The following is a 71,173-nucleotide window of genomic DNA, read 5'->3' as shown; positions in this document are numbered from 1 at the left end:
CCCGGTATACTCCCGGGTAAAATGCTACAGTGGTATTCCATGCGCTTGCGGATTTATTCATGGTTCATGAAATACTGCCACCCCAAATTGGCGTCTGCAGGCATCATCGCTGGTGACGTTGGTAGGCGCCAACAAAGTGGTAATCAGATTCCGCTGGGAAAACACCTTCTCGGATCAGTGTATCGTCTACTCCATTAGGTGTCAGTCAAACTCAGAGCCGATCAGCCAATCGGCAATCTTGGAGGGCCTTGGTGGTTTATCCAGTTGTGGTTGAACACATACGTGCATAGGACCATGGGCCTAATTAAACCTGAGACAGATGTCCTTCCCGTCAGAAAATTTTGCTGAAGGACAGGCAATTCAGACCTGCCGATGCACTTCCTTTGGTGAAGCAGCATCAATGATAGCCAACGAAACCTTCGGCGTTACTGACTTCTTTAGATGTTTCTATAATGGCTTTGCTGAAGATTCTATTGTCTGTTTCGCCTACCATGATGACAACCATGATTTTGAAAACCCAGTAAAGTTTCAGCTCGACAATTGGAGAGATGATGAATATGCAACCAACAGCATGCGGGAAACCCTTGCTCCAAGAATCCTGCCCGCCAACTTCACATTGGGGCGAGGCCAGCCATGTTTTGAATTCTACCACCCATCGGTAGTGGCACGGCAACTGGGATTTGGCCAAGTGCCGATCCATCTCTTCTTTGCCGATAAAGTCCAAGCAAGAGATGATGTCAAGAGCGTCCTGGCCTATAATCGCCTGAAAAATTTGGAACTTGATGCGAGCACTATCGATCTGGCGATTGGCAAATTGCCCCATTCATATCAATCCCATTTAAACACTGGTGGCCAGAATGGCAGGAGCACCTGTTTTGCGTATCGGCAGGCAGTTGTTGCAAGAACTTTGATGCCGATTATCATGACCCCAAAAATGAGGTACATATTTCCTCAACCCTTCAACAGTCAATCTTTTACTTTTTCTTTTGACTAACTTTGCAAATCATTTGATAGGCTCCCAGTGTACTTCCTCCAACAATGAGTAAAAGCAACCGACTAATTGCATATGCCCCCCCATAGGAGAATGCTCTCATCGGTCATAGTGCTCCATCCTTGGAGATATTCTGGTCGGGAAGAAACTCAAGCCCTCCAGCACTAAGATAGTAACGCGCAAGTCTCCGGTCCAAGGCTCCTCAAGTCAACAAACTCTTCTATCGGCATCACCATCATCGGCACAGGTTGCCGATACATTGATTGTAGACGTCTCCGACTCCTCACCAAGTAACTAACTCATCCTTTAGCTCTTGTACTAGAATAGTTTAGCATCTCCATTCCTGAATTCAATTATACCACCAGCTGGAGAACCAGCTGAAGACATACTTACTGGAGACCGGACGATAGTGAAAGGAAGAAAAGATCCCCAAGACAAATCACCATTGTCTTCTCCTTCCGCTCAGGTAACTTTATCCCGATACTACTTCCCTTTCTTCATGTTGTCTTTATACCACTAACACTTGTCAACCATTTTCAGATCAAGATATGATCCCCAGCATTGAAAAAGGCAAGAACAACTACTTCGTCTCTTCAGGTAAAAATCCTGAACCCCTATCTCGCAAGCCTTTATTCAATTCTGACGGTCATTTTCAGGATGTTACATCCAAGCAAGTGCAAGCTGGGATTTTCAGTTAGCCGATCCCTCCACATGGCGCTTCTGATGTTGCAATTACCACTTCTCTGCTGACGACCACACTACTCCCTCCTCCTGGCTCTAATTTCAACGAGTTAAACTTGAAGCAAGTAAGAATCCCTTTTAGCCAATTTCATAATATAAAAGGTTTCATCGGCTAATCTCATTTTTTCCTTAGGCGCAAGACTCCCCAGACAACAGCATGTTTCCCTTTCAGATTGGGGTTGCCTTGCAAGAAGAAGAACCATCATTGGCTGAATCAGCAGCAATGCCAGAAAGCATCAGGATCAAGCTTCAAGAAATCCTCTCCTTTTTGAACCAAGACATCAGCCAGTTGGTTCAAGATGCCGAGCCGATTCATACCATTCTGAAGACTTTGGAAGGTCAACTCCCTGAACCAATTGAAGAAGCACTAACTCCTACAACCTTTATCAAGACTCGCCGAGTGCAAGTTCTCAGGGCCCAAAAGCGTCTTGCCGATCGCCTTCAGCAGGAGCAAACCATCAAGCAAAGGGATGACCTCAAAGTCCTTGTGGATTCAACTCACAATGAGATTGACTCACTGAACCGCTCTCAGGCCGATCTACAGAAAACCAAAAGCGAGCTGGAAGCCAAACGTTACTTGCTCCTTCAAGAGCTCAACCGAGTCAATCAAGAGATCGACACCATAGACAATGATCTATCCCAGATTCAACCGGCCATCGAGAAGCTTGAAGGAGAGAAACAAGAGCTAGCCCGCCAAGCCTATCAGCTCCACAAGAGTATTCAGCCGATGACGACAACAGTGCAATTCAGGAGGCCGATGAAATTCGCCTGCGCGTGATAAACGTGATCCAAGGTTCTTTGGGGTCACTGTAATAGACTTACGCACTTAACTTGTGATCCGAATATTTCAACTCCATTATGATGCATGCTGTGATGTAAATATTAAAGTCTTGATGTGATGCATATTGTGGCACAAACAACATTTTGTTGTATATATGCAAACATTAGCTTATCCAAACAAATGTCCCCCCTTTGTTTGTATTTTTATTGCGCTAAGGGCGACGCATATCGTATCGGCCATATACCAACCGATGTACTCAAGTTATGATCAGTCTCTTGATACATTTTTTGCACTAAAGGCGATACCTTTCGTATCGGCTATAGCTCACAATCCAACCGATGTAATTATTTATCGGCTATGCATCTACCCATATGCTAGAGTAGTATTTCTTCAAATATTTCCCATTAAGGGCTCTAGAAAATTCTTCTCCTTCTAGCATTTCCAGAATGTAAGCATTACCGGGAACACATCAATTTATTTTGTACGGCCCTTCCCAAGTTGGTGACCATTTGCTGAATTTTGAATCTTTAGATCCTATCGGCAAGATCAACTTCCACACCAAATCTCCTTGGGCAAAATTCTTAACCTTCACCTTTTTATCATACCATCTGGCCACTTTAGCTTTATTCGCTTCAACTTTTACAAGAGCATTTAACCGATGATTAGCTAAATCTTCCAAACCATCTTTCATCAAAGCTGAGTACTCATCGGTTGTTAGCTGATCTTGAAATTTTACACGCCTAGAGCCCATTTTCAATTCCCAAGGAAGAACAGCTTCATGTCCATACACCAACTGATATGGAGACACTTTTGTAGCACCATGACAAGCCATCCGATATGCCCACAAAGATTCATTAAGCGTAGTGTGCCATCGCCTTGGTTGTTCATCAATCTTTCTTTTGATAAACTTGATTATCCCTTTGCTAGATGCTTCTGCTTGACTGTTAGCCTGAGCATAATATGGAGAAGAATTTAATAATTTAATTCCCATACTAGCGGCAAATTCCTCAAATTTCCCAGAAGTGAACATAGTTCCCTGATCGGTCGTAATGGTTTGGGGAATACCAAACCGATAGACAATATGCTCTTTAACAAATTCTATCATATTTTTAGATGTCACATTCTTCAAAGGAATTGCTTCAGCCCACTTTGTAAATAATCTGTTGCAACTAATACAAATTTATGATTCTTACTAGATGGTGGATATATCTGACTGATCAAATCAATTCCCCATCCCCTGAACGGCCATGGCTTGATTATAGGATTCATAACCGATACCGGAGACCTTTGCACATCACCAAATTTCTGACGCTCCTGACAACCTTTATAATATGCAAAACAATCTTCCAGCATCGTCGGCCAAAAATATCCATTTCTCCTAATCATCCATTTCATTTTGAAAGTTGACTGATGAGACCCAAAAACACCCTCATGTATCTCACCCATCAAAACCTTAGAGTCTTCTTTATTAAGCATTTTAGTAGTACTCCATCAATCATCCGATAATATAATTCTCTCTCAAGCAACACATATTTAGTTGCTTGAAATCTAATTTTCCGATCTACCTTCTTGCTTGGGTCTCTCAAATAATCGGTAATTTTTTTTCCTCCAGTCATCGGACGCTAATTCCAAAGTTGTCACATCATCTATCGGTCGATACCCAGAAGCATGCTGCGCTAACCGATTTGCATCACCATTATAGAATTTGGGGACATGTTCAATAGTTACCTTTTTGAATTCCTTTAACAATTGGAGACACTCCTCATGATAAATCCATAAAATATCATCCTTGCATTCATATTCTCCAATTAATTGATTAATTACTAGCATAGAATTCCCAAATATTTCCACGGCATCGGCTTTAATATCCCTGAGTAATTGAATTCCCTTAAGAATTGCTCGATACTCAGCCTGATTATTAGTAGCAGAGGCCTCGATTGGAAACGAATATTCAAAATTTGCCCCCCGAGGTGAAACCAGTATTATGCTAATGCCAGATCCAACTCCACACAAAGAACCATCAAAGAACAAGGTCCATAGAGCGAAATCCACAACAGTCAACTCTGGCCCACAATGTTGAACGACAAAATCAGCCATGACTTGTCCTTTGACCGCTTTAATCGATTCATATTTTAAGTCGAACTCAGACAAAGCCAGAATCCACTTGCCGATCCTTCCATTTAATATCGGCAACGATAGCATATATCTGATCACATCATCTTTGCTCACCACAAGGCATTCAGCCGATAATAGATAATGTCTAAGCTTGGTGCAAGAAAAATACAAGCAGAGACATAATCTTTCGATAGGAGAATATCTGGTTTCAGAATCTAAAAGCCTACTGCTCACATAATATATAACACATTCTTTTCCTTCAAATTCTTGAATAAGGGCCGATCCGATAGCATGTTCATCAATCGATAAATACAATTTAAACAGCTTGTGCTTCTAGGGTGGAACTAACACAGGAGGCGATACCAAATAATGCTTAATGTGGTAGAACCGCCAGAATTAATCCGGTTTAAGTGCGCTAACCATCACTACTACTGCTAAAATGGTTAACATGCACTTCAAACGGAGAAATTTGACAGTCTGTCGGGTAAAATCCCGATAACACCACTGTATTTCGGATCGAAACAACATACCTCACTCGAAGGTGAGCCCAGATATTACAATAACCATAAGTTTTACAACACAAACTTCAATAGTAAAGTTATGATAAACTGAGTTTGAGGATTCAAACGGGGTACCTCAGAAATTTGAAAGTAGATAAGTTCTTCAGAGTTTATAAACAGCGAAAAGAAAACGATAACTAGCCGATGATGTATGACATCATGATGAAGCATGTACATGACGTCAATCTCACCAAGTATTCCCAAGATTTTCTGAAAACAAAGTTAAAACAAAGACTGAGTATACTAATACTCAGCAAGGCTTACCTGACTAAGGGTATATAACATCCCTTTAACTAGACATGTAAGGCTTGTGAAGGCTCTGGAGTTTTCTTTTGTTGAAAAGCAATAAAGTGTAGGTCCTTAATTTCAAGTTTTAGCTTTCAGATTCTAGTTTCATTAGATATTCTAGATTTGCACCTATCTATACAAACATGTGGAGAAATTATTTGCATCCAACAATATTAAGTATCATTTTATTTCACTTCTTACTCTATGTGGCAAAGGTATCAAGCAGTCTCAATATCCGCGAGAAACGGACGATTCTGAATCGAATTTCCAATCCTTGCAAGGGTAAACCTAACACACACGCTTGGAGCATTATTGAGTCACTCCCAAGCAACCGTTTGCTAGTCATTCCAGTTCATGAACAGCGCCACTCTCCCCGACTGCAGCGAGCCCGACCCTCTCTGCAGCCGTGGTGTTGCGCAACATAATATAAACTTCGATATAAAATAACTTCCTATCTCTAAGAGAGAGTGGGGGGTATGTCCATTTACCGGGCCAATCAGTTATTAGGCTTGCCGCTTACCCATAATTAACGGCATGTGGCTAGTACTCTCAAACGCTTAATCAACACTACCACACACTGCGGCCTTATCAAATTTTATCAACATAGACGGATTACCACCATGAAACTTGTATCCCAATCCGTCCATGGTCCTTATAGTGATTGCAGAAAGTAAACAATCAACTCCTATGAAGCTCGCGAGTGACAGGCAATCACTCGACTTTTACCGGTCCTATTAGCATAGCATCTATTCGAATTCTGTTTCTAGTGTTCAAACAATAGGTACCTAAGATAATGCATCTAAGTTTTTCATTCAACTCCAATAACTTAAATGCACAAGTAATAAGTGGCATAATTTAAAATAATAGGATTATGCACGGGGGCTTGCCTTCAATGATGTCTATAGAGTCAGTAAGCGTTAGCTCTTCCGAATTGAAGTTCGGAATTTCAGTTAATTCTGCGATGTTGTTTGGATTCCATGCAGTTCACTTCTCGGACTTCGGGTTCACATTCAGGTCTTCGTTATCTTCTGTAATGTTGACTTGGACTTCAAAAGTATCCTCGTCTGGTTCCTGGATGAAGTTGTACGTTCCGTCGACTAGCGATATTATTTCTATATGCAATGCAGTACTCGAAATTAGTGAAGTGCTTAAACTTAAAAGTGTTACTTTACTGGGCAATCATTTATAGAGTAAAAGTAAACACAACGAACTCCATAAAATAACAAAATTAACTACACTAAGAAAACATGGTTTGAAAGCAAAACAGAGTAAGGGTAATTTCATTCAAGAACATGAGGTAGGTTGAATTCAAATTTAGATTTTGAATTCAAAAGAAATTTAACAACTAGGGTTCAAGCATCAAACATTAACTCAAAGTTAAAAAGGAAAGGCCCTATATAGGAATCAAGCCTAAACATGGAATTTATTCTAACAAAAACAAAGATAGCACTAGCATATATGAATTAACCGTAGAACTTAAGAATAAATCAAAAACTCAAGTTAAACAATGCAAAAATTATCCCAAAAATTACCATAACCTATTTATGATCAGTAGATCTCATGATAAAAAGATGACTCAAAGAAATTAATAAAAACATGCTTTAATAAATTAAACAAGTGCATAAGCTAGAAATGAACAAAGCACATGAAATAACAAGCAAAATCAAGCATTTGGGCCACAAATTTCACACAAGACTATACATGTCAAAAGGATTCTAGGTTCCAAAAATCAAGCATAACAAGGCTATGGTTAAAAAGATATAAATAAATTACTCATTTGCTAACAAATAAACTAGAGCACACAATATAAAGTTTCCTGCAAACTTTAGTAGCCAAAGTTATAGAGCTAGTCAAGAGGAACACAAAAACATTAATTTGGCATTTTTGATTTTTTTGCATTTTTCTAGGAATTTTTAAAGTTCACAAGAAAAAACATGAAAGGGTTTTTGGACTTTTTGCAAAAGGAACCCTGAAACTAATTAAATCAAAGCAATCAGGCCCTCAGGCCATGGCCGGCGGTGGGGAAGGGGAGGTCCGGCCGATCCCGGCAGCGTGGGTCGCCGGCGGAGAGAGGGGAGAGGTCAGGAAGGATCAGCAGACCCTGGAGCACCTGATGGAGGGCTTGAGAGTCTGAGAAGGCAAGCGGAGGGGGTTCGTCGGCGGCGAAGCAGAGGGCAGCGGCGATGGCGCTTGTCTGCAGCGGGTTCTGGTGAGGGCTCAGCGGCGAGAAGTGGCCAGCGAGCTTTACTGGGTTAGGGCGGTGCGGACTGGTGGGTCTAGGGAAGCACGGGAGTGCTAGTGGCGGCAGTCCTCGGTGAGCAGGGGTCGCCGGAGAAGAAGGAAGGGGAGGTGGCGCGGTTTACCGGAATTGGAGATCCGGCCAGAGCTATTTATAGTCCAAAACGGGAGGGGATGAGCACTGGAAGAAGCGCGAGGGAGTAAGCTTGCAAAAGGGCGAAACCGGCAGCGAGGGAAGCTTTTCCTGGGGCGGGCCGGCGAGGTGGTAGGTTGAGGCGGCGTGGCGCGCGCGCAAGTGGCCAGGCAGAGGCGGTTCGAGGGTGGGGAAATCTTGTTTCGACACGTAGAGGCGGCGCGGAATGTCAGGCAGGCGGGGAGACCGGCGGCGAGGCCCAAACAGCGGCGAGAACCGGCGGCGCCTCTGTTTCCAGTGGAGGAAGAAAGAAGAAGGCTTCCAAGGGTTGTTTTGCAAAAAGGAAAAATGCAAGGGGGTTTTCTGTAAACATAAAATTTCCCACTATTTTAGGGCTCAAATGAAAAAGTGTTCAACATGAAAGTTGTGTAACTTTTCAAGATCTACAACTTTCATGTTGGGCAAAAATTCACTAGATCAAAGGATTTGAAAATATTGTTGAAATCCGTCAAATATTTTAAAATGCAAAAGAACTCAACTTTATTTTTAAATTGCAAGGGTAGTTTTAAGTATAAATACATCTTTTTATGAGGGTAAAAGTGAAAAACAAAATATGCATTTTAACCCCTCATAAATTTTGAAATTTTGCCTTTTGCAAAATTATTTTGTAAAAAGGACTTTGCATTTTTTCAAAATAACAAAAATACCCTTGCTCTGAAAATTTTGGTTTAAAATTGTTAAATCAACACAAAAAATTTATTTTTGACCCCTAAAACCTGGATTGTCACACTTAATCCCTTCCAACACCTTCTGATGTTCTTCTCCCCACATGAATTCTTGATTGGCCTTCAACTTCAATAGTGAACTGAACGGTTGAATTCTACCAAAGAGATTAGAAATAAATCTCCGGATAAAATTAATTTTACCGATCAATGATTGAAGTTCTGTTGTCGGTCAAAACCCACCGGCGAGTAGTGACAGGCAACACGATGAGCCGGGAGGCTGCCGGGGCGCTGGCTGGCACCGGTCCCTCGGTCAACGGCCCAGATCCTGGCACCCGCCGTCGCTTCCGGAGATGCAGGGCGTGCCACCTGATCTATACCCGATCAGGAGGGTGCGAACGTGCCTTTGACGATTTGCCTACAAGCACAGACACGTGTAAACATTAGTCCGAGCCATAGGTCGGCTCCCCGGGACGACTCTTGCATCGGTTTTAAAGAGTCGATCGAGTCCCGGTGTCAGATTGGATCTGCATATCCAGATGGTAATGGATAAAGCAAATAACTGCAAAAACTGCTTCAATTAAATCTAGCTAATCTAATCCACGACGGTAAAAGCTTCACTGCTAGATCGGAACATCCGACACGTAGTTAGGCCTAACGAGCGTAAAAGATAACCGAACCTTGACAAGAAAAGAGGTCTAAGAACAAGCGAAAGCTGATTCCTGGATCAATCCCTATTAAGATCAAGGCAAAGCGTCTAATACGTCGCCGGATCGTCCAACCCGTTTGCAAGGCCTAAACTAACAGATATTACGCCAATTCTTATGTATAAGAACTAACCATAATAGATTAGATCTACTAGATAAAAAAGGAGCAGAGTGTCATCTCTACGCGACTAATTCCATGCAACGAGAATTAGTATAAGATTAAAACATGATCGCGCAGAGATGACATGATGTTCGTAGATGGTAAGCAACAAAAGCACAATGAATCTACTAAAAATCATGCTACGAAAATCAGGATAACTAGCACTACTCGCCATAAAAAATGCTACAGTACGAGTAATATCAAGGTAAAAGCAAGAACAATGCTGCCCTGATCGCAAGAAGCGATCAGGGCAGCATGGCGCTTACTTGGACGAAACCCTAGAATTAGGGGTGGTGGTGCGCCGAGAGTTGTTGTTTGCAAAACGTGATGATGTTCTTCCTTGACAAATGTTATAGAGTACATATTTATAGTCCGGAGACTTGGACAATAATCTATACTAACGTGTCCATATCGGACTCTATCTCTAACTCAAACTGAACTAAATCTAAAGATACATGGCCCACATGGCCCAAACGCTCACGCAGGAGCCGATTCGTAAGCCTCCTTTAATTTCTTCATTAAGCCCAACTCACTCGCGGCCCATTAATTAACCTATTAATTTATGGCGATAACAAGTTCAACTTTAGTTTTTTGGGCCTCAACTTTGTCAATTGCTGCAATAGTTTTCTGACTAATTTTAATTCCATGCTCATGAACCATGAATCCCAGAAACTGACCAGCCGATACACCAAAAGCACACTTGTTCGGGTTCATCTTTAACCCGTGTTTCCTTGTGCACTCCAAGGTCCTACGCAAATCGGCTAGATGCTCTTGATGCCCCTTTGATTTTACCACAACATCATCAATGTAGATCTCCACAATTTTGACGATGAGCTAATGGAAAATATAATTCATTGCCCTTTGATATGTAGCACAAGCATTTTGCAATCCGAAAGTCATCACAATCCATTCAAATAAACCGACATGCCCAGGACATCTGAACGTAGTTTTATGAATATCTTCTTCTGTAGTTTTATGAATATCTTCTTCTGCCATAAATATCTAATTATACCCAGCATTACCATACATAAAACTAATCACCTTGTGTCCTACAGCAGCATCTACAAACATATCGGCTACTGGCATCGGATAACCATCCATCGGTGTGGCTTTATTGAGATTTCTGAAATCAATGCAGACTCGCAATAACCACATTAGATATCCATTCAGCATATCTAAATTGACTAATAAATTTAGCCTCAATTAACCGTGTGATCTCGGCCTTTAGATCCGGCAAAACTTTAGGATTGCAGCATCTCGCACCCTGCTGATATGGCCGATATCCCGGTTTTATAGGTAAACGACGCTCAACAATAGACCGATCCAAACCAGGCATTTCATAATATTCTCAAGCAAAACAATCTTTATATTCTCTTAACAACTCAGGATCTAACTTAGCACTAATAAATGTCGGCCTTTGTCTATCACCATCTCCGATATCAATTTCTTCTAATATGTCGGCCGACGTGAACCCGTGCCCCAGCTTCCCATCATCTTCAAAGAACTCATCCATCAGGACTCATCTGAAGAACCGACTGCTTGGATCGGTGTCAACTCATAATCGGCCACCTTCAAGAAATTTTTTTCCCATGCTTGGCCAGAAAAATAGCTTACCTTTTCATAGCTCCACGTGTGGGCTTCAGCCGATGCTATACTAAATGACAAATCGGCATAAACCACCTCAACAGTATCATCGATCCATTGTATGAGGCATTGATGCATAGTAGATGGGATGCAACAATTGGCATGAATCCAATCCTGTCCCAACAGCAAATTGTATGAACCCTTACCATTAATAATAAAGAAAGTGGTAGAAAGGGACTTACTGCCGATTGTCAAGTCGATGCATAATGCTCCTAATGCTAGAGACACAACTCCTTCGAAATCTTTGAGCATCATGTCCGTTTTTTGTCAGATCTTCACTGCTTTTCCCAAGCTTACGCAGCATAACATATGGCATTATATTCACCGCTGCACCTCCATCTATCAGCATCTTTGTAATCGGCTTGCCATCAACAAATCCTTTCAAGAACAAAGCCTTAAGATGCTGACGCTTATCGTCCTCTGGCTTCTCAAACATAGCTAGTACAAGCTCTAGGGCTAATTGAGCCATTGCTTCTTCCAGTTCTGGCCCTTCATCACTATCGATCGGCGCCATAAACTCTCTTGGCATTATGAAGACCATGTTGACAGGTGCAACCGATGAACCAGGATCTTGCTTATCATCGGATCTTGGCTTGACACGCCAAACTTGTGACCTGACCCCTCTTTTGTTAAGATCCTGTTTCTGCTCTTCCTCCAATATCTCTGACTGACACAACCTCTGAACGCGCCTCTTTTGTGATTTAGTCAAACCTGCAGGGCACCATTTAGGTTGACTGGCGCACAAACTGCTCTCTTTCAGGATCTCTGCGCATCGGCTAATCGTCAGGTACCAAATCACTAGCCATCTGCTCCAACCGATTGTGTGCAGGAATCTGACCTCCAGACGGGTCACGCAACATAACCCTGCCGCCCAGCCGATCATGCACAGACTTTTCCTCCTAGCCGATCGTGCACTGGAGTGCGTTCACGTCTCTTTGTTACAACTGGTCTGCATGGTCCATCGTTGAAGCATGGTCTCTTATATGACTGGCCACCACGATATAGATTGTTGCATTCAGGGCAGTCATCGGCTGATGGCAGAGTCAAGCCTTCCTCCCGGCAATGTATGAAGAAAGGACATTTCCAATGTTCTTCATTACGGCGTGTTGCCTCCTCTCTGTGTTGCTGCCTTTCACGATCACGCTGAAACTTGTTCAGCAACATCTGAGATGTAACCCTTTTCTGTGGCATTGTAGAGCATTCAGCTTCCTCTTGTGGTTATTTAGTCCCGGTTTTGGTGGCTCCAACGCAGACTAAAAGGGTCTCAATTGGTGGCTCCAATCGTGATTAAAAAGTTCTTCATGGATTGATTTATAAGTAAGGCATTTCATTTAAAGTCATATGTGTTGTGTAGGTCAGATGGTAAAGAAGCTATATATGTGCGAGGCACTGAGGTCTTGGGTTTGAGTCCTAGGTGCGGAGTAATTTTTTACCTTGCCACGGACCTTTAATATATAGTACCATATTACTAATTCTGTACTAGTGACATACACGTCAATAGAACACCACGTATATGCACTACTGGAATCCACCTATTTCCCTAGAATGATTCTACCACGGGTCGGCCTCACCTAATCCTCGACCTGCATTCCTTCAGGATGAAAGGAGCCGGATCAACTGCGAAGTTCATCATGCCTGGCATCGCTCTCACCCTCACTAGCGTGCTTGAACTGGGATTGATCAAGATGAGTGGCGCGGAGCGTTCTGGAGAGAAACAACTGTTGCACTTGTAGTGGCTTTTTTCCTTGGGGGGGGGGGGGGCGATTTGGGGCGTGGTACTGTTTACCCGAGTCTCTTCGACTTCCCGTGTGGGCCATTCCTCGGGAACTTCCTCATTTCTCTCCATAGATGAAACTCTCCATGATTTAATCTGCTTGTTGGGCCGCCAAAAAATCCTTCCTCTTCTTCCCAAAGTATCTTTTCCCTTTCCCAGTGAGGGACACCATTGTTCCAGATATGGAAATAAACATCAAAAGATCGACCAATGAATCTTCGGACCTTGTAAACAACAAAACCAACTCTTTTGGAAAAGACTGTGAACCCGAAATGATTGTGACTCAGGTACTTGACCTGGAAATCGTCAGCAAAACCTCCCAGATAAGATTGAAGGGCAAGAGCCACAGATTCCTCATTAAGATGAAAAAGATATCTCCTGAACGTGGCAAGCATAATGAACTGATTTTCCTTTCTGACAGAAGCATAATGAATTCCATGGCCAAAAGAATCCTGAATGGAGGCTTCCAAAACGTGAGGGAAAGCCAAGAGAGAATCCATGAACAAAGCCAGAAACAACGAACCACAACCACAGGGAAGAAAGCCGGAGTCTGAGAGAACCAGAAGAAATCGAGTGTGTGGGAGGGAAAGGATGGAAGAGAAATCAAACCGGAGAAGGGGGGAGGAAAACAAAAGCAACTAGTACTTCATCTCGAGGAGCAGGAGACATGGTCGTAGGCACGCCGCGGATCGTGAAGAGGGTTCGCCGCCAGTGGGGAGATGGCTGGAAGGGGGGGTGGAGCGGGAGGTGCAGAAGGAGCGCCAGGGCCTAGGGGTATCCTTCTTGCCAGTGGATTTCGTGGAGATACTTTTTTTTATATTGCACGTGCATGAATTTGATGTTGCAGTAGCTTTATTCCAATGTCGTATGAATTTGAATGAATGTTGCATCAAATAAAGCTGTGATTTTGTAGCGGAAATTTTGCTCTTTGCATCCAGATATTTTAATGCATTTCAAGACATATTTTTGATGTTGCAAACATTAAATTTTTTATATTGCAAAAGTACATTTTCAATGTTTCAACTGCACGCATCCAATGAATAAATTTATCGGTTGTTGAGCTCCTAGCAACACTATTTTATCTTCGTGAAGATATAGGATTTCCGAAAATGATTTCTCTGTAGTAGTGCGAGGTCGCTAACATATGACCCCGGCCCCACACATCCATGAGCCAATGTCACTAAGTACTGCAGAGGAGCCTCGCGGTGATTTCCGGGGGGAGCAGTACACAGTCACCGCTGGGCCACGATCGAGGGACCAATCACAGGGCCCACGCCATTTGTCAGAGCCCCGGCAAATTGCACGTGTTCCCTGTGTGGCCGGAAAAAAAATCTGTAAACCTGCGCCTATATAAAGCGGCAGCCCGGTTGCATTGCCACCAAGGCACCATTCTCCTCCATCAGTGCTCCGTTCTTGAAGCCAATAACAGTGACCAGTTGGTAGTATTCCTTCCTTCAGCTTTCTCGTCCGGCGCCTCCCACCGTCCCTCAGCCCGCCTCACTCTCCCACCCCCACCCGTCGCAATGGCATCCGCGGCCGCCATCTCCACGCTCCTGAGGCCTCCCCGCGTCCACCCCGCCCGCGTCGCCTCCGCCTCTCCACTCCCGATGCACGCGCTCCCCTTCCTCCCTCGCCGCCCCGGCTCCCTGGCCACGGTCCGCGCCGTCCAAACGCAGCAGGGCGCCGCCGTCGCCGGAAGTAGTGGCGCCACCCAGCGCTCCTGGACCAGTGCGCCCGTCGCCGCCGTCGCCGCTGCCACCGAGGACGAGTCCATCTTCCTCGTCACCGTCGACCTCTCCGGCGCCCCGGCCCTGGTGGACGCGTACACGACCCCGGGGCAGTACCTCATGGCCCGCGTCCCCTCGCAGAAGCTCTCTCCGGCGTACATGTGCATCTCCTCGGCGCCTCGCTCGGGGCTCCAGTTCGATCTGCTCGTCAAGCCCGTGCCAGGGACCACCTCGGAGCAGCTGTGCAAGCTCGGCGTCGGGGACGCTGTGGAGCTCGGGCCCGTCATGGGGCGCGGGTTCGCCATCCAGCACATAAATCCGCCGGCGGCCGCGGAGACCATGTTCCTGTTCGCTGTCGGGATGGGGATCAGGTCAATGCCGCATCTCTCTAATTCTCCTCATATATATAATCTACCAAGAGTCGCATAAAAATTGTTTGCTGTGCTGATCTCTGCATGCAGCTCCCAGTAGCCTTTGCAAATTGCAATGGCGCCTCTGCTTGTAGGAAAGACGATGAACATTTATTTTTCTTCTATAATTGTTTAAATCGCCGGCGAGGAGACAATAAAAACGGACGTCAGAATAAAAAAAGCAGACACGTATAGTGTGTATATATATAGCAGTATAGATGGGACGAGTCCTTTTTGAATATACCAGGTGAATTTGGCTTGCAAGTTGTGCTCTTGTTTTGGGAGTCGAAGGATGTAAAATACATGGTTTTGTAGTTTGGGTTTACAATTAGACGATTCTGAAAAATTACGGGGTCACGAGCCAAAGAACAATAACGCTAACAAACTCAGCCCAAAATTAGAAAGAATATTGTTCCCAAATGGTTGAATCGAAAATTAAAATTCTATTGATTTCCTGTTAAACTGTAAAGGGTTGTATATCTTTCCATCATAGTCCACATGTATTGTGGCTGACTAACTTATTTTGCTTCTACTCTGATTTTGGGCCACCTTTGATTGGGATCCTGGCCAAATTAATCTTGTGTATTTTTAATGCAGTCCGATTCGTGCACTTATCGAGTTTGGTTTTGCTGCCTCTGAAAGAAAAGATGTGAGACTTTATTATGCTGCCAAAGATCTGCAATCTATGCCATACCAGGTTGGAGAATTTTCCCCTATGTGCTGTATGCAAATCATGTATTCACTAGAGAAGCCTTCAGCTCATAACGAAACACATATAATTTTCTGTCTTACAGGAGCGTTTCAACAATTGGGAGCAAACTGGAGTTAAAGTAGTACAGCTCACACAACAATTTCAGGTAATACAAGAAATGATCCAACATCCCTTCAAAAAAAAATGATCCAACATTGTTTTCTCTTGTTACAGGTTTTATGGTACATATACATCGTTCTAATAACAATCATTTTGCAGCAATCTTTCTTGGAACAGAACCTGGGTGAGAAAACAGTAAATCCACTTTCTACTGGAGCTGTAATTGTGGCACCGTCTTCATCGCAAGAGGTGTGCATATCTGCTGTTTTAGGATCCTTTTGCATAACCTTACCATCATGCACGTTGAACCTATGAAAAAATAAATTGTGTTTTCCTACTTGTGAGTCACACTACTATTGCATCAAATTATGCATGAATACACTTTAATAAAAAAAAGAGGTGTATCTAGTGCTAAAAGCTCCCACAAAAGATCAGGTCTAGGGAAGGCAATATCAAGCCAGCCCAACCTGCAAAATTTGCGAAGAGGCTGATTTAAACCCACTAGGACACAAGTGGAGAGACTCTAAATTCAGAAAGTTTCACTTAGTCCCAAACATAGACCGACTAAAGTTGTTTGAATGGCACATTCCTTAGTTGCTCATACAGTTGGCTACAGTTCTGACACGGTTTGCTAGCTACAGTTCTGTCTAGAGCTACCAAATGTTACTCAGCATTTTTTTCCTAGTGTTAGCTATGCACATTTTCTAGTTGAGGCCCATTATTGTTGAAACCTTTATGCAAGATTGTTCATGCGATTTGAAGATTTTTCTTTAGGTGTTTGCTCCCATTTGGAATCTCTTTATATCAAGCTTTATTTTACCTCAGCGATTAAATGAATTTGGTAGTATTAGCCTGTTCTCATGATTCCTAAATAAGGTGCACCCCATCGTTTTTGGAAGTACATACATTATGCTACTTGTCCTGAATATGGGTGCTCTTGGAGCAAAATCAATACAATGATTATACTGATAACGCCCTCTGCTTTACAGGTAATCACCGGAGTCCTTTTAGACTTTGGCGTGCCACATGAAAAAATCTTAACGATCGAGTGGTCTCCTGAGGATCCTTTTGCCTCCAAAGTCTAGGTGAGCAAGTCTAAATAATTCATCTTTAAATTTGTTTGTTATCTGGGGCTTCAGTTCGGTGCCTTTGTTTGGGCAATATGGAACACAAGGAATTGATGTTTTGTTTGATAATTTCCCACCTAAAACTTTTCTGCAGGCCTTATTCAGAGGAACTTATATTACGGGCTCCGACAATAATGGATGCTTTTCAGCGGAGTGATGATGAGAATAAGGAACATTGCTTGAATAATGCTTGTCGCACTAGTTATTAGTGCAAATGGCGGAGCGTGTTTGTAGTGCTTGACGCATGCACGTTCATGCGGAGCGCGTCTGAGTCCTTAGCTGAGTGCGCAGTGTGTTTGTTGGACGTGGGATGGCACGGCCGGTGAACAAATAAAATGGTCAACTTTGATTTCTGTTTCCCGGATTGTTTCTTGGTTGGAAGTTAGCACAGTGTGATTCCAAACCTTGAACAATTTCATTTCTTACTTGGAACAATTCGATTTCAAGGCTGGAACAGTTTTCTTTTCTCTCGGTTGGAACAATTGGCGTGGAACAACTGCAGACCGGAGCTGATCCTGGCGGCGGCAGACAAGACGCTAGCAGTCATGGATCGACGGAACCTAAAAAATGGGCGACGTGGGTGCCGCGGGCCGAATTTGGGCGATGTGGGCCGCCGCGTTGCGGATCAAATTGGGCCGGCTGGAGTGCGGCGTTGGAATTGTGTCCGCGTTAAGCAGCCTTTAGCACACCTGTGAAACATATATACCTTCCGCAAGATTTTCTCCAACTTAACTTCTACTATTTAAGATTCGTGCGAGAACTACAGGACGTCGGATCTTCTTCTCCTCCTCCTCCTCCTCCTCTCAGCATGCCACCAGCCGCTTCGGCCACCAGGTTAGGGTTCCGAGTCAGGGGTCTACACATGCGGGCGAGAGGTGGAGGGAGCGGCCGATGACGAGGTCGCCACCGGCTCAGGTGGTGATCGAAGCCGGCAGCGAGGTTAGGGTTTCAGCGTTGCTGGAGCACGGAAGCTCCAATGGTTGCTGACATTAGAAGAGAAGGTGGATGGGAATCGACTGGTGGAGGGTGGTGGTGTGTGGGTGTAAGCATCTAGGCCCTCTAGGTATGTTTCGGCGATTAATGACAATCGTTATTGTGACTAATGAGTTTGTGCAGCTTAATGAATCATTATCGCTCATTTGGTCATTTGTTAAAGAGGCCCCTCAATTTCGTTATTCAAAAAGGCGATCTCGGTATTCAACTCAAATATATATCAAGACTAAGGATCTTTCTAGTCCTAAGTGTCGTAAGGTTGAGAAGGACACTTAGGTTAGTATAGGTTTTATAGTTTTGTAGTGATCGCACTATTAAGAGGGGTTAAGGCCAAGTAACTTGAGCATGGACATGGTCAATTAAAAATGGATGCACACTATGGTAACTCAGGTTCTAAGAAGTTCAAATAAGTGGTTTTCAACTTATATCTCAAGAATATTTGGATTTCATTCAAAGACTCAAATCAGAAAAGACAAAATCAGAAAAAGTCTATACACCGGTTTAACCGACGACTCAACTTTTCTATACGTCGGTTAAACGCAGTTATCAGAGTCTGGACAGGTTCTATACACCGGTTAAACCGACGATGTTTGAAATTAACGTCGGTACATTAGTCCAGAGTTGGTTTTTCCAGGGTGTTTCAAGTTCTATACACCGGTTAAACCGACGATGTTTGAAATCAAACGTCGGTGCAATTGACTAGTGAGATGGTTTTTCCAGGGATTTCAGAAGTTGTACTCACCGGTTAAACCGACGATGGATTTGAGTTAACGTCAGTACAGTTGTCCAGAGAGTTGGTTTTTCAGTTGATCAGTGGACAACTACACTCACCGGTTAAACCGATGATACGTCGGTTAATCTGCCCAAGTTGTAACGGCTAGTTTTCCAAGTGGACAGTTTACATTCATCGGTTAAACCGACGCTGGCTATTGGAGGTTCGTCAGATTAACCGGCGCTAAGCAGTTTTCTGGCAGCTTTTCTCCAACGGCTCTATTCGTGTGAGCTGCCTATATATACCCCTCCAATGGGTCATTTTGCTCTCTCTTGACACCAGAAAACATTCATACACTATACTATTGTTGAGAGCCACTTTGAGCTTCATCTTTCACACATTTGTTCATTCAATCATTCAAGAAGCAAGACTAAGGACTTGAGTAGAGATAAGCTTGTGTGCATCCGTTCTTGGTGATCGGTTCTTACTCAAGTGAAGGCCCTAGCTTGTTACTCTTGGTGATTGGCAGCACCTAGGCGATCTAGGTGATTGAAGGTGTTTCTTCCGGAGCTTGCCAAAGATTGTGGGAGGCCGAAGAAGTTTGTACGTGGCTTGAGCTCCACCATGCCGGGATGGTGAATGGAGACTCTTAGTGAGCGCCCAAGTCTTGGTGATATGGGAGGTGACAAGACTCTTAGTGAGTGTCACAACGTGGATTAGGGGTTTGTGCCAACACATCGACACCACGGGAAAAAAATCTGGTTGTCTCTTGCCCACTCTTTCATTTCAAGCACTTACTTTTATGCAATTATTCATGTGCTTGACCTTAGAGATCATAACTTAGCTCTACCTTACTTAGTTTCACAATCTTGTTCTATCTTTAATAGCTTGTGTAGTTTGCTTAGTTTGCCGGTTGGTGAATTGAGCCTTACTAGCATTGCATAGGTTAAGGTTGCTTTAATTGTTTTAGAAATTTGAAAAAGGCCCAATTCACCCCCCCCTCTTGGTTCATCGATCCTTACAATTGGTATCAGAGCCTCGTTGCTCATTTGGATCATTAGACTTCACCGCCTAGAGCTATGGCCAAGATGGGTGGTTCGCCGCCTCACTTCGAGGGCAAGAACTTTGCCTATTGGAAAGTTCGCATGGTCGCATACCTTGATGCGATTGCCCCCGAAGTGTGGTTGGCAACAAAGACCGGGTTCACCAGAACTCCCACCTCGGAACAACTAAAGTGGAATGCAAAGGCTAGAAATGCAATTTTCGAAGCCATTAGTGAGGAAGTCTTTGCTAGAGTAAATGGCATGGACTTAGCAAGTGATATTTGGAAAGAGCTAATTGAAATTCATTAAGGCTCCATAAAAGTTCGTGAACAAAAATATCACTTGTTTAGAGCTAAGTATAATTCTTTTAAGATGCTAGCTCATGAAAATTGCAATGATATGTATTCTCGCTTGAATGTCATTGTCAAAGACATTAATGCTCTTGAAGTTTCTAAAATTGACAGTGGCTCCATCAAACGCAAGATTCTCTTGCTCCTTCCGAAGCCCAAGTACAACATCATCAATGCTATGCTTCAAAAGGATAATCTTGATACGATGGAAGTAGGAGAGCTTGTGGGCGAAATTCGCGCTCATGAAATGGGTATCCTTGGTATGTCCGAAGAGCCAACTATAAGCAAGTCAATCGCTCTCAAAACCAAGGCAAACAAGCCGCGCAAGCTCAAGATGATCAAGCAAGAATCAAGCTCAAGCAATGAAGAAGAAGATCATCATGAAAGCTCATCCGATGATGAAGAAGATGGAGAACTTGCTCTCATGATGAGAAAGTTCACACGCTTGAGCGACAAGATAAACAAGAAGGGTTACAACTTTGACCCAAAAAGAAGAATGTTCCGGCCAAGGGAAGACATCAAGAACAAAACTTGCTACAATTGTGTAGAAAAACGTCACATCTCTCCAAATTGCCCCAAGCCGGACAAGAGAAAGAAGGACAACAAGAGTAAGCATCGCCATGATTCAAACGATGATGATGAAGATGAAAAGAAGAACAAAAACAAAAAACTTGGGAAGAAGAAGAGCCATGACAAGAAGACCAAGCTCTTCCCAAAGAAAAAGGGCAACTCCAAGAGAAGCTTCTTGGTAGAAAAACAAGAGTGGGTGACCAATGTCTCATCAAGCGAAGAGTCATGTGATGAGGAAGAAGATATCGTCACCATCGCCCTCACCAATGAAGAATCATTGCTACCTCCACCTCCCATGTGCCTCATGGCAAAAGGTAAAACAAAGGTATGTGAGGAGGATAGTGATAGTGATAATGATAGTGACAATGAGTTTGACCCTTATGAGTTCACTAACCTCATTAATGAGTATACATCCGTTATCAAGAGGGAAAAGGGCAAAGTCAAGATTCTTGATAGCACTCATGCCAAGTTAGAGTTTGCCCACTCCGATTTGCTTGGCAAGTATAATGACTTGCTCAAAAAGCATAAAGAGTCAATTGTACTTGCTAAGTAAGTTGAAGAGAGCCACAAAAATTTTAAACAAGAGCATAGGGAGTTGGCTCACAAATATCAAGAACTTGAATTTGCCTATGAAGCAATTGACCCAAGTCTTGAGAACTTTGTCAATGAAATCATTGAAAAGGTCAATGCTTCTACTTCATGTGATGACCTACTCATTGATGCAAATGCCACTAGTATTGTGCCCGAGCTTGCTCCTTCTAGGGAAAAGGAATTGATGGATCAAGTGGCAAGCCTCAAGAGTAGTGTGGAGAAGCTCTCAAGAGGAGAATACATCCACAAGGAAATTCTCTTCAACAATGCTCGTGACTATGGCAAGAGAGGTCTTGGTTCATTTCCGGAGCCAAATCAAGGCACTACTCCTTCTCCGGAGATCAAGACTAGCTTCGTCAAGGAAGTTGGTTCATATTGCCAACATTGCCAAGTCACCGAGTACCACACTAGGGAGTGCACCTTACCATCACATCCTCTTCCCACTTTACCAAAGAATTACTCATCAATGTTTCAAAATAACCATTTTCTTTTGAGTAAAGTGAAGGGCAAGGTGAAGGCCAAATTCATTGGCAAAATCACTAAAGAGTCAAAGAAGAAGCTCCCCAAGCAACTTTGGGTCACAAAAGCTCTTGTCACACATGTGCAAGGCCCAAAGCTTGTTTGGGTTCCAAAAACTCAAAAGTGAATTCTCATGTGTGTAGGGGAACTACAAAGCCGGTGGAAAACATTGGGTACTTGATAGCGGTTGCTCTCAACACATGACCGGCAATGATAGCATGTTCATCTCTCTTGAAGACCCCGGCAATCATGAACATGTCACCTATGGTGATAACTCAAGGGGGAAAGTCTTAGGTTTGGGTAGAATAGCTATTTCAAAAGATTTATCTATTTCTAATGTCTTGTTTGTAGAAGTACTTAGTTTTAATCTTATTTCGATTGCTCAATTATGTGATCTTGGACTAACGTATACCTTTGATAAGAATGGTGTTGTAGTAACTCTTGAAGAAGACAAGTCATTGGTATTCACAGGGTTTAGGCATGGCAACATTTACTTGATGGATTTCTCTTCAAAGCAAACAAGCACCTTGACATGCCTCTTCACCAAGGCGTCTCTTGGGTGGCTTTGGCATAGACGAATTGCTCATATTGCGATGAGCAACCTCAAGAAAGCCCACAAGAGAGGGATGATCACCGGCTTGAAGGACGTTACATTTGACAAGAATAAATTATGTAAAGCATGCCAAGCCAGGAAGCAAGTTGCAACACATCATCCCATCAAGACGATGTTGTCTACCTCCAAGCCGCTTGAGCTACTACACATGGATCTCTTTGGTCCAACTACATACAAGAGCATTGGTGGTAACCTCTATTGCCTAGTAATCGTTGATGATTTTTCAAGTTATACTTGGGTCATGTTTCTAGGCGATAAGGATGAAACTCCGGAAGTCTTCAAGACTTTTGCAAGAATAGCTCAAAGGGAGTACAACTCCCCAATTGTGAAGATCCGGAGTGACAACGACACCGAGTTCAAGAATATGAAGATTGAAGAATGGTGCGATGAAGAGGGCATCAAGCATAAATTCTCCACCACCTACACGCCTCAACAAAATGGAGTGGTGGAAAGAAAGAACAAGTCACTCATCACTCTAGCAAGAGCAATGTTGGATGATTATGGCACGTCCGAGAAGTTTTGGGCGGAAGCAATCAATACGGCTTGCCATGCATCCAACCGAGTGTATCCCCACCGACTCCTCAAGAAAACTCCATATGAGCTCATCACCGGGAAGAAACCAAATATATCCTACTTTCGAGTCTTTGGTTGCAAATGCTTCATTTATAAGAAGAAAAGGCTCAGTAAGTTTGAAAGTAGATGTGATGAAGGATTCTTTCTTGGTTATGCATCAAACTCCAAGGCATATAGAGTATTCAATCAAACCTCCGGGTTAGTTGAACAAATATGTGATGTGGAGTTTGATGAATCTAATGGCTCCCAAGAGGAGGTTGTTGGCTATGACAATGTAGGTGATGAGGAGATTGATGAGGCCTTGAAGAAAATGTCCATTGGGTAATCAAGCCGGAAGAGGTGCATGAAGGCAATGATCAAGGGGGAGGACCTTCCTCATCTACACCAAGCACCTCCACGGCACCCCAAGTGAATGAAGATCAAGAAAAAGATGATCCACAACCTCAAGAAAATGTGCCAACGCCAACACCCCAAGTCCAAGAAAAAGAAGAGCAAAATGTTCCACCACAAGCACAAGTCACCCATGATCCACCCCAACAAACATCCACGCATGAACCGCTAGTGAAGCATGGTCGTATCTCCAAGGATAATCCAATTGATCAAATCATTGGTAGTCCTTCCAAGGGAGTAAGAACACGCTCTAAGCATGCTTCATTTTGCGAACATTACTCATTTGTTTCTTGTATTGAACCCACTAGCATAGAGGAAGCACTTGAGGACTCGGATTGGGTGATGGCCATGCAAGAAGAATTGAACAACTTCACCCGCAATGAAGTTTGGGTCCTCGAAGCTCCTCCGAAAAACAAGAACATCATCGGCACCAAGTGGGTCTTCCGAAACAAGCAAGATGAATATGGTGTGGTGATACGCAATAAAGCAAGACTTGTGGCAAAAAGGTTTTCTCTAGTCGAAGGTTTGGATTTTGGTGAAACTTTTGCTCCGGTCGCAAGACTTGAAGCTATCCGCATCCTTCTTGCTTACTCTTCACATCATAATATCAAGTTATATCAAATGGATGTGAAAAGTGCATTCTTAAATGACGTTATTAACGAACTTGTTTATGTTGAGCAACCTCCCGGATTTGAAGATCCGAGGAATCCTAACCATGTTTATAGGTTGCACAAGGCACTCTATGGGCTCAAACAAGCTCCAAGGGCTTGGTATGAGAGGCTTCGTGACTTCCTAATCATGCAAGGCTTCAAGATCGGGAGGGTGGACACCACATTGTTCACAAAAGACGTCAACGGGGATCTTTTCATTTGTCAAATTTATGTTGACGATATTATCTTTGGCTCAACTAATGATTTACTAAGCCATGAGTTTGCTACCATGATGTCTAGGGAATTCGAGATGTCCATGATCGGCGAATTGACATTCTTCCTTGGGTTTCAAGTCAAACAATTGAAGGAAGGGACATTCATCCATCAAGAAAAGTATACTAAAAATATCTTGAAGAAGTTCAAGATGGATGAATGCAAGTCGATCATGACACCCATGGCAACTAATGGGCATCTCAACTTGGATGTGGACGGTAAACTGGTTGATCAATCCCTCTATCGTTCTATGATAGGGTCTTTGCTTTACCTTACCACATCTAGGCCCGATATAATGTTTAGTGTGTGCTTGTGTGCCCGCTTTCAAGCAAACCCAAAGGAATCACACCTCTGGGCTGTGAATAGGATCCTTCGGTATCTCAAGCACACCCCAAGCATAGGCTTGTGGTACCCCAAAGGCGCTAGCTTAGATCTCTTGGGATACTCGGATTCGGATTTTGCCGGAAGCCGTGTGGATCACAAAAGTACCTCCGGGGGTTGCCACTTGCTTGAGCATTTTCTAGTTTCTTGGTCGAGTAAGAAGCAAAATTCCGTGGCTTTGTCCACCGCGGAAGCAAAATATATAGCGGCCGGTGCATGTTGTGCCCAAATCCTATACATGAAGCAAACTCTTTTGGACTTTGGTGTGAAACTAGATAGGATACCACACCTTTGTGACAATGAAAGTGCCGTAAAAATTGCCAAAAATCCGGTTCAACACTCTCGCACAAAGCACATTGATATTCGCCATCACTTCTTGCGTGATCACGAAGCTAAAGGAGACATGTCTCTTCAAGGTGTGAGATCCGAGGAGCAATTGGCGGATATTTTCACAAAACCTTTAGACGAGAGTACTTTTGTTAGGCTAACGAATGAGCTTAATGTATTAGATGCGGCAAACGTCATGTAAGTTGCTTTGTCATATAGAAAAATGCATACATATAGGACACTTATCTAACCATGGTAAGATAGTGATGAGCATGGGTTTAGCTAGAGGTGGTGGTCCACTTGTTTTCCTGTAGGCTTGTAGAAAGGCTCATCATGAAGAAGCTTCTCGTGGGTTCAAACATGACAAGTAGAATTTAAATTCTTGTTATGCATTTCTTGTCATATAGGTGTGCACTTCATGTTTACTCTTCTTTCGCATGTGGTTTTAGCTTGCACCATCATTACATGCGTAAGGGTCACAAAGGAGATCACTTGATGAAAATGAGACTTGTTTCATATGCAAGATCTTAGTTCATGAAAAGTGAAAAGAGCAAAGTGTTAGGTGCGTCATTGCCTAGTGAGTCATGTCATAATGAGTTTGAAGCTCTCTATCTTCAATATTCCTATGACAAGGCTCATACATTTTATTTGGCGTTTTGTCTCGCTTTGCGGCTTTTGCTTGTGTTGAAAAGAAAATCTATTAAGCTAGTGTGCTATCCTAAATATTTTGAGGGGTAAAGTCGCCTATGCAAGTCCATTAACTTGTGTTTAGTTGGATTTTATAAGTTTATTGGACTTAGCATAGAAGAGTGAGCTGAGTGAAAGGTTTTCGGGTTCACCGGTTAAACCGACGCTTAATGGATCAATACCCATCGGTTTAACCGGCGTTACTAAGTTTCTGTCTCAGCTCAGACAAACCAGGCGTTCAACCGGCGTATGCAAAAGTCAGAACATCGGATCAACCGGTGAACGTAACCCAGATCTGACCCTAGCAATCAACCGGTGATAGCAACGTTCAACAGGCAAGTTCAAAATGCATAACATCAGTTCAACTGGCGTTCAGATGTTTTTCTGCTGGAGTCTCGGGTGAACTGCACCGATGCAATCAACCGGCGTTCTAAACCTAAGCATCGGTTTAACCGGCGTTAAGGAAAATCGTGAGGCCCATTTGTCATTTATCTCTCTTTCCCGCGGTCGCCTTCCTCACTTCCTCTATTTTTCCCGACTCCGCGCCGCCGCCGCCCGTTCCGCCACTCCAGCGCCGCCGCTACACCTCGCCGCCGCCCGTGCACGCCGTCGCCAGCGATCCACGCAGCCGCCGCCTCACGCTCCACGCGCCGCCCGCCATCTAGGCCGCCGGCCCAAGCCGCCACCACGCGCAGCCTGCACCACCGCCGCCCGTGTGCGCCAACGCCTACGCGTCACCACCACTATGTGCCTCCGCATCACTACCACGCGTTCAGCGCCGTCCACACTACAGCACCCCCACGCTGCAGCCGCAGCACCTTCCCGCCAAGTGCTCGCTAAGTGTTCGACAGATTGCCTGATCGAGATGGGTCGCGAGAAGAGGAAGGAAAAGGAAGTTGTGGTCGAGAAGCTCGTCCGCAAGTGGACCCGCACAGAGAGAGAGGCCGAGAGAGCCGAGATGGTGGCCAAGGCCGCCGAGGAGCAAGCGTCAGGCCGTGCTCGTCCGTTCGTGATCAGGGAGCAGCCAGCCAGGGGCAGGGGCAGAGGTCGAGGTATGGGCAGGGTCCGAGGTGCCAGGGCCACCAGAGCCACGACTGAGGTAGCTGCAGAGTCAGATCGCTCAGAGTCAGAAGCAGATTCAGATGCAGCACTGTCAGAGCAGACCCAGGGAGAGAGTGCTTAGGGGTCACCGACTCCATGACGTTCTGGCCGCACTCGCCAGACGTCCCCAGCAGGAGAGTCTTCGCCCGCGACCGAGCGTCGCACTGGACCGAGGACGCGAGGAGGTCACCAGCCACAGGGGCCTCGCAGGTCCGCAGCAGCAACAACAGCAGCAAGTTGTGCGCAGTGTTCCGTATGGACACTGTTGTGCGTCTGGAGCCAGGTGTGCTGCTCCAGAACTTGACCAAGGCCAATGCGGCGAAGGTCAAGGGGCTCAGGTGGAGTGTTGGAGAGGAGGACTGGTTCCCCGTGACCCGTGACAGCAGGGTCGATCGTAGATTCTGGACACTTCTTCAGGCCAGCTTCTACGAGACCTACCAGAGGCGAGGGCACAGGATCTTTCCGCATAGGGTGCTTGACTGGGTTTCTCTGAGGACAGCTGCAGGGGGAACAGATGTTAGAGAGCATTTTGCACACTTCAGAGGTCTGCCCAGGCTACTTCAGATGGAGCAGAACAGATATATCGAGGACTGGGTCAGAGTGTTTTATGCCACAGCCTGGATCGCTCCCGAGCGCAGAGCCGTACACTTCGTGTTTGGAGGCCAGGTCTTTGGCTTGTCCAGGGCGACGATTGCAGGGATTCTCGGAGTCGATTTGGTTGATGTCTCCCTGCACGAGATGGTATACGGAGACGCAGATCCACCGCGCAGAGCGATGATTGGCGGGATTGCACCTCTCACGAGGCGATCTCTCAGTGCTTCCGCCAGCCGTTTCCAGCATCGTATGCCAGAGTACCCAGCTTGCTGACCCCAGAGGCGTACGCAGTTCACATGGCCCTCCGGAGGACTTTGTTGCCTAGGAGTGGCTACCCAGAGGGGTTTACAGGCCTGCAGCAGCTGCTACTTCTACACATACTCACTCACGAGCCTTTTGACATTGTTGACTTCATTTTGGCTGAGATCAAGGATGTGATCACAGACGGGATGGGTGTAGTACGCCAGTTTCCGTATGCTCACTGGACCAGCTACATATGCTCTATGATTGTGCCAGCTGAGTCACCCATCAGTGCAGTATACCGTCAGGATGAGGCTCCCCGGTTCCCAGTTTACCGTCCGACAGCTCCCCAGGACCGGAGGAGGGGCAGACAGGCCGAGAGAGCTACTATGGCACGACTGTCACCTGAGGTGCAGGCCCGAGTGGCACAGGAGGATGAGGCACTGCTAGCTGCCGAGGCACAGCTTCTCGGAGGAGATGATGAGATACACTGGTGTGAGCTTGAGTCAGACTCCTCCGAGGACGATGAGTACTTTCCTGCAGCCCCAGCAACTCACGACCACGAGGCAGGAGGTTCCAGAGAGCCAGCTCCAGAGTCACCAGTAGCAGCTACAGTCACAGAGTCTCAGGTGACTCAGCCGTCTGAGCTCACCTCTCTTCTTCAGCAGTTGGTCACTCAGCAGAGAGAGGATCGGATAGCACAGGAGGAGGCCAGGAGAGCTCATGAGGCTCAGCTCGCAGCCATTCAGAGGGAGGCTGCCCGAGAGCGTGCTGCAGCCGAGGAGCGTTTTGTTGGGCTCATTGACAGAGTTTCACAGTGGACAGACGCTCAGTTCCAGCAGATGCAGCAGGGCATGATGGCGATGTTCGGGATGATTACACAGCTTTACACTCACACCGGACTCGCCCCGCAGCAGCCAAGACAGCCAGGACTTCAAGGCGTTGGAGCTCCTCAGCTTGCAGTCACTCCAGCTCCAGCCCCTACTGCAGCTCTAGCTGCCTCGGCGACACCGGAGACCACGTTCTCGTGTCCGCACTCCTTGGGTCTGCCGGTCGTCCACTCTTCTCACCACTGCCAGCGACTACACTCTTCCAGGACTCTCCGTCGGTAGTTCAGTCAGTCGCCCTGCCCGTCGTACCTCAGACACTAGGGGGAGGAGGAGAGGAGTCTATAGTTTCGCAGTCGACACAGCCGGTAGCTTCAGCACTCACTACTTCAGATGTTGACACCTCCTCTGCTGAGCCGGTTACCACATCTACGGACCCTCTCCTAGGCAGTGCTAGTACGAGAGCCTCTACGACAGCTACACCCCCAGTCAGTTCAGATCAGCAGCTCCCGTCCGTCACCGAGGGCTCTCCGTCCGACGACGACGACGATGATCCGGACGGCTTCCTCGCCGTGCCACGACAGCCGGATCAGTAGCTCGCCTTTTTGGTACTTTGATGCCAAAGGGGGAGAGAGTTAGGCGGAGTTGAGTCAAGGGGAGGGTAAAGATAGAGAGAGTTCGTAGTTGCAGGACGTTGATGTTTTATTATAATTTGATGTTAGTTCATGGATATGTACATTTGACGCTTGAGTATGCTGTGTTTTGAGACATATCTATGGATTTCGTTTGAGCCGTTGAGCTCCTTGGTTCTCTTTCGAGTTTGCTTGAGTTTATCCTGTTTTATCTTTCTCGCTCTCTCGTTATAATTTAAGTTTATGTCTGTGTTGTCATCAATCACCAAAAAGGGGGAGATTGTAAGCATCTAGGCCCTCTAGGTATGTTTCAGTGATTAATGACAACCGTTATTGTGACTAATGAGTTTGTGCAGCTTAATGAATCATTATCGCTCATTTGGTCATTTGTTAAAGAGGTCCCTCAATTTCGTTATTCAAAAAGGCGATCTCGGTATTCAACTCAAATATATATCAAGACTAAGGATCTTTCTAGTCCTAAGTGTCGTAAGGTTGAGAAGGACACTTAGGTTAGTATAGGTTTTATAGTTTTGTAGTGATCGCACTATTAAGAGGGGTTAAGGCCAAGTAACTTGAGCATGGACATGGTCAATTAAAAATGGATGCACACTATGGTCACTCAGGTTCTAAGAAGTTCAAATAAGTGGTTTTCAACTTATATCTCAAGAATATTTGGATTTCATTCAAAGACTCAAATCAGAAAAGGCAAAATCAGAAAAAGTCTATACACCGGTTTAACCGACGACTCAACTTTTCTATACGTCGGTTAAACGCAGTTATCAGAGTCTGGACAGGTTCTATACACCGGTTAAACCGACGATGTTTGAAATTAACGTCGGTGCATTAGTCCAGAGTTGGTTTTTCCAGGGTGTTTCAAGTTCTATACACCGGTTAAACCGACGATGTTTGAAATCAAACGTCGGTGCAATTGACCAGTGAGATGGTTTTTCCAGGGGTTTCAGAAGTTGTACTCACCGGTTAAACCGACGATGGATTTGAGTTAACGTCAGTGCAGTTGTCCAGAGAGTTGGTTTTTCAGTTGATCAGTGGACAACTACACTCACCGGTTAAACCGATGATACGTCGGTTAATCTGCCCAAGTTGTAATGGCTAGTTTTCCAAGTGGGCAGTTTACATTCATCAGTTAAACCGACGCTGGCTATTGGAGGTTCGTCGGATTAACCGGCGCTAAGCAGTTTTCTGGCAGCTTTTCTCCAACGGCTCTATTCGTGTGAGCTGCCTTTATATACCCCTCCAATGGGTCATTTTGCTCTCTCTTGACACCAGAAAACATTCATACACTATACTATTGTTGAGAGCCACCTTGAGCTTCATCTTTCACACATTTGTTCATTCAATCATTCAAGAAGCAAGACTAAGGACTTGAGTAGAGAGAAGCTTGTGTGCATCCATTCTTGGTGATCGGTTCTTGCTCAAGTGAAGGCCCTAGCTTGTTACTCTTGGTGATTGGCAGCACCTAGGCGATCTTGGTGATTGAAGGTGTTTCTTCCGGAGCTTGCCAAGGATTGTGGGAGTCCGAATAAGTTTGTACGTGGCTTGAGCTCCACCACGCCGGAATGGTGAACGGAGACTCTTAGTGAGCGCCCAAGTCTCGGTGACATGAGAGGTGACAAGACTCTTAGTGAGTGTCACAACGTGGATTAGGGGTGTGTGCCAACACATCGACACCACGGGAAAAAATCAGGTTGTCTCTTGCCCACTCTTTCATTTCAAGCACTTAATTTCATGCAATTATTCATGTGCTTGACCTTAGAGATCATAACTTAGCTCTACCTTACTTAGTTTCACAATCTTGTTGTATCTTTAATAGCTTGTGTAGTTTGCTTAGTTAGCCGGTTGGTGAATTGAGCCTTACTAGCATTGCATAGGTTAAGGTTGCTTTAATTATTTTAGAAATTTGAAAAAGGCACAATTCACCTCCCCTCTTGGTCCATCGATCCTTACAGTGGGCGAGCCGGCGGCGAGGTGCGCGGAGTGCCTCCATCCAGATTGGTTGTTGCTGGTGGCTAGGCTAGGTCCAAGATGAAGGCGTGATACCAAGCTAGTTAGAATAGGGCGAGAATGCGCCGGTGGCAGGTCGATAGAGGGCACCGCGGCACAACAACATTGGCGCCGTCGACCGAGGCGGTGGGGTGGGAGGTCATGAGGAAGAAGATAGAGGCGTGGGCATAGTGGGCTCGAAGATGGAGTCGCTATCCATCCCACAAACTTTAGAGCATGTATTATGGTCGGCGCGGAGCGGGCGGAATCTGACGTATGAGCAGGTGAGAGAAGGAAGTCGGCGGCTCGCGATACGCCCGCTCGGGCCGGCGACGACGCGCTCCGCGAGCTGCTATTGGCTCAGCCGCTGCAACACATTAAATAGAAGCGGGGTCCACAACCTACGCGCTCGTGTTACCGCCGGCTGCCGGCGAAATCTTAAGCCGTGCTCTTAGGTGCCCCCCTGCCGCCGGCACCTACGTGTCACAGCCCAAAGAGTTTAATTCACGGCCATACGTTGTCCCGGTCCCTCATCGTCGACAAGGTACAAGGTAGGCCGGTATCTCGATTTGTCCGGTACCACTAGCAGTAATGAGCAACCGTCCAACCGTGATGTTTGGAGCGACGTTGGCCTACTAGACAACTAGCTGCATTCATCATCGTTGATGAATTGCACGTGCTAGGCCAGTGATCGAGGACGACACGCTGCACTGAGCACGTGGTGATGGCTGATGGGTGTGTCCATCTGTACAGTGCAACCAACCACAGAGGGGCAATTACCTAGCCTGCCCATCGGTGGTCGGTGGAGTGTGGTCCGTGCAACGCATGAAGGCCGAGCCACCTTACCTTCCTTGGCGCGCTGTCCACTCGTTGCCCGCGGCGTTGGCCGGCCACATGTACTGTTCTTCAATACTAGCACGCTGTGAGCAGTGACCAATCTACGATTTTAGCTTAGGTTAGTCCAATAGAATTTTTTTTTAAATATTTTAATGAATAAGTTAATTTATCTAATAAAGATGTTATTTTATCACTTTTCACTCTCTTAATTCAATTGTCAATTTCTACATACAAGAAAATAGTCAATAGCTATTTTTTTCTAATAGTAATAAATAAGATAAAACATGAAAATGGAGAGGGTGAAGGCTATTGGGCCAAATCTTAGGGTGAACTGGGGCCCACCCCCTAGATCCGCCCATGTTATTGAGCACGCACCACCAGCGACGTAGAAAGAAAAGAGTGAAATGCAGTAGCTGGTAGATATGGGAGGAAAGCTGGTGCACCCCCTTCTGCGCCAGCATGGAGAGCATAGTTGCCACGGTCGGGACAGGCTACTGATTGCACAAGGATGTCACACTGCTTTCATTGCCGAGCCTAAACTTATTTTCATCGCCGGTTTAGGTAACGGTCATGACATATCAGCGGTGAAAATACCCGTTTTCACCGCCAACATTTGAACTGGTAGTGAAAATAGGTTATCACCGCCGATCCATATCACGGGCTAGCAGTGATAATTACTTCCCCGGCCTATTCCAGCACCAACCCTACGCATTGCAGGACACAATCTGAAAAGTATCCTAGAGTCTAATAGATGAAACTCAATTTCGAGGCTCAACTTGGTGGGAATCAAAATTACTAAAAGAATCACATTGGTTTATGCATGTATTTGAATTTGCTGCTGGCGAATTGCTAGCTGCTGCAGGCTGGTGCGGGTGCTAGCAAGGCCTGGGTGCTGGATCAGCCAGCCTAACCAACAAGGGAGGAGGCAATCATGGGCTTCTTGGCCACGGTGTGCTCACTGCCTCACTGCTTGGGGAAGAAGGGGCACGTCCATGGGGCGACAAACGAGGAGTCCAAGGGGTGACAGGCAAGCCGCAAGCGAACAGCGGAACAGGCAGGAGGCAGAGGCAGTGACATTTTTTCTTCCGTTTCTTCTCTGGCAACGAGCTGGGCTGGGCAGCAACAATTGCTGGTTTCTGTGGGCTTGCAAAATTGGGCCTCAATGTCGCTCGAGTTTGAAAATTGTAGTTCGTTTGTCATTTTTTTACTCTAAATTTGACCATTTGTCTTTAAAAAATTTATACAAATATTACCAAATTTAAGTCATTCTTAAAGATACTGATAAAGCAACCCACAACAAAAGAAGTGAGATTTTGTGCAAATTTTTGAATAAAACGAGTGGTCAAACTAGAGTTAAAAAAGTCAAACGAACTATAATTTAAAACAGAGGGAGTACTTTAGAGGCCTGGTGGGAGTGGGGGTGTGACACCGAATTGGCCCATGGGGGTGCATATAGGGTGGAAATCTGATTGTAAACTAACAACTGATTTTTGTTTTGGGCATGGGTGCATAGGCACCCACGGGCCTTAACTGGACTCCACCCCTGCCCAGACGAGCGTCTTTTTTGAAAAATACAAAAATAAAAAAAATGCGACGAGCGTCTTTTTTATTTTTGTATTTTTTTTAAAAAAAATTTACAGAAATATATTTTTGGTTTTAGGTTTTACAGTTTTGTACCCCTACCGCCTGGCAGGGGGCCTACCGCCCGGCAGGGAGGCGGTAGAGACCTATATATAAATAAAAATAAATTTATTTTACGCAGAGGTCCTTGGAGGGAGCCTGCCGCCCCCTGCCGGGCGGCAGAGGGACGGCAGGCTTCCTCCTCAAATATAAAACTCCGCCCATTCCCTATGTGCCCTCATTTTCTGCCCAAGAGATCCAGAGAGGGGAGAGGGAGAGAGGAGGGGTGAGGGAGGTAAAAAAACCGGCGAAGCCCTGCAGAATTTTGGATCCGAACCGCAAGTAACCAAAACCTACCTCGTATGCTTGAAGCTATTGGTTACCTGTGTACAATCAATGAGGAACCTGCCGCCACGACTAAACGACCTGGTGGCGTCGGAACGGGGATCGCCGTTGCACAGGACGATGGAGACGGCAAGCAAGCAAAGCGCTCCCCGCGAGAGGTCCTAACATCTCTTCTTGTACTGGTGACGAGTGACGATGGTGCATTTCTCAGGTCGTTTAGTCGTTGGGGTATGCCAAGTGAACGTGAGGATTTAAAATGACGCGGGAAGTATCTTAATGGGCCGTTTGCCGGGGGAATTTCGTTCACCTATTGCGCTTCGGGCCTACCGCTCCTCATTGATTGTACACAGGTAACCATCGCTTCGTGAATCGCTCCTCATTTGAGGAGGGAGCCTGCTGCCGCCCCCCCTGCCGGGCGGCAGGCCCCCTGCCGCCAACTGGTGGGGCGGCAGGGGGCCTGCCGCCCGGCAGGGGGCGGCAAACTCCCTCCAAGGACTTCTGCGCAAATTAAATTTATTTTTATTTATATATAGGTCCCTACCGCCCCCTGCCGGGCGGTAGGGGTATAGAACTGTAAAACCTAAAACCAAAAATATATTTCTGTAATTTTTTTTTGAAAAATACAAAAATAAAAAAACGCGACGATAAAGCCGTTCTAGGATTCGATGGTTTTTTTTATTAGGATTCTTATGCTAGATGGAAGGGAAAATAGTCCATTGGTAAAACAAGTGAAACAGAATGGCCCCATTGTACAACTATACCATTAACACGAAAAGTGGACTGGTGAGCACTTAGAAAATTGAAATATGGAGACGATAGAGTTCACCACGTATATGTGGTTTATTCATTGCCAGAGTGAAACGTAACGGGCTCACAGAATAGTGTTCCAGCTGCTCTTTCAAAATGTAGTAAGGCTTGTTACAAAAACTAGGTCCTTATGAACTTTTTTTTGCGGATAGGTCCTTAAGAATTTTGCACGGGCAATACGTAGTTGCTTGTGGTAATCTGGTTTCAGACGAGGAAAGAGAAAGAAAAAAGAAGGCATGCCTGGGCAGGAAAAATGGAAAAACGTCAGGGTTCAGGCCAGACAAACACTTCACTTGCTTCTTCAGTATTTTCCTTCGAGAAAACTGTATTCCTAAATTTAAGCAGAGTAATCTTCCATCAGCATAGAATGCCATAGGTATCGCGACTTATATAAGCCAGTGAAGTAACAAAATTACGAATCCTTTGTTGACAATGTTCGGATATTGTTATGTTTGCAAAATTATCGGACAATTGATTGTGATTGTCAACAGAGAAAATTATACACAATGTTTTGATGAGCCATAACCTGACAATGGTTCATGTAAATCAGAAACATCATCATCTAGTGATTGACTGCAACACCAATTTCATGAGCATCTGAATTCAGGACTCCCCCTGCTGTTTTTCTCTGTTGAACACAGTGGCATGATCTCTTCGCTTAGGGGAAGGTATTCTCAGACTGTCGCTGCTTAGCATCAGAATAACATCTCGCATGGTGGGCCGGTCTTCTTCTCTTGGTTCAACACAGAGCAGTGCTATCTGAATACATCTCAGTATCTCAGCAATCCGAGGTTCGTCACGCTGAGCAGGATCGACAAGATCCAGTGATCTCCCAGCCGTCCACAGTTTCCAGGCCTGCAGGGACTCTTGTCAAGGCAGTGATCTCAAGAAGTTATAAGGCATTATTGAATAATCAATTACTGAAAATGGTCACACAAAATGAGAGTACCTGAGATTATATATGCCTTTGCTTTTTTCTCAACTATTGTCTCAAAATATCATTACTTTCACTAAATGAGTTATACTGTCATTTTATTTTATGGAGTGCATGCATGATTGAGAAGTCAGAACTTTTACTCACATAATCCAGCGACCCAGGACATGAAGGATCTTCATGAAAAGGTGAAGAAAACCTTTTTGCACTGATGATCTCAAAGAGAATGACACCAAAGCTATAGACATCTGACTTACTCGATCTCGATCTGCCTATCTTGATAACTTCAGGATCCATATAACCACTGCATCAAGGAAATAATGTCAAGTTGTTAGCTAGTAAAGAACTGGAACAAAACATTAGTGTCTGCCTGTCTGGGTGTACTCAACCAGCTCTTACATTGTTCCCATGATCCCGTCTTCATTCATACTACTACCTAGTATGGTGGCTACACCAAAATCTTAGGATTCATGTCAGAATCCAAGAGAACATTACTAGGTTTTAGATCATGATGTACAATAGTAAAATCACAGTACTCATGTAGATAGACAATGCCCTGTGCAATCCCCATAATTATATGGAAGCGCAATGGCCAGTTGAGCGGTATCCCTGTTCCTGCACCAAAAAAAGCAAAAAAAATAAAGCATAAAAAAATAAATTGTCTCAAAATTGATATTAGACAAACAATAATTAACATTAGTAAAAATATACCAAATATGAATTTTCCCAGGCCACCATTTGGAACGTATTCATACACCAAAATCCTCTCTCCTCGTTCAATGCAATAACCTAAAAGTTTAACTATATTTTTGTGGTGAAGCCTCAGAAGAAGCTTAATTTCAGACTCAAATTGCCGCGATAGATCCTTTCGGTCTAAACTGGAACCTGAACTGAAACATCTTTTGATTGCAACCATAAGTCCTCCACGTAATTTACCCTGAAGAAGCAAAGTCAAAATAACCATTAACCAAAGCGTACATCCATTTGCACCTATTAAATTTTAAGGAAAGGACACAATCATAGAGGGAATCATAAAACCTCCATGGTAATCGAACTTTTGCAGAATTGCCATAAACTCGTGTGTTATTCAGCTTAAAAACTACTCTCTCTGTTTTTATTTACATGTTGTATTAGGTTTGTCTTAGGTCAAACTTTGCAAACTTTGACCAAACTTATAGAAAGAAATAATACATTTACAATATCAAATTTATTTCATTGAATCCACCATGAAGTAATATGTTGGATAGTATAGTTGTTGCTATATTTTTCTATACACTTAGTCAAAATTAGTCAAGTTTGACTTAGGAAAAAAACTAATACGAAATGTAAATAAAAGCGGAGAGGAGTAAGAGAAGAATTCACTCAACCCTTCATATGAGTTACTGAAAGGGTAATTTAGTACTTTTGTCCTCATCTCCCTGATTCCCTTTATCATATTACGTCTGTTCTTTACATTAACGATATCTGTCGCATACTTTCATACTTTTACATTACTAATCTACTAGTTAATTACTTCAGATGTACCTGTCAAAATTTTGCAGATGATGTCACTAATTGGCTTCCCTTTATGGTTATGGCTCATGGAAAAAATAAACATTCAGAAGCTATTACTTATTATTAATTTTTTAAAATATAATTAACTAGCATCAAACCCAAGTACAGGTTGACAAAGCTACTATGTAACTTTTAATATTATTTAAGGTTTTCCTCTTCTAATCTAAAGTTTCTCTTATACAATATGTCTATATATAATTTATACATTCCCTTAGGCTCTTGCAACACAACACCACTTTATTTGTGCTCCCCTCATTTCACATTATTAGGAACGACAGCATATGCCCTTTTACTGAAAGCGCAGAGCCAAACTGCCCAAATGAAATGGTGGCTGTAATGTGAAGATACAGGCTTACAATTCCTTCTCAAATTTGATAGTTCTCTTAACAAACTAAAAAAAATCTGGGAGAGGATGGTTTTAGCACAGAGAAGTTACAATCATGAACGAATCATGATGATTAATTTTATAGAATATGAATATGTGAAATAAATAAGAATGTGGACATTCTAATTTGTGTAGGATAATATAAACACACGATAAATTCTTAGGCAGAACCTCAAATCAAGCTTATGTGTTTTCAAATCAAGCAGCATGTACCTTGTAAACTTTGCCAAAACCACCACATCCTATCAAATTTTCAGATGAGAAGTTATTTGTAGCAGCCTTCAGCTCAGACAAGCGGAATACTGGAAACCCTGTTACAGCAAAAATGTTTTTCTTCATAAATTGGTTTATTCATTGCAAAGCAAAAATGTTGATTTGTTCATTCTGTTTTCTGATATGATAAAGAATTAAATATTAATATGTGAAAAAAAACAAGCATGAAAAGAAGACCATTATATCCTTCAAAAAAGGCTGACTCATCAGAAACTGCTTAGTTAATGCCAGTTCCAAGTACCTATTCCTTGATGATCTATGAATTTAGGAATATAAGGTGATCTTGTTATGTCCTGAATCCACCAACAGCAACACATAAATCTGTTGCTTCTGACCGACCGCATGTCATGATGTTCCCTGTAACCTGCAATTGTTGGTGTAATAAAAAAATGTCAAAATTGATGAACGACGAAATAATTCCATTCACATCCCCATAATATAAGACTAAGTTGCGTTTGAGCTCGTGGGATTCAAGTCACCTATTCTGCAAATAGTATTTTCAGTTCTCACTATCATATTTGAGGAACAAGGAAAGTACATGACATTCTATCATCAATATACAGAAAAAAAGATGAGTACACATTGTTAACTTTCGATGGCCCAAATTATAATTGTGTAGAATAATCTGATAACTGAAGTTATTATAGCAATATGGCTACCTATTGTATATGCATAGGAAATTGGCGAAAATGTTGTAAACAGGACCAACAGACTGTACCTGGATATTTGTAACTTCATTTTATTAATAAAACTTGTACAAACAAAAATTTATTTTGTTCATTCAAAATTCATTGTACAAAATAAATGTGCTAGAAATTCATGTATCAGGATAAATGAGAAAGAAAAAATCCTATAAAAACACTTTATATAGAGAAAAAAATTGAATCTCTTTTGCTTGTATATTTGTACATTGTTCTAAATGGATAGCACTTAAATCAGGCAGAGGTAACTGATTGTTTTTTCTCCTCACCTAGATAAGGCTGAGGTGCTTTTTCATTAGTTCGTGATTCAGTACGCTCAAATCCACTTCCATCCTCTCGTGTCCTGAATTTAAACATATTTGAACATATTTTTTAAACAATCCAAATGTTGCACCAAATGGTTTAGATACTTCTTGTTTTCTGTAATCCAAAAGGAAGATCCAATATTGTTTAGCTAGAAACATTTATACACACATAAAACAGAACCACATTGTCAATGACCGTTTGTAGTGTAAATCAAGCCATGCAAGTTTTACAACTTGGAAACCACGAGACAAGTTAGATAAGCATGGTCTGGAAATGATTTAAGACAAGTAAAGAAATGCTTTAGTGCTTCCTACATGTTACAAGATATTGAGTTGGCTGGAGATCTATGGAATAACTTTGACAGATTACTGACCACTGGAAAGTCAAGGTAACTGGTGTTTCCTTTGTGGTCGTATCATACAATATATAAAATGTGTGGTGTGGTTGAGGAATTATGAGCGCATCATTATATCAATGAATGAAAGCTGACAACCATCCAACCTTGCCTCAGGGTTTGAAAGACTCACTGATGTCCCCAATATTGTTCCTGCACCCTGAAATAGCGAATTGTTACAACAATGTTATAACCGTAAACAGATTTTAGAGTGGGGTGTTAAAGATTATGTAGTGATAAAGGATCATTTCTTCTTTCCATATATTTAATCACCCATATAGCATGAGGCATAAATGGACAAAGAAATAAGAATATAAATGTTGGATGGACTGCTAGGAAAAAGGGAGAAAATGATAGGTTCAATAGCACCTTTGGTGGCAACATGTCAATGACGATTTTCTTGCAGTGCAAAATAGAATGATGTCTTTAACTGAAAGAACAATCATAGTACCAAAAATTGAGCAGTAAATAATTTATCTTGTGTACAAGCCTACAGGGATTGCTCCTGGTTAAGTTCAATTTTGATAAACACATGAATTTTAGGCCACTGCATTAGAGCAGAGATTCAAAGTCGCCTCTACTGACCTGGATCTGGGAGCATGAAGGATTTGCACCACTGCAGAGTTTGTCTAGTCGACGAGTAATGTCGATATGGCTGATGAATGGGTAGAGTTGGATATAACTATCAATCTTCTTCTGCACCTCACAGAACTGTTCAGCCTGCTTCCAGCCCATGAAGAAGCGGTATGCGATGCTACAGTTCTGGGAGGAAACAATGAGTACATATGCTTCCCTGAGAGCATCATCCAGCCCGTCCAGAGGCCTTCTAATCTCTGGTTCCTGCATCATATCCCATCCCTGCAGCTTCTGCACAAGGTCGCCAATCATCATCACCCGGCGTGCCAGATGCCTGCATTCCTCCCTGTTGCGGCTGACCGTCCTCACCGCTTCAAGTATCATCGTGATGAGCCCACTGGCATCCACTCCAGTCAGCTGTGCAACTGTAGCCACTTGGCCAAGACCATTCCAGAGCGCCATGGCTACACTTCACCTTCACCTTGAGTCTCCCTCAGCTAAGTACCCAGCTCAACGATGAACCTTGTAAGATAAGCCTGAAGCCGAATTGGACACAACAAAGAATTGTGGTGTCCTCACTCAATCCCCTGCTCAAAATATACTCAATGCTGATAAAACCGAGAGAAAGGGGAAAGAAAGTTCCATTGGACCTCCCTTTTCTTTCTCGAAGGACTTCACTCTTTAGAACAGCTCATTTCCATGAGAGGTAGCCTCACTTCGTCAAGATACCCCCACATGTCCGTGTGAAACAGTTGACCTGCACCTGCAGTGTGTGGCGCACATAGCAATCACAGAAGCCAAAATTCCCAAGAAACCAGACGGGTCCAGCACGAGTGAGACAAACTTTGTGAACGCGACCCGTCAACGGAGCGAATCCGCGTCCTCTTCTCCGGCGCAGCATTTCCACGAACACGTCGCACGCCACGCGGGATGTCCGGACGGTCGGTATCAGCAGGGAATCCGCCAATAATGGGTAGCGACGCAACCATGCCAGCGCCTCTCCTACTTCCCAGTGCGACCTGAAGGTGAAGTGGGTGGAACTGAAGGTGAGGCCCCGGTGCACGGTGCGAGGAAGAAGCCACGCGGGATGCATGCGAGGAAGAAGCTTCGTCTTCCCTGAGCTCCGGGCGGTGGAAACCAATGATCTATACTATAATGCTTGGAAAGTTGGAATGACCGCTTTCGTTACCAATGATTTAACGTATCAATCTTGAAAATTCTTTTCTACCATAGAAGGTTTTTAAATCACTTCAAATATAATACTAAAGAGCATGTTTCGTAAGAAATTGTACAATAAGCAAAATTTAAAGTATCTAAAAAGATTTGTAGAAAAAACCTTGCTACCTCTGTCACCCCGTGCACACACGCATTTTCATACTTTGATATCCTTTGACCAAGTTTTTAAACTTTTAGATGGTAAGAAAAAACTTTAGTAATGTTAGATTTGTATTTGAATGCGCACTCATATGGTGTTGATCTTATGGTCATGAACAACGTATTTATAATAATAATAATAATAATAATAATAATAATACTTAGGAGCCATTTGGGAAGGTTTCTCCTAAAAGTGGCTTCACGAGTAAAGATAAAGCCAGCGAAGCTAAAAAAATTGTCTTTACCAGATTTCTAATTCATTTTAGCTCGATCTTAGGAAACAGATTCACGCTGAACTGCATCAATTTGCACAAAACAGGTGAACCGAAGCCGGAATCACAAATCATGGGGACAGTACAGTTGTAAGTAGGAATCCATGTCAACGAAAGATCATATTTCAAAACATTTCAGAACACCTTGTTCAGTTGTTCATGCTTTATTACTGATAAAATTATACATAGGAGCTTGAACCACCTGGAGAAGAAAGAATCAAAGCAGGAATGTTACAAGAGACCATGTCTGCATCCAATACGTTTCGGCAGTGGAATAATTCAGATAATCCACATCCATCCCTAGCCGCCCTTACATGACAGTGAGCGACATAGTACACACAATGGAACGGCAATACTGATTTGCACAACAAGACGTGCAAGTTGAGCGCATTACCCTTATCATCCAATATTTTCTTCTTCCCAATGGGTGGACTACTCTGGATACAAACATCTTGTAACGTAGAGAGTGCTCTGTTCTCGAAATTTGTTTTGCTTGTGTGCATGTTGACATGACACATTGTTACCTGTCTGGAGAGGAAGTAATTGGCCACATCCGAAATATAGGGGAGGCTACTGCCAAGAACTGGGAGATCCCAAATACTACTTCTCAAAGCCTCACTCCAGAACTGGATATTAGGATGAACCTTTAGTAGAGCTCCAATAATCTTAGCTCCAAAAAATGACCCGTTCAGCTTCTTTGCCATCGCCATACCTATTGCTGCCATCCTTGGGAAATTCTCCTCAAAATCTGCATCTGGAAATGCAAGCGCCTTGAAGTAGAACCAGAACTTTTCACATGGTAGGATGCTAAGTTTGATCGGTTGCACAGTTCCGATGCTGGCAGTGTGGTTGTGAGGACTGGTTACAATGACCTTGCTCCCTTGTTTACAGGATCCTAGGTTCGACAAGAGCACTTGCAACATTTGTTTCTTCTCCGAATCAACATTCTCAAATACCATCAGGAACCTTTTATTGTTCAACTTGCGCTTGAATGTTTGCAGCAAACCATTGAAATTTCCGAAGTCACCTGTGCTGTACTTAGAATTAAGGACTATCCTTGTCTCACTATTTTCCATAACTGTCAAAGTGAAGAAATCAGACAACAAGATTGATGAGAAGTGGCTGCGTACCCTCACATCTTCACAAACATGCTGCACAAGGGTTGTCTTTCCAACACCAACATTGCCAATAATAGGAAGAATATCTAACTTCCTTTCTGAGGGATTGCCTTTGTGTAATAAAAAGTTGATGACCCTCTCTCTTTCAACATGCCGGCCAAACATCTCACAATCCACATAAAGGTTAGTCCTAAGAGGTTTAAGGATTGGTGGGCAGTTGTCTAACAGCATGACAAACTCTCTTATGCCAACTGATAAGTTCTGCAAATTTGCTAAAACGTTGTTGATCTCAAGAATGCTATCATCATTTGAAAATAGGGTCTTGATACTACTTGCAGAAATGCGTAAGCGCTTCGCAGGATTGAAAGATGACAATAAGAAAGGATAGGGTACACCCTTGTTATCATTGACATCTACAAGGTTTTGTGATCCACCCTTTGATATGTCAAGGAAGTAACGACCTTGGTACATACCACTGATGAGCTCTGAGAGCCACTCAAGAGTTCCATGATTAGTGATCTGCTTCCCCTTGGCCTCCTCGACCGCACTTCCAATCTTGATCAGCATATGATGTATCCTTGTTAACTTTGCATTGATGCTTTCTTGTCCAGTAGAACGACCAATAAGAATAGAGATTGCCCTGCTAACCATGTCACTGATGACTGCAGATATGAAAGCCTCTGCCATGGCAAAACTTTAGGGACGGAAGATCTTTCTATACTATGAGGAACCTGGGGAGACTTTAAGACTTACCTATTCATCTTCTCTAGAGGGCAATTTGTTTTTAAACGCTCTGATTGTAGCTTCATTATTGTTGCTTCGCACTCACATTAATTTCCCGAGTGGTGAGTTGTTCCAAGAATAAAAAGACCACGAATACAAGTCAGTGCGAATGAAAGTGACAATCGAAGGACTTCGGTACTCTCATTCTGGATGATAGAAGTAGAACAGGCCATTTCCATGAGAGGATGGATCTGTCAGCAATAAGTGGACTTGAAGACAGTGATCCATAGCCGAAATTTCCAAGAAGATAATAACAGGATGGAACCGGAGACCTTAGGTCCACCAGTGACAAACTCAATTATTGTGAGCGAGAGTGCGAGACAAAGGAAATGGCATCCTCTTCTGCAGGTGGCCAGCAGCAATCATTATATATGCACCACCCAGTCATATCCGGGATGCCCCCATTTCTCCCTGTTGCAGATAAAAGGAAACCAAAGGGAAATTGTATCTCTTGTTTATTTTTCTTCCCAAAGATCTTTGCTATGTGAAGCAGCTGGTTTAGCTAAATAGGAGTGTTAATGGGATGAGCTAAACTTTAGCCAAGACTCAAACACTGTAGCAAGGATAAGGATATGAGTAGTACTAATAGACCCACGTACGGCAAGTGTATTAGAAAACAAAAGAATGACACCACACAAACTGAAGTTTCTAAGAAGCCCAGATAGGACAGGCACCAGAGAGCCATGCCTGCAGTGGTGAATCTAGAATTGGAAGTTAGGGTGGTTCAATAGAAAATTTTTTGATATCGCAGCAGCTTAAGTGTCTTATAAAAGTCTTCAAAACCACAACTAACTAAGAAGTTTACCTTAAAATAAAAAAGTTTGCACCCTTTGGATCCGCCAGTGCATTGCCTGTGAGCGGTATCCGTCAACCTAGTGCGCGTCACGTCATCTTTCCGGGCGGCATTTCCACGAACACGCCGCAGGCAGGACGTCCTTGGACTGGGGAGCAGCAAGGAATTTCGCCTCGCCCAACCGCAAGCCATCTAAAAAATTGGAAGTTGAGACGGTAGCGGCAGCGCCGCACCTCTGCCTCGTCTCGCTGACGCCGCGTGGGGAAATAATAGGTTTTTTTATATACATATATACTCAGCCACTGTGCAAAACAAGATCATGTTTACAATCCCTCGCAGCAGCAGGCTGTTCATCTGTTCATTTTGTGATTCATCATAGCATGAATTACTTAGAGGCCGGAATCACCAAATCTAAAATTAAAAGTTGCTATGTTTTGCGTATGATCGAGGTCGGGACTCTTTCCTTAATCTAAAAAAACCTGGATACAAAGTCAAAAGTCAAGAGTCAAGTCAGAGGTTCTTCATCATATTCATATTGATACAAAAGGGTGGGCCTCAATAATTCATTAATTCCAAAAACTTTTGGGAGCTGGTGCCTATTTTCAACGACGTGCCATGACCGGCAAGTTAGTGGTTGACGACTCCAGGGAATCTCAAGTCTTGCAAGTCATTTCCCCAGCAGTAATTTCTCTTGATACGTTCTCATACTTGGTCATTATTTTGTCTTCAAAGTTAGACAAGGACTGACTGGAATGTGACCGTCGAGCGCACACACACATACAAGCTGATATATGTTCTTCAGAAAGACTAGTAATAATCTCCTTTCCTGCTAGAAGATTTCTCTTTTCGAGGAATTATTCTGCAAGAGGAATTCGCCATGGCCGATGCCATCTTTTCTGCTTTTGTTAGTGATATGGTCAGTAGAGGGATCTCATTTGTATTTGAGCATTTTGGTCACCAACAAAGCACAGAAGCCAAGCTACAAAGGTTATGCCACATGCTCACCAGGGTCCACAGCGTCGTAGAGGAGGCTAAAGGAAGGCAGATCACGAATGATGGCACCCTCCAGTGGCTCTCGGAGCTCATTGATGGTGAGTTCCAGGGGCGGTATTTGCTTGACACAATCAGAAGCGGTGAGCACGATATTGAAGAAGATGAGCACGATGGCGACAAGGTAGCTCCTCCCCGAGCTTTCTCCATATCTGTGCTTAATCCTTTGAAGCGTGTGCGGATTGCTACCAAGGACGTCTTGTTACAAAATGATGGCGGAGTTGATGAGATCCACAGGGTTCTTGAGAGCTTGCAGGGCATATCCGGTGATCTCAAGGAGTTCATCATGCTCATGCAAAACTGCCAACCAATCGGACGGCCGCTACCAACAAACATCTTTGTTGATGGACAGATGTTTGGTCGCCATGTTGAGAAGGAGAGGATCATCAACTTCCTCCTCCATGACGGGGGTGGGTCAATTGGAAAGTTGGGTGTGCTAGCTATAGTTGGTGACATCGGAGTGAGAAAGACAACCTTGGTGCAGCATGCTTGCGATGATGCTAGGGTGCGCAACTGTAACACCTCAGGTGTTAATTACCTGTCACTAAGGCTAATTACGGCCATTAGCGCCACAAACTACTGGAGGGAAACTTTTTAACAAGTCTGGGCCAGTTCAGCCCGGACCGGTCTGACCGGTATAGGCAACCGGTCTGACCGGTCGAATCCGAGTTGGCGGGTTTGGACCCCACAGCATTTAAATCACTCTTTCTCTTCTCCCCCACCATCTCCCTCACCCTCCCCGTGCTCAGCCCGAGCTCAGGCTCTCCCCCTCTCATTTCTCCTCCAAACCCTAGAATCCGAATCCCTCCCTTCCCACTTGATCCGAGGTTGAAGGAAGCTTCAATCGGCGTGGAGGATCATCAACTCCATGTGTTCCTTCCTTGAGTCACTTGGATTCAAGTTCTTGGTGTAAGGGAGAGCTCACCTCAAGGTAAACAAGGGTTTGGCTCGATCTCTCGTTCTAAAGGGTTGTAATCGATTCCCTCCGGTCAAATACGTCCTAGTGTATCCCTGAACTAGATCCTAGAATGGTTTTAGAATTGGTGGACGATTTTCGCCGCCTCATGGATTCTAGCTTCTGTTCTGGTTGGGACCGGTCTGACCGGTCGGAGGGACCGGTCTGACCGGTGATGCGGCTGGGTTAGTGTGACCGGTCTGACCGGTCGGAAGGACCGGTCTGACCGGTGGGGGTTGGCTGAGAGGGTGTAAAGTCGGGGTAGTGGGTACAATCGGTTAGAAATTATTTTGGCTATTAGTTGCTGGTAATTTTTATAAGTCATGCACGCATTCTCATGTCATATGCATATGCATACGTGTAGCAGCCGCGGCGGAGGAGGTCGTATATGAGGTGGTTGCGGAGCCACAGGAGCCGCAGGGGCAAGCCCCGTAGGAGGAGGTTCGTGGGGAGTCGGCCCAAGGCCCAACTCACCCCAGTGTTGAGTAGCAGACGCAAGGCAAGCCCCGGAGCACAACCTATTAATTTAAATTATGACAACCTATATATATATATATATATTACTTGTGCATTACGTATAGAAATTGGTTGAAACCCTAGTTGCATGATCTCTAGGATTCCTTGAGTTTATACTAGTATGATAGGACGATAGTAATGCTATGCTTAAGAGTTCTCGGTAGAAGTCAAGTGACTTCTTGTCACTCGCGAGATATAGGATATATAGAAGTCGAGTAATATCCATTTACTCGCGAGATATAGGTTATGTCCACTGATATTATAGTACCTGAGTATTGTAATGGAGATGGAGATGTGAGACCGGGCGGGGATGATGTATAGGTATGGCCGCAGGATAGGGTTCCTGGGTGCCTTAGCCCCGTCTGAGTCGATTAAGGACCGGTCGTTGTCGGTAGTGCTGATCGGGGATTGAATTGTACTAACCGCATGCTTCGAAAGTACAGAACTTCTACCCACCCCTTAGGGCGAGTCGAGTGGCCGCGGAGAATCGGGATGCATATGTTTACTTTTGGTGGTCTCTCGTAGGGCTCGGCTGACTATATGCAGGTGGGGCGGTTCTGTAGTTCGAGGCAGGGAGGGGAATGGTTAGCATGTATAGTCCGACGGGGCAAATGCGTGCCGTGTTGGTTAGGTCCACCTTGCAAGGTTAAATCGGATCGATTCGCCGTGTCTCGCGGTTATTAGGGCCCTGATCTCTTTGCTGTATCGTAGCAAAATGTTAGAATGTGAGTTATATACATATATATAAAATATTGAGCATATAGAATTATTTTTGCTTGCCTCACCATGATTGCTATAGTGGGTCTATGCAAATAATAGATGTGAGTTAATTTATATAGAAAACTAGAGCTAAAATAATGAAAGTAAGGAGTTACTTTAGTCGCTCTTTCTGCAAAATAACCACCAGCCAAATGCCGTGCATGTCTAGGTATGTGGGCTAAGTTATACCCACTGGTCGGGTAAGCCTTGCTGAGTATTAGTATACTCAGGATTTGTTGCCATAATTATTATTTCAGGACACCCGGACGTCAATTTCGGCCCCTGCTGCGTTAAATTCGTCCGCAGAGATGCAGAGGGGTGGGAAGTGGTGGAGCGAGACCCTTAGGTTAGGGCGTTGTCGAGTTGTACACTTGAGGGCTGAGTGTGTAGCCGTTCTGTGTAGTGAGACCGGTCTGACCGGTCCGTGGGACCGATCTGACCGGTGGAGTCGGCAGGTAGTGCCGACCGGTCCGACCGGTTTGTAGAACCGGTCTGACCGGTCTTGAAAGAGCAGAACTGGTGGAAGCTAAAGTAGTTGTATGATCTTTTGAATTCGAACTTCAGTCACATTTATCGTAAAGTTTTGTAAATTATTTAGGTATTTGAACTCAGCTTGTAAACTTAATGTTACGTGTCGTGATCGCTATTGTATTTTAAGTAAAGTGTCGTGCTTGTACCATCTGCGCCTGCCTTTGCGTGGGACTACCGGTGTTATTTCAATCGGGCCGTGAGTTGAGAAAGGATCGCCAAATTAAGCCGTTAAGCTAATGCGCCCGATGTGTTCAAATGACGGCCATTACGCTTAATTAGAGTTTTAATTTGGCAGTTCCGTCACAGCAACTATTTCCCGGTGATCATACTGTGCTGTACATATGCCATAGCGGCGAATGGTGGAACCGTTGTTCTACAGTCCAAACATGTCATCGGAGGTGCAGATATGAACTGGAATGACCCAGTGCAGTTAGATAATGGGAGCTTTGGCAACAAGAGGTTCCTAATGGTATTTGAGGACATGGATATGCATAAGAAGAAGATGTTGGAAGGGCTCCTACCAGTCCTGAGAAGGGAATGCAAGGAGGGGAGCAAGGTAATCATCACAACCAAAAATCCGAGGGTCGCAACCATTGGAACCGTGGAGCCGATCATACTCAAGGCCTTGCCCTTCCCGGAGTACTGGTTCTTCTTCAAGGCTCATGCCTTCGCAGGCAGAGATGTTGAGGAAAACCCAAGGCTTGTAGCACTCGGCAAAGCGATTGCGAGGAAACTAAATGGGTCATTCTTTGGTGCAAAGATTGTCGGAGGTGTCCTAAGGGATTATCCAAATCATATGGATGGTGTAAGGTCTTGAGAAGCAACATTGAAGGCTTGTCTCTGCTGGGTGATGGCATTGGTTACATTGCAGATTTGGCTGGGAACTTGCTTCCGAGTCATGTGGACATGTTCCTGGTGACAATTTTTACTGACACCTTGGCTTCTCATAGTGATTTCACAACGTTAAAAGATCTGTCTGGGGGCCATGGCAGTGAGGCCTGCTTGGCAGCAGAAAACATAAACTTAGTATTGCTGTGCAAGTCAGTGTTGCCGTTCTGTAATTATTATCACATTGCTCATTGCACTGTAGGCCACAGTTCTTTTTCAGTACCTTGTATGCTAATCATCTCTAGCTTGGGTCACGAGAACTTATAGTTACAGTCCACTTTGTATATCGACTATACTTCAATCTGTATGTTTGTTCTGATCATTGTTTTAACAGAGCAAGGCACTTGGATCAACCATTACGATGATATATCCATTTTGTCACAGGCAAACACTGCAGTAACTATGGTTCTCAGACAGCGCATTTGAAATAATGTGGAACAGCGTACATGTAGCTCAAATTAAACCACAGATTGATTCTTTGAATCAACGAGAACATCACCCATGGGCTGGAGCTGGGGAGAAGGTGAAGATCTGAGTGCAGTTAGCAGCCTTTCAATTTGTCTATAAAAATAGCGTGTGCATAATGGGAGACAACAATCATTGTCACTGTTTTTCCTCTCTGCTCGTCACAAGTACCTCTTGTGGAAAATCAGCCAAACACAGAGAATTTATAAAATAATTTCGATAGTGAAACACTGAAAATAGCAACAAATATTAATTGCAAGCACAGCATGTCATAATGGTTCCTCTTACTGCATTTCATTTCATAGTGTACATATTTTTAAAAGTTAATGGATCTCCAACTGCCAATCAAGAAAGGGCCAACAGACTGCAGATACAAATGTTGCATGCTGGAGCAAGAAAACAAAATTTTCATTTACATAGTACAAGAACTAAATGAAGTCTTGTGATTGTCAACCAGGTAGTAGGTAGTAAAATTTTCCAGTCAAGAAATTAAGCCAACATTGCTTTGTGGTCTCTACTTGAAGATATATTGAACCACAGACTAGTGATTCACACATGGTTTGTTGCTGAAAGGCATGCTCGCATATCGTTGTTCCTAGTAAGCGTAGAAAAACACAAAGTAGATAGATCATGTCTTGCTCAGGCATTTGGGAATCTGAGGCATGGGGAGCGTGCAAAACGCAGCTATCTAAGAATGGTATGTTTCTTCATTTATGAAGTTAGGCACGATGGTTCAAGGACTGAACTAATAGTGTTATTTTGGGTCCAGCCTATTTCTAGAATTATATGATTTCCACGACAAATAAAATCACAGCTCCATGCATGTCAACTGGAATGGCTATTAAGATGCAGCTGGAACTCCTCAGATTAAATTCTATTAGTGGTTCAGAGGGAGCCATCCTGGTTTGTCAAGTTCTTGCTTAATTTATACAATGCAAAACATCATTTGTGAAAGTAGCTCATAGTCGAATTCAGCCTTTTACATGGTTTGCTAGTTTTGCACAAAACATGATTTGGTGCTTTGTCTATATGCAGAGTAGCGTAGCCAAACTAGGAAAGGATATTAAGATGCAGCTGGAATTCTTCAGGTTACATCCTGAAGATTAGTGGTTCAGAGCTCAAAGGCACCATCCTGGTTTATTAAGTTCTTGTTTAACTTTAGAATGCCAAAGTGATTTGTGAAAATAGTTCATAATTGAGTTTAGTCTTTTATATGGTTTGCTAATTTCCCACAAAACATTCTTTGGTTCTTTGTCTATATGCGTAGTAGGTGCTAGAAAGATGTAGAAGATGCAAATATCATTCTCAACCATATTCAGATGGAGTCCTGGTATGCATATCTGTGTACAGCAGGACACTTGGGCCATGGGCTTGATGGGCTAAATATAGAGATACTATGTACTATTATGGCCCTGTTTGTTTTCGCTTAGCTTATAATCTAAGTGTGTCCGAGAGAAGCGAAGATTTTCTCGCTTCTCGCTTCTCATAGTTCAAATCTCTGAAGCGGATTACCATAGAAGCGAAAATAAACAAGACTTTTGGTTGAATTATCACTTATTTCCACCGATAAACCGATTATAATTGGAAACAAACAGGGCCTCTATACATTACTACACTTAACTACACTTAACGGTGGGGTAGTGAAACTGGTGAAGCAAACAGGATAAGGAGGAAGGGATTGCAGCAGACATACTGAATGGCAAACTTTCAGGATCTGCTTCTAGAAATAAAGAAATGCTTTAGCCATATACAAATAAAAATATTAATGTTTAGATTTTAGAATTGGTCGGTACAAGTGAACGATCAACTTTGTCAAGAGGAAGTGAAGGGTGGTTAATTGGCTCCTAATGGAACTGCACAGCAGAGCCATGTCAACTCGAGTTACATCAGAAAAGTAGTTTCAGTGAAAATCAATGTGGCTGAACAGCTAGTGAAAAGTCTGAAACGTGTGCTAGCTGACGCCTCGACGTGTCATGACCAACAACCATACTCCAGGCAATCTCGAGTCTTGCAACCATACTGTGCAAGTCAGCATTGCACTCTGTAATTCTTTGTTACATTGCTCATAGGTCTATAGGCTCATCAAACACTTGTTAAGAGCTCACTGCGGTCTAGCCTAATACCTTGTATATCGATAATCTCTAGTTACTGTCACAACAACATAGAATTATCGCCCACCATTATCTGCATTTCACTCTGCATGCAAGTTCTATAGATGGTTTTAAGTTTTAGCAGAGCAAGGCACGTGACATCAGTAAGACGACATCCATTTTGTCTTGTGCACAGAGCAAGTATAAGGACACAAACTAAGAGAATATACAGAGAAGCAATCGACACTGTACTAGTGCACATGGAAAAACATGTACCCTCAACAAAACAAGTGCCTTGCGCCAGTGGAAAAAAGAAAGTGAAGAAACAACAGGTACTTAATGCCTATTACTTTGGATCAGCCACAACATCACCAGTGGTGACAAGCATCCGGGCCGGAAGCACAGGAAAAAGTCAGGCACTGCCCTGCAGTAAGCAAGCAAGTACTTGGCATCTTGCTGTACATGGCTGTTGCGTATATATCAGAACTGCATTGAGAGTTTGAGACTGAATTCGCTATTGTGATAGCATACAATTTATTCATATGTCACATTGAGCTAATTGTAATGCTACAGATCACCCAATCCTAAAGTAGCAGCAAACATATACAAAAAACGGCTGGAGGGATTACACCGAAGAAATATTTTAAACTAGTCTTAGATCAAAAGTCATATTATATTTAACCGTGTGAAAGTGGAAAAGATGCACAGTACCACTTAATTAATTATGACAATATTGATCAACTAAAAGTCTAAAAGGAACTATACAATAAAATAAAAAATGTTCTGAAGCATATGGATGTGGGGGTGTCCTCAACAAATAAAAGCAGCACACTTTTTTTTTGTTGATCTGATCTGATCTGAGTGGTGTCAATTGCCTTCACGTATCATGACCGATGACCATTCATTTCAGGACACCTCTGGTCTTTCAAGTCACTTTCGTGCAAATAAAGACTCAGTCGCACTGTTGACTTCAGCAATAACTGAGAAGAAACTGGCCACCAAGCCCAAACGTCATATGTACATGTATTTCCTGCTGAAAGACTCCTAGATCTCTTCTCCAGCTATAGAAACCTACAATGGCAGATGCCATCATCTCTGCCATCATAGGCGATGTTGTCAGTAGAGCGATTTCTCTTCTCGTTGGGCGCTTTAGCAACCAAGAAAGCACTGAAGACAAGCTGCAAAGGATAAGCCATCTGCTCATCAGAATCCACAGCGTGGTAGAGGAAGCAAAAGGGCGGCAGATCTCCAACCACGGCACCTTCCAGTGGCTCTCGGAGCTCATCAACAGTGAGTACCAGGGCTTTTACTTGCTCGATTCCATCAGGTGTGGAAACCAGGAGGCTGAGCGATGTGACCATAAGGTAAATCCCCAAGTTTCCACCTTGTCCTTGTTTAACCCTGCAAAGCGTGTGAGGGTTGCTGGGTGCACCATGAGGAGCTCATACTCCTGGCACCATGATCTCAGTGTTGATGAGATTAACAGGGTGCTCAAGAGATTGCAAGGCATGTCTTGTGATCTCATGGAGTTCATCATGCTCTTGCAAAACTGCCAGCCAATCCGCCGGCCTCTAGGCACTAACATCTTCCGTGAAGGGCAGATGTTCGGTCGGCATGTTGAGAAAGAGAGGATAATCAACTTTCTGTTGCATGAGGATGATCAGTCAACAGGGGAATTGGGTGTGCTACCAATTGTTGGCGGCAATGGAGTTGGGAAGACAACCCTGGTGCAACACGCCTGCGATGATGCCAGAGTGCGCAACCACTTCCCGGTGATCTTGATGTACTCTTGTATCTATGACATTAAAAAGAGCGAAGGAACTCCAAATGACCCACTGGGGTATGTCAAGAGGAATAGTTTTTGTGACAAGAGGTGCCTGATGGTTTTTGAGGATGTTGACATGCATAGGAAGCAGATACTCGAGGAGTTCCTGCAGAGCCTGAGATGCAGCAAGGAAGGGAGCAAGATAATCATCACGACTATCAGTCAGCGTATTGCAAACATTGGAACAGTGGAGCCAATCATACTAACCGCATTGCCCTGCCCTGAGTACTGGTTCTTCTTCAAGGCGCATGCATTTGCAGGTAGAGACGTGGAAGATAGCCCAAGGCTGATGGCTGCAGGGAAAGAAATAGCAAGGAAGCTGAACGGGTCATTCATTGGTGCGAAGATGGTTGGAGGTGTGCTTAGGGACCACCCGGATCCAAAGTTCTGGTGCAACGTCCTGAGGAGCAACATTGGGGGGATGTATCAGATCGGTGGTGTCATCAGCTACATATCGGACATAGCTGGAAACTTGCTACCAGGTCATGTGGACATGTGCAGGGTGACCATTTCTAAGGACCCGTTTCCTCCTGAGACGACAGAGTTGGCCAGGTTCAAGGATCTGTGCCATACTGTTCCAAATGGAAGCATGATGGCATGTTTGGCAGATGACATCCAATTTGCGAAAGTGTTGTTGTGCAAGTCAGTGTTTCCGTTCTTTAATGAGCACTATATTGCTCATTGCTCTTACACTTGCACCGTAGGCTCTTGTTCAACTCTCGAACTCTCTCTTCCATCTACAGTTGAGAGAGGCGAAAGGGAGGCGATTCGTGCTCCCGCCGGCGAGGTCGCCGTTCCCCTTCGCCTCCGGCGGCTGTTGAGCCCTTGGATGTGAGTGGGAACGGTGGCTCTCGTTCGAGCGGTGTAGATTAGGTACTAGCTTGTCTAAGGTCTGGTGTCCAGTGGCGACGTCAAGGCGGCGGCGGCGGCGGCGGCGGCAAGGAATAAGGTTCTCCCGGTCTCTTCCTCGCCCCGATGGTGCTCCGCTCCGGCGCCGTCGGCGAGGCTGTGGAGGAGGGGCGTCCAGCGTGAAGCCCCAGTTCAGGAGCCGTCTGCTAGTGGCTCGTCGTTTGGTGAGTTCGCTGGCTTCTGTTGTCGAGGATGGAGCGACAGCTCAGGGTCCTGTGGTTCTTGGGAGAGTGGATCTACGCTCGGTTGTCCTGTGGCGGCAGGTCCCGTCGCCGGCGAGTCTGGATCCAGGGGCGCTGGTGCTCGGGGCATGTCCCCGGGCGATGCTTTCTCAGCGTTTGCTTCATCTTGCTCTTCGGTGCGAGTGTCTACTACGGCTCTTTCAAAGCCTCGCGGCGATGGGGCTCCAGTTGTCCTGCAGTTGGCGGAGTTTGGCCTCCGGCGATGGTCGGCGGCGACGGACTTCAGTGGATTCGGCTTGCACTGGGTCAAGGGACTTGGTTGTAATTGTTTTGTTTTCAGGGGCCTGTGTGCTAGTTTGCCGTATCAGCTGTGCTCTGTATCCTTCCTTGGTGTACCTGTATTTGTACTGTCCTTAACGTATAATACAGGTATGTCTTGAACTCAAAAAAAAAAGCTTGTATCACCACTAGTTCGAGATATGTGAATTCAATTAGTTTCAGTTTTTAAAGAGTTGCTGTTAATTTCTGTATGTGTATGGAAGTTAACTCTAAAAGAGAACGAAACAATACTTTCTCAAATCGGAACGTCAAAATAATCTCCGCAAGGACCCGTGCTGCCCTGCCTCGAGCCTCCACATGCCCCGCCTCTGCTGGTCCACGATCGCGTGCGCCCCCCGCCTCCGTGCGCCTCTACTGCTGGTCCGTGGCCTATGGTCCTCTGCTAGACTACAATGGCCAGGTAATTAATCTCCAATCTCCAGTCTTCCATTCCCTTCCCTCTGCTCTGGTGCTTCCCTTCCCTAGTTCCCTCTGCTGCTTGTGCTAGCTCTGCCCCATGCCTCTATTGCTTGCTGCTTGGAGAAGAGAAAGGATGGCAGGAGCAATTGGAAAGGTAAGAATGTATTCTACAACAGCTCAATAAAGGTATGTATGCTACTAAATTTTGCTGTCATGGTAGGTTTATGATATGTCTATGGCGTCACCTTGCCTCGCACCTTATACGCCTAGGCGGTGTGAGGGGTAGGTCGCCACGAGTCGCCATAGCGCCTTAAGAACCATGAAGTTGCTTGTGGCTGGATGAAAAATCTTCTTAAAAGTGACAAATTATATATACTTCACACATTTATTTTGTCTAACAAGCATGAATCAGCTATGGCTCTTTGGTGCTGTTCAGATACTTATGTGGAAGCAAACAGTACCGGTTTGCAGAGAGTAAAGTGTGCTATTGCCTATCGACATATGCTCAACGATAAGCGAATGAACCGACAATATAAACAACATCTGGGTACAATGAAATTACTCTATAATTCATTAAGAAGATTACTTCCACATCCACAACATAATTAACATAATAAAGCAGAAAACAATTTAATAGTTCAGATAAGACATTAAGACTACAATAAATACAAAATTTACCAGTTCTATTTTTCATCTTCCTCCTATGTTATGATACCCAGTTGCACACTTGAACAAGCACCTTCCAATTCAAGGGCTCCCATTGTTACTGACAACAAAAGTAGGCCACGCCATGATGTAAGGATGCTCATGCCCGTCATCATTTTTATAGAAGATCTTTTCCAGCTTCCTTGTTTCCAGGCAGAAAGACAGGTACCAGCAAGGTATAGTAGCATCTATAAATGTCTCAAAGGTTGACAGGTAGACAACGCCGTCCAGAATTGAAACTACTTTAAGGCCAACATGATAATCCAGTGAGCCATTGGTAGCCTGAAGAACCTCTTCCTTCAACGGGATCACACTGTCAAGCATCCACATCTCAACACCATCAGCATCTGCTCTCCTGAACCAAATGGACAATGTGAAATCGGCTGCGGAGACGATACAGGGCCTGCCATCCTTGGCTTCCCCGGTCATGTAGAGGTGCCCCTTCCCCTTCAATTGCTCCGGCAGATCAATGAAGGAGAATTGCAGCGTTGCCGTGTCCAGCACCACCTGGCAAGCCTGCTTCGCGTGTGACCAGTACAGATTCCCATTCACCTGTCTGCCCCAGAGGAGCCAGTACTTCTTGCCTGATGGCTGCGCCGGCGCGGGCTTGGACCAGGGGAGAATCTGCCACGCCCTGGAGCCCGACGAGAAGACGGCGGCGCGCAACCGCCGCTTGTCGTGGCAGACGGTGACCACGCGGAATGATCCGGGGATCCCGTCGGAGGAGAGCAAGAAGGGATCCACGTAGACGCACTCGCCGCGGCAGCCGTCGGACAACTCGTCTGGCGGCGTGGGGAAGAGATCCAGGGCCCGGGAGAGGGGGTTGTAGACAGCCATCTGCTCGGTACTCTGGTTGAGGAGAAGGAGGGATCCGCTGCGGCACTCCGCGATCTGCCACCCGGGGGAGGCGTCGTCGTGGCCGGGGACGCGGGTGAGGAAGACGTCGGCGCCGCGGGCGGCGGCGGCGAGGTCCGGGTCCGAGCTGCGGCGAACGGGCCTGAACGAGGGCATATCGGCGCCAACGTAGTCGAAGAAGATGCCCAGGAGAGGGGGCGGGCGGAGCGCGGCGAAGCGGCGGCGGAAGGCGGGGGAGGAGCGGACGGCGAGCGCGGCGCGGACGAGTCTCGGGAGGGAGGGCAGGCGGAGGAAGATCTCAAGGAGGAGGTCGTCGCCGAGGGAGCGTATGGTGGTGCCGGAGGCCGGGGCTTGGGGTTTTTCCGGCGGCGGCGGCGGCGGTTGCTGCGAGCGGGTGGCCATGGCGACTGGCCAGCCGAGGCTGCAGCGCGGAGACGACGGGCCAGTTGATGTGTTAGCTTGGTGGGCTCTTTGTGGGCTGGGCCGTCTCCGGACTGGCCTATATTTTAGTGGAACTTCCTCAGCTATGCCCTGTTTGGAACCGCGACGTACAATTGCGCGTCGCGTTTTCGCGAACACGGCTCCGCGGCCGCTTTTCGAAATCATGGGCGGACATTTGATTTCTTCGGACTCCATACCGCGGGCTTCACCCAGTCGCACGTCTGTCGCAAGGTGTTCGGCGGGATTATTCCGCTTATCTCGCGAAAGGTTCGTCGGGAACGCCAAAAACGCGGTTCCAAACAAGGCCTATGGTAAAATATTTGATTTCATCCTTCAACTATAAATTCAGACATCGAGGTTCCCCCAACAATCAAAATGGTTTGATTCACCCGCTCGGCGGTTTCACAAACGGTTTTCTCATTTTTTTCGTTGATTTTTCTTCCTTCTCTCTTTTTTACACTCAATTGAGGTAGCAAATGTGGATAGAAATTATAGCAATTGGCATAATGGTAGAGGAGAGCACAGATGACCTAGTTCCGCAAATCTTTTGAAGTTAAAACTCAAACAAACTTGAAATTTGAAAATTTGAAGAAAGAAAGAACTAAAACTTCATTTGATTATTAAAGCATCATGATCAGCTCCATCTTTGACAAAATTTAAACTATGTCATACATATTCGAGGTGCATCATTAGAGAAATTTTGTGAGTATTGGGTTATATAGCAAAATTTTAAGTTTCTTAGAAATTGTCAAATTTGAGCCAAATTTGATTCTTTTTTTATTTATTTTCATAGAATTTAAAATACTCAATCATTTTCCACACACACATATATATATATGCAAATTCTTGAGAATATTTTTGAATTATGTGAAAATAAATAAATAGTATAAATTTTTATTCAATTTGACCCTTCCTAATAAAATTCAAATTTTGCTATAGAACCTACACTCACAAAAATTTCGTAGTGATATACCTCTAATATGTGTCACATAGTTCAAATTTTATCAAAAATTGAGCTCATCTTGATGCCTTCAAAATTCATTGAATTTAATTCTTTCTTTCTATAAAATTTTAAGTTTCAAATTTCTTTAGATTTAAACACTGTAAATTTGGGCTCCTTGTTGTCTCCTCTACCACAATGACACTTTTCATGATTGTTAAACCATGTTTGCTGCCTCAATTTAGTGAAAAAAAAGATAAGGGTGAAAAATATATGAAAAATGTAAAACCGCTTAGGGAGGTAAAAATAATGATTTTTATAATTGGGGAGGCTAGATACCTAGTTTTGCAGTTGAGGGTGTTAAATTAGAATTTTGCGATAGTTGAGGCAGGGAAAGTAGACTTTCCCTATTTTAGTTCCGTCTCAAGATTCACATAGCACAATGACGGCTCTAACACGATTTTAATTGTAATTTTTCACAAATCTATTAATTATCACAGAAATATAAAAAATAATGTGATCTAGCATTATATGAAATCTAAAAAAAAACATGCCTTTCTTGTAACATGATTGTTTTTATAGCATGCGTGTTTGCTATTACAACAAACTAAATTTATTTCTGCATAAACTTAAGTGCATAGAAACCACGTCTAAGAAAAAGACTGCATACTAAATCAGGGATAATATGGGAGTGCGCGTGTGTGTGCGTGCGTGTGTGTGAGAGAGATCCTTCAGGTTGAGCTTTTGACCCTACTAACATGGCTCAACAGCAACAAGGTGTCAATATACCCTAAGTGCAAAGGTACATGACAAGTCTTCCTTGAGTAACCAGTATAAATAATTGACATTAAGAATATGCATAGCTTTTGTGCTTGGTTTTTTTTTGACTCATGTCTATTGCTGTAAAGCTTTAATATAAGTTGAACCTTAAATATTTTATCTTTCAGTAATATTTTCCTATTCAAAACTAGGTTTGCAAAGGACTCTTTTGACACAAGGATATAACAATCAAAACAATACATCCCAAAGGTTTGTCTTAGAACATGAAATTCATTACAACTCTATGATGTTGGTCAACGATCAAGCGGTAGTCACAAATGATAGTTAGAGTGATCGAGGTCAATTTATATCTTGCAGGAGAGATGTAACCACATGACACATGCATGCCCGTCGGCTACATGTGGCAACTTTTTCAGGTTCAGACTTGGTTGCCTGAAATAACGAGCCCTCATAGTCGTACACATCCCGTCGGAGGTGGGCTACGCGTGGCCACTTTTTCATGTTCAGCATCCACGCCTAAACTGAGGCCGCCCTTGATAATTCAACAACCCAATATTTACCAAGTCATATTTTTATAATGTAAATTGCATTTGTACTGCAATGAGATTTCACTATTTCGTCATATTGTAGATTTGCGTGATGGCAAATGTCGTCTAACAAATTAATTAGTATTCTCCGATAAAACCTTCAAAATCTTGATGCACAGATTAAACTACTACTTTTGACTCATTTTCTCTTTTCTATTTTAACTTATTCTTTTACCTATGCTGGCACCGTTCTTACGTTCCTACTGAAAGTCGCCTTGAAGACCGCTATGGCGAGCGTGACTCAAGATGGCAATGGATACCCGAAACCCGAGTACCCGACGGGTTTTACCCGATAAGAAGACGGGTATGGAATGAGTTTTCTACCCGTTGGTATATTATTGTGCAAAATCTTGTACCCGTCGGGTATGGCGGGTACGGGTGCGGATGTATACTACCCATACCCGCCTACCCGCGGGTAAGAAATACCCGCACAAAAAAATAAGCCATCTTAAGTGTCTAACTCATTTTAGCCCATATAGCCCATGAATTTGGCCCAAATCCAATTAATCCCTCTTAGTATATATATTGTTGAACTCTCCTTCAAATCCTACTCCACACTCACTCCAATTTTAGTTTGAAATGAATTATTTTTCATATGAATATGTGATATTTATATGTAATTCTCGGGTATGTTTTTCGGGTACGGGTTACCTGTCGGGTATAAATTACCCGCCGGGTACGGGTATGGAAACATTTTCCTACCCGTGAACGTGTACAGGTAACCCGACGGGTAAAACTTAGTTCTAGCGGGTACGGGTATGGGTGGCCAATACCCGACGGGTATGTACCCGTTGCCATCTCTAAGCGTGACCCACGTACATGCGCCACCAGAGGGAAGCCGTCCGGCCGGCTCAGAGGGGAGGGCAGGCAGGGCGCCGGCCCGGGGCCCACGGAGAAGAGGGGCCCAATATCTAGTATGTAGTAGGTAGTAATATTTGGTCCAATTCAGAGTATACGAGCAAGCAGTCAGGCACACGGTTAGTCACATAGGTCTTTCGGACTTCCGCATGAATTACATATACTATTAGATTTTCTATCTTCCTTTTAATTATTGTCTTAAATAAAAAATAGATGACCTAAGACCCTCCACAGCATGAGGCTTGAGTGATGTTTGAAAAGGATAGAGAGAATTGGAGCATTACTCTACACACTATAAAAGGCAATGCTTATTTCAAGCGATGCCAAAAAATATTGAGCGGGACAAAAACTTGCACCGGTGCCAATTCCATTAAAAAAATTCATTGTCCTTGTCAGCTCTCCTTGCGAACTGCCGCTCACAACTTGTCTCAAAAGATAAAAACTAAAAGCAATACTATTTTATTTGATGTGAGCCCCAAGCATATTTGATAGCTTTGATGATCATTCATTTATACACTGCAGCTCTAGAAGGTCGATGACTATTCACTCATTTTCAGATTTTTTTTTCAAATCACTGCAATATCGTGGTGGAGGGCATAAAAGCCCATAGTGTCTGGCTCGCCTTGGGACCCTTGAAAACCATGAGCCGGCCCTGGCAGTCCTGTAGCTGCAGCGCGTGCTGAGGCAGGTCAGAATCAGCCAGGACGACGCCAAGCTCTCCACGAGTGGGCATGTAAGTCACTCGTGAACTTGTCTGCCCTTCAAGTGCCTCGCCCTACTTTTGCAGCACCAGGACCTGTGTGTATTCCGATAGAATAATTAAGATAACGGGGATGAACTTCTTAAAATGAAAGAAGATATGTGTGTGTACCTATGGTTCATCCTCTTGTGTTACCCTTGCATGGCCTTGCTCAACATCATCCCTCTAGAAAGAGGTGTATGACAAGAGAGTTCTTGACGCCTCCCAAGCCTATCATTGAAGCAATGGAATAGGGTGCTATCCATGAAGACACATCTCACTTTCGTCCTAGAAGAGATAAATACATCTCTTTGACACAACCCACGATGGTGAATAAATCAAAATTTCATCACTCTCAGCTTGTATATATAGCACAATATCGAGGGGCTTGTGACAACATCATCCGCTCTTTTATACATGGGTCCAAAAGAGAGCCTTGTATTGCATAAAGATGTACCCTTTTAATTCAATTCCATTCAATTTTATAGTACTTCCAGTTCAGCAAACTGTACATGTATGTACGACGACAATATATTCAATAATAGACTGCCCGGCCAGCTCGGTGCGTTGAGAGTTCATTTAAAAAGTGCCATGAGACAGATGGCACCAGGGCCATGTTGATGTGCTATGGCAAAGCAACTATGTAATCCTTCTCTTAGAGGCTTTTCTCGATCAAATATCAAAATCTACCAGTTTCAGGTATAGTAAACCAACAATGATTCTACTGAAGTTAAATTAAAATGGATGTACAATGATCTAGCTAGCGTTTCTTTACGAGATACAATCGTTTCATCATCCCCGAAAACGTGTAAAAAGAAGAAAATTAGTCTCCCCAGTCCAGTCTTCCAATGTGCATTATTAGTCCAGGGACCTTGTGCATAGCCATACAGGCGAAGGTGGAAATACGATGAACGAGGGTCAGAAGATAAAGCCTATGTTATCCTCCCATCCGCGTGCATGGCTGCATAGGGATGTACTGTGCCTACGCGTACACAGATTGCCATAGTTTAACTATCACGCACTAAGCGAAGATCAAGCAAAAAAACAAAATGAACTCCAAAACATGCATTATCTATACATATGACAAGTGGTCATTTTATTCGTCTACGTCGAGCGATCATATAAATCTTTAGCTGACGTTTCTTACCAATCTTCCGGAATCATAGTTCCAAATAGGTACACTTACTGCCACCAATTAACGATGATTAATGTTAATTCAAAGGACTCTAACCATGTAAATTATTTTACTCAGTAGCGTGTAATAAATAATATAGCAACTATGTAGAGAGGAACATGGCCACCGGTGATTGCATCATCTAATAGAGTGGGTGGATAAAGGCCACACCTACATGGAAAACTCTAGCAGGTCGTTCAAGTTCCCAACACCATACACATATCCAGCTTTGTCATGGACAATAACGTACTGGGAGAAAGATGATGGAGTTCCCAAATTTTCCCAGACGAAAGAAATGCTTCACGTTCAGTTGATCTCTTTGATTGGCATATCAAACACCTCCATTGCTTTTTTTCAGTATCATAGCTAGCTGTAGAATGTAACGTTATTTGCAACAAGAGACCTCAGACGTCGCCCATGCCTAGATATTATAGCAGCAAGCAATTACGTATTATGTTGGTGGGCGCCATGCGTGTTCAGGTATGTCACTTCGTTTCAAGAACAAATGCCTCCCTTGATAAAATTAAAAGGAAGAGTATGTAGAAGCCATAAATCTACATCAGCTTGTAGAACACACTTATGTAGTGCTCATTCGTTCTTTTGTCGAACCAAAAGAGATCACAATAATATCACGTATTTGATTCAACCCCACCAACCATTACGTTCTGCTCACTTTAACTGTAGGTCGCCAGGTCTGTAGTTGTGCCTTTTGCAATACATTACTATGCTGTATAGGTCTCTTCGATTTGGAGCCTCATTTTATAATTCTTTTTTCGAAAAAAAAAGTTTTCGACCTCTGCAACTGCACACAACCAATTCTTACAGCAATCTCAACTCCGAAGCATTATTGCTTCTCCATCCATTTTTGGCGAAGATATCTGAAGCGATGACCTGTAACACTTTGCTTGCCAAACGGACAGTCTCCCTTGATTGTCAATATATTTCTCTAAAAATAACCTGCACAAAAGAGGTAACCTGTTTTTTTCTCAAAAATCAAGTCATTACGTGTACACCAAATAGCCCAGATAAGAGCAGTAGCCCCCTACGAAAATCAATAATCTGTCTTTCTTGTTTATGCCAATTAACCAATAATTTGGAGCCTCATTTTATCAAATGATGGTAGTTCACTTCATGTATCAAATCAACCCGCAAGATTGAGTTAGAATGAACCAATGCGTGTAATATAACTCTTGTAGTTAACAAATGGCGTACCATATTCACTAATAATAGTTCCAAAAATGCACAAAGAAAGTGAGCTTGCCAACAATACTTGCGAGAGGCTACTGGTGTGATCTCAAAGTCACAGTAATTAAGCAGTCCTCTGATGCATCTACTTAGGGAAGTAATCTTAGGGTGATCACTTTATTGCAGGGCCAATAAAACCTTGTACCATCAGCTATTGTGGTGACCGCTGCTACTCAGTTCTTCGCACACGCAAACTCTAGTTTGGTGCCCAGCAAGAAAAAAACTTATCGCTGCATCCCGGGCCTACCACGCAAAGCAACAACGACAGCTCCTCCCGGGTCCGGCCGGCACACCGCACCAAATTAAACCAGGTCCGCCAGACGCCAACACATTTCTCTGATGCCCCGGCCCCGTCCAACCACAGTCAGTTTCCATGCAAGCTAGAGATGCAGAAGAAGGCGAACCTATACTCCCGAGTTCTCCCGAGTGCTGATGCAAAAGAATGATGATATATATCTAGGCATCTAGGCATCTTGATGATGATAGCATTTATTTCTGTTTTGCAATGGTCAAAAGTCAGATCTCAACTATATCTATATATCTATACTCATCACGTACTCTCAAGAAATTCCCACATTAATAGGAGGAAAAAAAATATCTAACCATTGAAAATAACTCGAATGGTTCAGGTTTCATACACTATCCCATCTTTGTTTTATATATGGATGTCGATGACCAAAATTGGTACAGAATAATGTCGGTTTGGAGTTCGGATGAGGGAATTACTGACTTTGAGAAGATCTGACCTTCGAAAACTGGCCAGACCAGGTTTCAAACCTGCCAGACCGCTGTGTACAAACCGATCTAACGTTGGAAGACTTTGTTAAAATGCAAACTAGGATTCACCATGCGTAGCTGTCACTGAGACAACCAAAATATGATTTTTTAATAATATTATTTTAATAGAAAATTGCAGAAATAAATGCCGATTAAAAACAATTGCAAATATAGGTGCTTGTCAGCATCGGAGAAATGACCGGTTGGAAGAAAGTTGCACTAATAATTTTAATTTGGCTTAGAGAAGCACTTCAATTTGGCTTAGAATTTTAATTTTGCAAATCCATGGGTGTGAAACATGTTGAAGTCTTTGGTGATTCACTTCTGGTGGTGTAGCAACTATCCAAGATATGCCAATGTTGCAAGGGTTCTTTAAATGCATATCTTCATAAATCTCTTGATATTATTTCTTCCTTAGATGAGTTTGTGATCCCCATCCCACTATTGCCGCTGAACTGCCGGTGAGCCTCACCGCCGGCCAGTGAAGCAACTCCATTTAAGGATGGGAGCGGGGCGGGTTCGGGGCGGATATCCGTGGATTTCGGGTTTGCGGGTTTCAGGTTCAGTTTCTGATTTTTGCCCACGGATTTGTGGGTTCGGGTACCCGAAATACTATGGGTTTGGGGCAAATCCTTAAATTACCCACGGAGCTCCATCGGGCCCCGAGATTTGCAGCCCACTAGAAGCCCACCTAGCAACCCTAAGTATATAACTCTGAAATCTTATCTCATCCACCCCACCCCCTCCCTCAGACCCACGCCGCCGCCAACCGCCGGCCACCGCACCACACGGCGCACGCTTGCAGGCGTCGCCCCGCCCCCGCGCCTCTCACCCAGTACCGCATTGGCACTGGTCCCACCCGCCCCTACCCTCCCTACCACAGTGCTGCCCAACCACGCCACGCTCCAGGGCGATTCCGCGCGCACCGATGTGGTTGCGGCCTCCCTCTCCGGCTCCCGCACCTTCCGAATGGTGCAAGTGCGCCGCAAGATCGACGGCAAGCTCGTCGTCGCCAAGGTCGACCTTGCCGCGCTGATGGAGGAGAAGCGGCTTGCGCTCGATTGCGGCCTCGCGTGGCTGGATGTGAGGGCCAACGAGCTTGGCAAGGCACTAGTATGGTTCGGGTGGATCTGGGATGAGGTGAACGGCAGCCTAGCATCGGGGTCAGGGAGCGAGGTCAACTTGGATCAGGTCCGTGCACTTGGTCAGGGAGATCGCCACGAAGGGGAGATTGAGAAGCATGCTGGTAGGGTCTATTTTGTAAATAAAATTCGGGTTTCGGATTATCCGTCAGGTTTCTGGTGTCCACGGATTCTAGTTTTGGATGTAGATTTCTACCCGAATAGAAGTTCGGGGCGGGTTCGGGTTTTAGGTTTCGGTTTTGGGTGCCCAGACACTCAATCCGAACCGAACCCAACACATTGCCATCCTTAACTCCATTCCCTCTCCTCTTCTTCCCCCGCCACCCCTACGTTGTGCCGCCTTCCTCAAGGCTCCGTGAGGCCTCCCTGCGGCTCCGTGCCGCCTCTGCGCCGCCCTACATCTCATGCGTCCCTGTGCCGTAGTCTGTGTCTCCAGCAGGCACGGGCCCTCTACGCCACCCCGGCGTGACTTCGTGCGATCTCATGCGTCCCTGCGCCCCACGCCTGCTGCGCACTTGCGCCGCCGGCCCGCACCTTCCTGCCACCGTGCTGCGCCGCCCGTGGTGCGCCACCGCCCGCTCTGATATTCCACGCTGTCGGCTCTACCTTGCGCTGCTCTTCTCCCTTCCTCTGTTGTGCCTTGTGCTGCTCTATTCTGCTCTGCTCTGCCTTGCCTTGCCCTACGCCGCTCTATTCTGCACTGCTCTACATTACCTTGCTCCACTTCCTCCCTCGCGAAGGGTAGCAAAACAGAAGAAAGGGCAGAAGACAGGCCAAGAAGAGTGCAGTCCTCTTCTTGCGCCTATGCCTTTTCTACCACTGTCTGTGGCTCTGCCTTAAAGCAAGAGCTGATCACGTTGTTCCGCCACCTCAATGCATCTACTTCCTCCCTTTCTGGGACTACTACTCATGCTTCTGATTCACCACCACTGCATCCTTATAGAGACACATCATCTCAATGGTTCATTGATTCTGGTGCTTCATTTCATATGACTCCAGATTCCACTCAGCTATCTTCATTGTCCTCTCTTGATCACCCTGTTGTTGTTTAGACAGCTGATGGCACCTCTCATCCAGTCACTGGACGAGGACGTCTTCCTTTCATGTGCCTACAGTTTCACATGTTCCTAACCTCACCATGTAGCTGATGTCAGCTGGCCAGGTCACTGATCATGGATGTCTCATCATTCTTTAGTCAGACTCTTGTTGTGTTTAGGATCTTCGCACGGGGCTTCTTGTGGGGACTGGGCCTAGGCGCCATGACTCTCAGTGTCTTTGGGAGCTTAACTGGCTTTGGCTTCCCTCGTCCTGTCTTGCACCTGTGATTGCTTCTTCTGCTACTGCACCTACCTTTGCTCAGTGGCATCTCGCCTTGGCCATCTCTCCGGTTTGAGGCTTTCCACTTTTGTGGGTAGTGGTGTTTTAGTCATGTGTCTGGTGATGCCACACTTCACTGTATGGATTGCAAACTTGGTAAACTGTTGCAACTCCTTGATACATCTAGTGATTCTATATCACAACATCCTTTTGATCATATTCACTCTGATGTATGGGGGCCCGCTCCTTTTGTCTCCAAAGGGGGTCACTCCTATTATGTCATTTTCATCATGATTATTCATGGTTTACCTGGATCTATATATCTTATGTCCTCCCATGGTCAGATTCTATCTACCAGCAATTTGCCACTATGATTCGCACTTAGAATGATTCTCCCATTCGTGCTTTTCTTGTTGATTTTGTTGGTGAATACAACTCTACTGCGCATCACCGTTTCCTTGCTGACCAGGGTACCCTTCCTCAATTTTCTTGTCATGGTGCCCATGCTAAGAATGGTGCTGCCGAGCACAAGCATCATCACATTCTTGAGACTGCTCGGAGTTTACTAGTCTCCTCTGAGCTTCCACCTCACTTCTAGGCTAAGGCTGTCTCTACAGATGTTATTCTCATTAGTAGTAATAGACAACCTTCCTCAATTCTTCGGGGTTGTACCCCATATGAGCGTTTGTTTGGCCATCCAGCCAACTACACTCCTCGTGAGCGCACCAAGCTAACTGCCCAATCCGTTGAGTGTCTTTCTATGGTACAATATGGAGCAAAAGGGTTATCACTGCTACGACCTTATTGCTCGTTGGATGAGGATATCTCAGGATGTCACCTTTGATGAATCCCGCCCTTTATTTTCCCATTCCTCCTCGACCTCCTCTTCCACTACCGCGAAGTTCATCTCCTTCTTGACTCTTCCTGATGTATCTCTTCTGCTGCCATCCACTCCACTATCACCACCTTCTGCTCATTCTATTGTCCCTCCACCACCACCTAAGCCTTCTCAGTCGCTCTTTGGGCCTCATCCCGTCAAGGTTCCTCCTTGACCTCTTGCCTTCTCCACTGTCCCTTAGTCCTACTGGTGTAATGGTCTCTCCATGTGAGATCACCAACATCTACTCTCATCGCCTGAGACCTCCACCTCCACCTTCATCTGAGTCATCTTCCTCACTCCACAGACCTACTCCTATAGTGGTCCCTCCTCATGAGATCACTCACATCTACTCTTGTAACACCCGATTTATAAAAGAACATAAACCGAGCAATCATATACGTGCCAGGATCAAGTCACACGTATATACAACAGAATGAACAGTATATCATAGCACATATCACGTAAAAAGATATAATAAAGCGAATACGAATGTTATTTATTACAATAATGACAAAATGTCTGATACAGCGGAAGCGAAGTACAAAATACGGTAAAAGCTCTCCAAAGCTGAAGCAGGGCGCCACAGGGACGTCGACTGGGAGACGAAGCACCTAGAAGTCCTCGTAGTCCTGGTAGCGCTGGACGAACTCCCTCGTGTCGGCAGGAACTGAGCAGCAGTAGCGAAGCCAAGAGGAAAAAGTAGAGAAGAGGCAAGAGTGAGTACACAACTTGTACTCAACAAGTATAACACAAACTATGAGGCTCTAGGCTGGCTGACTCAACTGCATTAGCTTTTAAGTGTTGGCAAAATTTTATTAAAGCTATTTACTACGAGTTGATGAATTACCATTAACCCAGTTGCATAGTAATTAATCAGAATTAATTATGATACTACTGAGAACCAAACCAAACCAAACCACCAAGGTAACCCCGAGAAGCACCTCCCTCGTCGGAAGGAGATAACTTCACTAATCAAAAGGAGGATCTGGGCCGCTCATAACCGTGAGCACGGCTAGTATACCAGTTTTACACTCTGCAGAGGTTGCACATCTTTACCCACAAGTCGTGAGCTACGCCAGTTGTTCATCACACTTCCTTAGGTGAGATGACTAGCGACTCACTACGAGGCCTTTAAAAAGAATCTCGTTGGTAAGGCGTAACCGCGAGAGTTAGGTCGGCGACGATGGGGCCCACCTCCGGGGGTACAAGCACAGGAGCGCAATCCAAGCACAGACCAAGCCGGAGGAGCAGGGACCATTGAAGCTTACTACTCTTGCCCCGCAGGTAAGTTACTCCAAACCAAAAAGATCTAATTATTACGCCAAGTCTATCCCATTCTAGCCTTGTGGTAGCGCTGTTGTCCCAGGTTGTCGCTCTATGAACCGGTCCTTATGGAGAGTGGCCAACCAAGCACTAAGCACCGTGCTGGCCCCCTAAACCATGTTTCTACAAAAACAACTTTTAACGAGACGTGAGCCACTCAAGCCACACAGAGTGCCACTCTCAGAATTAAGTTCAAGTAAACCATTATTCAAATTAATTAAAAAGGACCAGAGTGTGTTATAGCGCAGCAACCTAGCACAACTAACCAAAATGCAACCCAAAGGTATATATAAATGATATAAAGTGGCTAGGAAAGTCCTTATAGGCATACAGTATTAAAATGCAGTATGAAAATGTATTTAAAGGTGATGGGTTGTTCATGTTATACTTGCCTTCCTCGTACTGCTCTGGCTGCTGCTCAAACTGCTCCGAAGACGGCTGCTCCGGGTACTGGTACTGGGGCTCCTCAGATGGATCAACGTCTACTCACGAACACATGGCCAAAACAATGCACGAAAATAAGCATACAAACAAACATTAACAAAAACTAAGAAACAGTACATCAATACATAAAAACAGCACACTAAACTACTCTAATACTGTTCTACGCATTACAACGATCGCGTGGATATAAAGAACGCTAAAAACGGAGCTAAAACGCGTATTCTAGGCCAAAAACAAGTTCTAGGGGCTTATTTGTAAGAAAAACAGGGTTCCAGGGGTTTTTCTGCAAAAACTGAGGGCCTAGACGTAAATAATAGAAAGATCCGTGGGATGATGCACAAAAAGACCCTATCAGGACGGCGGGTTCTATTACTGGAAAGCTTAGGGGCTAAAGTGATAAAAACAGGACCTAACTGAGATTATTTTTGAATAAAGGTGGACTGCGGGTTGATATCAAGAAAACCGAGGGGCTCTTTAACAAAAACGCCAGGCGAACCTGTACGTTTGGATCCAGGCCGTTGGATCTCGATCTGGTGGTCCAGATCGGATCGGGTTGGGTTCTAATCGCAGGCGTACATCCCTGATCGGATGGCCAGGGTTGAACGCGACTGACGGCGGCGGCGGGACTCGCCGGGATTCCTCTCCCGCGGCGGGGGATCGCCGGCGTAAGCCGAAATCGACGCTCAGGGTCTCGATTCGACGCGGGTTAGTGTCTAGGATGGACTACGCGTCATGCGTAGTCCACCTGGGACCTTGGCGGGCCTCTGGGAGGTCCGTGGCGGTGAGAGCAAGGACGGCGGCGGCTCTGCACGGTGGCTCTCGCCGGCGAGCCGCGTTCTGGCGCCCAGGGTGTACCTTGGCTACGGGAAGTAGCGCAGAAGCAAGAGGGGTCGGGGCGCGGCTCACCGAGGGGGTCGAGGCGGTCGGAGTCGCAGCGCAGGACGGCCGGCGACGCAGACTGGCGGCGGAGCGGGAACAGAGCTCGTGATCCAGACGGCGCAAGGCTCCGCAGGGCTCCGGGGCTACTCGTTTCGATGAGTGGCGACTCTGTGACGCAACGCGGGGGGTCATCGAGGTACACGAAACGCCGGCGGCGTGAAATCAGGCGGGCGGCGCAACCTTACCCGAGGCGGCGACCGGCTCGATTCCGGCGAGGTGGACGACTGGGGTCGATGCAGAGGGCTCAGGGAGATTCGCTGGACCGCGGCGAAGCTATTGCGGGGCACGATGGAGTTCGTGCTGCAATGGGGCGGCGAGCTCACGGCGGAGCAGAGGGGCGGCGGTCCGGCGGAGCAAGATGCGCGGCGTGGAAGTGGGGCTGTGGTGGCGGCTGCGGGATGGGGCTTAGGGTTCCAGGGGGGGCGCTATATAGGGCGGCTCAGGCGATCCTGGGCGTGCGTGCCCAGGGAAAGTCCCGGCGGAGATTGCGGGCGGGGCGTGCTGCGCGAGCGGCGGTTGCGGGAGGAAGGGGAAGGGCCGACAGGTGGGGTCCCGGCGCAGCGAGACGGGGCGAGCGCGACGCTGGCAGGTGGGACCGGGGGCTCAGCGGGGGCGACGCGCGCGCGGGCGGGGTAGCTGGCGTGCGGGACCAGGCCGTCAGCGCCGCGGAGAGGGGAGAGCGAGTCCGCTGTATCAGACATTTTGTCATTATTGTAATAAATAACATTCGTATTCGCTTTATTATATCTTTTTACGTGATATGTGCTATGATATACTGTTCATTCTGTTGTATATACGTGTGACTTGATCCTGGCACGTATATGATTGCTCGGTTTATGTTCTTTTATAAACCGGGTGTTACAACTCTCGTCGCCCGAGACCTCCACCTCCACCTAAGTCGTCTTCCTCACTCCTCGGACCTACTCCTGTGGTGGTCCCTTGTTGTGAGACCACTCACAATTACTCTCGTTGTTCGAGAACTCCACCTTCACCTTCACTTGAGCCTCCTTCCTCACTCCTTGGTACCGCTTCTGAGTCGCCGTCTCAGTAT

The 71,173-nt window shown here is 44.8% G+C and overlaps 4 protein-coding genes and 1 pseudogene across 7 annotated transcripts; 2 read left to right on the top strand and 3 right to left on the bottom strand.

Annotated features, from left to right (window-relative positions):
* The first annotated feature begins 14,237 nt into the window (after window positions 1-14,237).
* Window positions 14,238-17,375, top strand: LOC120699367 (fruit protein pKIWI502-like). Its single transcript, XM_039983348.1, has 6 exons — window positions 14,238-14,952; window positions 15,589-15,688; window positions 15,786-15,848; window positions 15,962-16,051; window positions 16,792-16,887; window positions 17,024-17,375. The coding sequence occupies exons 1-5, from the start codon at window positions 14,378-14,380 to the stop codon at window positions 16,885-16,887; spliced, it is 924 nt and encodes a 307-aa protein (XP_039839282.1). The 5' UTR covers window positions 14,238-14,377; the 3' UTR covers window positions 17,024-17,375.
* A 17,621-nt stretch (window positions 17,376-34,996) lies between these two features.
* On the bottom strand, window positions 34,997-40,880 carry LOC120699366 (receptor like protein kinase S.2-like). 2 transcript variants are annotated; one of them, XM_039983347.1, is made up of 9 exons: window positions 39,738-40,880; window positions 39,260-39,312; window positions 38,722-38,795; window positions 37,993-38,115; window positions 37,692-37,789; window positions 36,251-36,476; window positions 35,939-36,148; window positions 35,687-35,843; window positions 34,997-35,460 (listed from the first exon to the last, which is right to left on the bottom strand). In XM_039983347.1, exons 1-7 carry the CDS (start codon window positions 40,188-40,190, stop codon window positions 35,988-35,990), a joined length of 1,188 nt encoding a protein of 395 aa, XP_039839281.1. In that variant the 5' UTR covers window positions 40,191-40,880; the 3' UTR covers window positions 34,997-35,460; window positions 35,687-35,843; window positions 35,939-35,987. The 2 variants fall into 2 exon arrangements, with proteins under 2 accessions (XP_039839281.1, XP_039839280.1); XM_039983346.1 differs by having other exon boundaries at window positions 35,939-36,154; window positions 39,738-40,877.
* Window positions 40,881-41,465: 585 nt separating this feature from the next.
* LOC120699365 (disease resistance protein RGA2-like) lies at window positions 41,466-43,596 on the bottom strand. 2 transcript variants are annotated; one of them, XM_039983345.1, is made up of 2 exons: window positions 43,246-43,596; window positions 41,466-43,172 (listed from the first exon to the last, which is right to left on the bottom strand). In XM_039983345.1, the coding sequence occupies exon 2, from the start codon at window positions 43,141-43,143 to the stop codon at window positions 41,554-41,556; it is 1,590 nt and encodes a 529-aa protein (XP_039839279.1). In that variant the 5' UTR covers window positions 43,144-43,172; window positions 43,246-43,596; the 3' UTR covers window positions 41,466-41,553. The 2 variants fall into 2 exon arrangements, with proteins under 2 accessions (XP_039839279.1, XP_039839278.1); XM_039983344.1 differs by having other exon boundaries at window positions 41,466-43,596.
* Window positions 43,597-44,819: 1,223 nt separating this feature from the next.
* LOC120699364 lies at window positions 44,820-54,679 on the top strand (annotated as a pseudogene). Its single transcript, XR_005685375.1, has 3 exons — window positions 44,820-45,627; window positions 48,185-48,905; window positions 52,390-54,679. The product of XR_005685375.1 is annotated as an uncharacterized LOC120699364 (transcript).
* An 830-nt stretch (window positions 54,680-55,509) lies between these two features.
* On the bottom strand, window positions 55,510-56,999 carry LOC120699363. Its single transcript, XM_039983342.1, has one exon. It carries the CDS (start codon window positions 56,936-56,938, stop codon window positions 55,724-55,726), a length of 1,215 nt encoding a protein of 404 aa, XP_039839276.1. The 5' UTR covers window positions 56,939-56,999; the 3' UTR covers window positions 55,510-55,723.
* Window positions 57,000-71,173: the final 14,174 nt, after the last annotated feature.

Source organism: Panicum virgatum, chromosome 3K (assembly GCF_016808335.1).
Source record: "Panicum virgatum strain AP13 chromosome 3K, P.virgatum_v5, whole genome shotgun sequence".
Taxonomy (NCBI): domain Eukaryota; kingdom Viridiplantae; phylum Streptophyta; class Magnoliopsida; order Poales; family Poaceae; genus Panicum; species Panicum virgatum.
Note: the sequence above shows the minus strand (reverse complement) of the source record. Positions and strands in the feature narration are given on the sequence as shown.

Coding starts and splice junctions, on each gene's coding strand:
- LOC120699367 (XM_039983348.1), top strand. CDS start 14,378: ATGGCATCCGCGGCCGCCATCTCCACGCTCCTGAGGCCTCCCCGCGTC. Junction 15,849..15,961: donor AGCTCACACAACAATTTCAG/GTAATACAAGAA, acceptor ATCATTTTGCAG/CAATCTTTCTTGGAACAGAA. Junction 16,052..16,791: donor CACCGTCTTCATCGCAAGAG/GTGTGCATATCT, acceptor TCTGCTTTACAG/GTAATCACCGGAGTCCTTTT.
- LOC120699366 (XM_039983346.1), bottom strand. CDS start 40,190: ATGGCGCTCTGGAATGGTCTTGGCCAAGTGGCTACAGTTGCACAGCTG. Junction 38,796..39,259: donor CTTTCAAACCCTGAGGCAAG/GTTGGATGGTTG, acceptor GTTTAAATTCAG/GACACGAGAGGATGGAAGTG. Junction 36,155..36,250: donor CCTGGGAAAATTCATATTTG/GTATATTTTTAC, acceptor TTTTTGGTGCAG/GAACAGGGATACCGCTCAAC.
- LOC120699365 (XM_039983344.1), bottom strand. CDS start 43,179: ATGGCAGAGGCTTTCATATCTGCAGTCATCAGTGACATGGTTAGCAGG.
- LOC120699363 (XM_039983342.1), bottom strand. CDS start 56,938: ATGGCCACCCGCTCGCAGCAACCGCCGCCGCCGCCGCCGGAAAAACCC.